Consider the following 72,089-nt stretch of genomic DNA (forward strand, 5'->3'; position numbering starts at 1 on the left):
TAAGATTATTGTGAACAAAAAATTTGATATACCTATTGCGCATGGGTCGGAGAAAAAAAAATTCCACTGACATCCTCTTAATCTGCCTAACCAACCTTCTCTTTTTATTCTATCCCATAAGTCGAAGGTTGTAAACCTTACCTAACCTGGTAGTATCGCTCATAGGGTCGAGTGGCCTTTGCAATTTAAGATCCTTTCCTACATATTCAGAATTGTTACCATAACTATTCTACCTAACTATCCCCCTTCCCCCCACCTAACCTAATCCTCTCTCTCTGCCACTAACCCTCTTTCTTCCTATCCCTCCCCTTCACCTATCTCACTGTCTCTCACAACCTCTCACAATTCTCTCTCACTTTTTGTTCTGTTCCCCTACCTAACCTTATCATCTCCCTTTGACACTACCTCTCTCTCACCCTATCACTTTCACCTATATCTCTCACACTCACTCGTCTGACATTCCCCCTCTACCCGTTTTTCACACACTTGCACCCTCTCATTCACTTTATCTCTTTATTCTTCAACCTATCTACCTCTCTCACTCCCTCTAACACTATCCTTCTCTCACCCTCTCTTTACAAGTCACTATAGAACCTACCTTACCTGACCTAACCTAATCTAACCTTACCTCACACTATCTATCTCTCTTACTATCCCTACTTTTCTTTCTCACCCTTTTCCTTTTGATTTTTATTCTGCTTCTCTACCATCTCTCTACACTACTTCTCACTATCACTCTCTCTCACTCTCTCTCTCTCTCTCTCTCTCTCTCTCCACCCTATCTCTTTATCCTTCTCTGCCCCCACTCTCACACTCCCAGTCACTATAGTACCTACAGGTCATCGTACCTGATAATTGGAAAAATATTTAAATATCATTGAGGAAATTATTAAAAAAAAAATATTTTAAATATTATACCTGATCAATTTCCTAATTTTTATCACGATTTTATTGATAACTTGAATAGTGTTATACCAGTGGTTAGAAACGAATAATTTAAAAATTGCAAGTAATCTATCCCCTGATCAATTAATAAATTAATAAAATAAAAATAAACCTACTGAAAAATAGAAAATCACTTACCTAATATCTGAATCTACTATAAAATTTCATCTTTGAAACATTGTTAATACATTTCACACAGGCTACACAACGAATACGATATTTAGTTGGCAAATCTTCACTGACGAATACCATCTCTGAAATTTCAATAAAATATTCAACAATTCATAATATTGTTTGTATTTTTATCTAAAGTTATAAAATTCAACACTAAGTTTTCCATAAGTTTTGCTTCAAATTGCTATAGAGACAATTTGAAGCGTCATTATAGGAAAAATGTTTTGAGCGTTTGAGTTTTAAATTTTTATGAAATCGCGTAATAATAACGATTTATCTTCAAACCAGGTATTATGAATTATGATAACTACATGCAATGTTTTTGGAAAAATTGATTAACCATGCCTTATGCAAAATGCGTCTTAATTGAAAAATAAAATATTTGTTTCAAAATAGAATATATGATAATATTTAAATATAATATTATATCCTAGACTGACAAATCATCTCCGTTCAGAATCGTTTTTCGTCTACAATGATACCTATCATTGCATTCAAGTTTAACCTACCCTTGTCAGAGGTCCACCCCATCCCCTAATCTGTACAGCAGAGCGACATCCACTTACCCACTTTTTTTTATCATTACAGATAAAATATAGCTAAACAATCCGTTTAATGTTATTATGTGTTTTGATTATTTTATTCAAGAACTTATTAATTTTATATAGCTATAAAAACATTATACCTACAGTATGGCTACTACGCTACTAAAACTCTAGTACCAATTCATTTTTATTTTAATAATTTTTTATACAAACTTTAATTATTATTGCGTATTTTAGTTTGTTTATTTATTTTATTTCAAGAATTCATGAATATTATAATTATTATTCTATAATAATTTTTGAAAGATTGAGTTTTATAAAATGAATAAAAATTCGATTGAAATAAATTAGAGTTTGTCTATTTACCTAACCTTACGTAACTTCATAATAAATAATGACTGTACAATTTTGAAGAAAATAATAACTCCTGTGTGTATGTATTAGGTAGATACACAATTTTAACAGATATTTATTATATGTATGATAACTAAGTTATAATATATTTTTCATAACCGCTTAGTTCACCACTCAGTGATCAATTCTTTTAGTCTTTAGGTCATAGGGATTTATAGGTGTACCTACAATGTAATAACTTAATAAGTACCTATATAAGATAAAGAATAAAGGTTATAAATAACTATAAATATCGAAAATATACATCATTTATCGAAATAAAATATATTTTATTCTAAATTTCTGACTTCTAACGTTGGATTTGGAAAAAATTACCATTTACGAATTAAAATTGATCCCTATGAGTTTTGGATACTGAAGTTATCAGTTTTAACAGATATTACAATTAACTAACTAAACAAAAATTGAAAAATGTCGATTACAAACACATACCTAGGTTATAATTATGAAATTATAATTATTATACGTTTGGCAACCTGAAAAACGATGCAACGCGTTTATATTATTCGATCTCGCGTATTTCTTAACTTCGCGCTTAGAAATAAAATTGCGTCAACGATATTTGGAACTTGGAAATATATTTTTCTTGACATTAAATATTTATTTAAAGCCTAACATAATAAGATTCAAGCCTCAATAGAATATGAAAATAAACTTACCTCAAACATCGACTCTTTTTCGGGGTTTTGGTGAAATCCGAGACGTGTATGTAGGTACACTCCGATACCGACGTAAGAACGCGTCAGATACTTAATTGAAGTCTGAAAATATTATTAATTATGAAATTAAAATTATATGGAATACAGAATATTTTTAGTTCATGTTTGCTCTAGTGCTCTTTGAAATTATAATTTTAGAATCTTTAATCGACTGCCACTTCTGATTCTGAAAAGACAATTGCCACAGATTATATTATGTTACGCTAATAGGATAAATCTAAAGATATGTAATATTTCAATAAAACTTCTATTACCAAGGAGGTTCACGTTTATGAATAATGTTCATTTAAATAATTAAATGTGATACAATAATAACCAAAAAATATTTGTAATTTTAAATTTAAATCATAATAATATAATATATTATTTTTCTTAGCCTATTTTTGTTTGATTATTGATTACGATCATGCTTCTTTTATGCATTACAGGTATTATATATTTATATATCTAAAATAATCCGATTAATGTTTAATTTTTATCTTCCCTACCTAGTTATAATTAATTTTTTTTGAATATTTTATTCAAGATCTTATTATTTCTTCACTAGTTCACTAACCACAACAAGTTATCTACCAAAACTCGGATACCTACAGGTTCGTTTTTATTTCAATAATGTAAAGATTAACTATAATTACTTGTATTAATGTTTATTTATTTTACTTCGATAATTTTTAAAAATATTATTCCAAATTATTATTTATTAATTTTTGATATATTGTGTTTTTTTTAGAAAATAAATAATAAATGCAATTTTAATAAATTATTGAATTAGGTACTAGGTACCTTCGTAAAATATAAAATAACCTATTCATGAAAAAAACCTAGACATAATTAGTTTTTTAAGAAAAACAAAATTGTTCAATCTTATATTAAAAAAAAATGTTTTACCCTTATTAAATAACTTACCATTGTATCAGTACCTACATATTATATTATATCATTATTGTAAATAAGTGTAATTAAAGGCCTTTGTTATCGATGTGAATATGCTCTTTAAAAAAATACATATATATTATATAAAATTGTTTACCTATAAATCTGTAAAAATTTAATTTAATTTTAAATGGTTTAACTTTTAAGCAATATGAATTAAAAATATAATGTATAAATAGGTAATAATATATTAATCTATGTCAGTTGTTGGCTTATTGTATATATTTTGTATAATATTATATACCCTAATAAATACCGAATGCAATTCATTATATTAATCATTTTCTGATAATTTCTAATGTACAAAACTTTATCAACCATAAATTTTAATTTAATTGTGTTATTAACAGCTATTAAAAATGCAGAATTTAATATTACAAGTAAAGTAATATTGGATGGTTAAATACTACACCTTCAGTGATAAGTACATGGATATGAGAACAGTATAAGTAGGTACTTAGCAGCTACACAGTTGCAATTTTTTACAAGCTATATTATTATAATATTTTTTTAGACGATTTACCATTGAAAACCACACATGACACATTCAACAAATCAAATGAATGTTCACAAAATTTCATTGAGCTAGTAGGTGCCAATGGAAACTTAGTGTAATTAAATAACTGACTCTAATAATAAATAATAATTTTATGTTGATCTCAATGATCTCGTGTTTATATGAACTTTATGTTACAACACAGTTTGTATTCTGTTTACAGATTTAGATAATGAAGCTTTTGAAAAAACTAACAGTTAATAATATATTGTATTATTCATTAATAATTTAAAGTTCAATACTGCCATATTTTGGTATGTCTGAAAATCAATTTCTGTATGCAATACAGCCACATATCAAAATATGACAATCTTGCATTTACTAAAAAAAAATTGTAAAAGGCCATAATAAGTCTGACTTTTTGGATTCAAGGGAATATTTTATCATATTTGAAAAAGTCACAATATAAAATATGTTTAAAGTGCCTATTGTAGTTTTTAGTTTCAAATGCGTAGGTGAAGAACTCTTTGCAAACATCACCATTATTGTAAAAGTGTACAAACGTGTACCTCAATTCTTTTATAATATTAAGCCGCAATAGAATTGGTATTAAAACAAACTTACCTTAAATATCAATTATTTTGGGATATGTTAGAGTCCGCGACGTGTATGCACTCCGACGCTGAAATGGAAACGCATCAGATACTGCTGAATTGAAGTCTAAAAATAATGTGATTTATGAAAAAAAAGATTAAACGGAAAACAGGATGTTTTTCGTTCATGTCTACTTTGCTATCTAATTGAAATGTTAGAATCTTTAATAGACTGCGTCCTCCGCAACGACTTTGACAATCGCCATGGATTATATTGTACTAAATCAATAAGAGAAATCCATATATACCTAGGTATATATTATAATACTACTTTTGTATCAACGATGCCCTTGTATACAATCTGTTCATTGCAGGGCATCGGGCAATAATGAAATGAGATAACTATACCGAAATAATGCATAACTTTAAATTAAAATTACGTATAACAAAATAAAGTAGGTACCTTGGTATTATTTTAATTATTTTTTTTAAATTTATTTATTTGATTATCGATTAAGAATATTTAAGATGGTGTTTAAATGATGTTAGAAGCACATGCATATTTTTACTAAAATATATTTCTTTAGGTATGAACTATTAAATAAATGTGATTACTGCTTTTTAAAGTTAAAATTAAGTTATACAGTGTACACATTAATTTTCCGTACCGACCATGTCGGGCGACAGCTAGTTTGTAAAATTCCAAGTCAAAAGTTTTCTCCGAATACGAAACTAATAATTAATTACAAATTTGTTATTTATTATAATTAATTAATTATCTACGGCAAAAGCCACCAATATGCCAATCATGTGCCACCACAATCTCACTAAACACATCTTCGTAGCATAATAATATTGTTAATCATAAGGTCATGACAATTATAATAAGTAGGGCTAGGGTTTTAAAGCAAATACTTTTTTTTTCATATAGGTAGGAGATAGAAATTTAATTTTTATATGCATATAAATTAGACTCACACTATTCTTATTCCAAATAAACCAATTTATTTTAGCTTTTTTTTTGTTTCTTTCAGTTATTTTAGATGTCGAATTTGTATATTATGTTTATTATCAGGGTTCGGATTTTATAGCATCAAAAATTCTAAAATATGCGCTATAATATGACCAAAAAACCCGTAAAATATGCTCTATAAATATTCCCTAAAAAAATCAAAAATAGCAACAAATCAAAATAAATACAAATCAAAATTGTATTCAATTTATCATATATCTTTATCAAATCATATATTTATAAAAAAAAAACTAAAATCTCCGTATGCAGTTTAAAAAAATTTGTATGTACTGATTAACTATTGATACCCTTGAATTATGACATCGTTTGTACGCAACTATTCAAAATTATCTGAGTAAATAAGAATAAAATTTCAATTCTTATTGATTCACATTAATGATTACCATTTTTTGTCACGAGATTTATGAGAAATATAAAATAAAGCGTTTAATTAAGAATATTAGCAAAACATGGCACCAAAACTTTAAAAGTAGCACTAAAATTCTAAAATTCTAAAATTCTTCAAATATGCAAAAAATAGCAAAATAAAATTTCATATTTAGAGTCCGTGGTGCATTAAACAAATTTACAGCCCACTCTGCTATTTTTATCTCTATCCTAAAATAAGTAGCAAATGCTATAAAATCCGAACCCTGGTAATAACTTAAAAATTATACGAGATAGGTACCTACTATAAATTGTTTTGACGATTTCCAATGTCGTACGTGTGTAAGACGGAGACAACACATGCGGGTTAGATGTCCTCTTAATAATAAAACTATAGGTACCTATAGTATAGGTACCTATGTAGCCATATATAAGTAGGTACTCACTATGACACTACTCACGACTCAAATACTATAATTATATTTATATTGTATTTTTCTATAAACACTTAATTAGTTTATTATTGTAATAATATTCTCCTTCTAGCAATACCCACCTAGTACCCACCCACCCACCCATATTAAAAGTGTTGCTTGAGCAGGTTACACGCCACTGGTAATAACCCAGATTTGATTTGTAAGATACACATTGGCAGTGGCGTCATTTGTGGTGGGGGGGCAAGGTGGACATTTGCCCCCCCTTGTCATCAGCGGGCCGCTAGAGGCCTACTAAAACGGGTCGGTCGACCCGACCGCGGCCGGCCCGGGCCGGGTATATGGGGGCGTCATTCATTTGGGCGAATAACCCAAAATTTACCTGAGTAGAGCTGTATCATTTGGACGAGAAATTAACCGATCGTTTAGATGAATTTATAAATTATTGAATAATAATAGGGAAGTAACATGTTATATTTAACATATAATAAATACGATCATATTAAATATGAGTTAAAATTAAAAAAACTAGTTAGGTACTATTTTTAATAAAATATTATGACAATATGACAATTTATATGAGAATATATAATGGATATGAGGTACCATACTAATAACAAATTATAAGATAATAAATTATATATGACAATTACAACATAACACATTTTTAACCATATACCAATTAGAATTAACTGAGAGTCCTAAGTCTCTAAAAATGGGAAGGAAAACGTATATTATATAGTCTATAAATTATAATCAGTATGATGACTAAATATAATATTGTGATAATTAGTCATAATTTTATAAATTATTTTTTAGGAATAATATTATATAACAATTTTTTTTTTTTAATAACTCGGCTCGCCCAAACGATGTATTAGATAAATTAGGGGTGTGTGTACATTTCGCCCAAACGATGTATATAAATTCGCCCAAACGATATGTTATTTTGGGTTATTCGCCCAAATGAAAGCCGCCCGTATATGGTGCTAGTTTTGGCCCGCAAGCCCGCATACATGATTCATAACAATCATGTCATTGCTAAATAAAACTACGATTTTGTGGCTCGTACTAATTCCGTAAATAATTATAAGGTATCTGACATCTGTATTCTATAATATTATGTGCAGTGGTGGACTGGAAGAGCGGGATACAGGGTTTCCCGCCTTCCCTGTGGGCAGCTGCTCGTATAAAATATATATTTATTAATATTATTGTGAAATTATTAATTAAAATGTTATCGAATAACTAATAAGTAATAAGTATATAATATTATTCAGCATAAAAACCCAGATTTCTGATTAATTTAAAATGCGTGACCGGCTTGTGTTCGTCCGGTTAGGTTAGCTGTGGAGAAGGAAACAGCTTCACTGATAAATTTAAATCAAGCTGTTGATATGTTTGGAGCTATGAAAACAAGAAGATATCCTGTTACTGCCTAGCATTTAAATTTTAAGCAACTTTAAAAAAACTATAATCAATGTTATATAATAATGTATTGTATCTGTATGATTTGTTTTCGCCGACATTTAAAATTCAAAGTCAGGTATGTCATGCAGTTGGATTGGGTTCACTGTTACCAAGCACGAATGAAGAACCAACATTTTTACAAATTTATTTCATGTTAAATGAAGATCTTTCCCCCCCACCCCATCACCAATGGGCGCCCATGCAGATATTGCTTAATCTCGTGGACTTCCTAGATTGTATGATCTAATTCTATCGTAAAAAAAATTTAAGCGAAAAATCACTAAATTCTTCAGCCGATGAAAAAATGTGATAACTCGGTACAATTTAGAGTTTTGAGTCCTAACAGTTGGAAGTTGTTACACAGTTGTCTATGATAAACTTGTTCATAAAAAAAAAAGTAATTCTAAGTAACAATTACTACCGAAAAATTACAATATCAAATTAGTATACTTTATAGGCACTTATAAAATATATACTTGTTTTTAAAACTTAGTAAATTTGAATAGTTATATTAAAACATCTGACTTCATATTTGTTTAGTAAAACTTAAAACTAGTTTTGAAAACTAGGAATAATAAAACTAAAATGAAACTAAAGCATAATTTTTATAATAAAAATAGACAATATCTAGTGGTTGGAGGCAAAGCTTTATGAGATAATTTATTAGAAAAATGTATCCAGGGCATCTTTAAAATCTAACTAGTTAAGCACTTATATCACTGCATAAAATTACTGATTTATTATTTGATAGGAAAGAAAATTTATCAATTTATTGTAATGATAAGCCTAATTGAACGCCACTTTAATAAATAATGTGCAACAAATTGTAAAAAACCACAAAATATTAATTTTTAAGCTTTCTGTGTAAAAACCATAACTACATCAGCCACTCACTTCTATTGATAAATGCATAGATTGCACTTCTAAGTACAATGTCAATATTTTATAAATATTTTATTTTCTGATTTATGCACTTCGCCTAGTTAATATCATGAACTGTGAACTAATATTGTTGATTCAAAAGATGGTATGATTGAATGTAATGCCAAGACATTTGTTTAAAATAACAATAATTATTAAATGATAAAATAAACTAAATCAAACATTAAATATTTTAAATATTTTTGTATCTTTTTTAAAGAATTTTATAACTAACATTTTAATTTATGTCATAATGGGACCATCAAGAATAGGTTTATCAACAAATTTCACAGATAAATCTTGAGATGTACCTTCAAGTTCTAACATCACAAGTGTATTGACATGAGGTGATGGTTTTAAAAAAGGTGCTGGCACATATAATGTAACTTGAGGTCCACCAAGTGGCCAATACCGTCCAAGATTTACATTGTTTAAAAACGCTACACCCTGTAAATATTAATGTTTATTAAACTGCAAATATATGGATAAAAATTGATTTAACAGAATCAACTTGTAAAAACTCACCTTAGTCCAGCCTGAAGTATCTAAATAAGTATCTAAGCATTTTGTGTAATTTTCTGGTAATGTAAACTGTGTTTTGTAAAACGCCGGTAATTGAACACTAGTGACATTTTCAACTGATTTTATTGAAGAAATCCATGATGTATCGTTCAAAGGATATGCAGTCATTTTCCACGGGCTCAATATTTTGTTTCCAAGAAACACTTGATCAAAAATTCCCTAGAAAATTTAATCATTATTATTTTTACATAAAATATATTAAGTTATTATATTTAGTTGGTAGTTTAAATAAATATAATAAAATTTTATTTAGTGATGGTGCGTATATTATGACTTTTATTTCTATAAGACAATGTCACTAATCTCCAGTCTGTATACAATTTATGAAATATTAACTTCTACGAAAAACATCATACTATAATATAATATATTATATTAAGCTAATTCAGTCTCGAACCACAAATAAAATATTTTATCATTAGCTAATATTACCTTTCTATCTTCAATAAAATCTCCATAGTTAATCCTTCCCTGATTTTCAATTAAAATGCTTAGGTTTTGAACAGAACGGTTAATGTTCAAACTTATTGTAGTATTTGCTTTTAACCGATTCATAGTACCCATTTTTACCTAAAAAAATAAATATATTTAACGCTCGTATTTCCAAAGTTATAACTCAAATGTAACTCTACTCGATCCAGGTAAATGATGGCTCGATCTCTTACTGTCTTCACAGTTAAGTTTACTGGATTTTTAACATTCTTCTGATCATCTGTTAATGTTGTTTCATACAATACAAAACCAGAGTTAATATCTAGGTCTTCAAATGGTATAGGAACATTACTGATCACCGGTTTTATACGTTGAGCCATCTTTTCAAATATGCTAACTACAGGTCTTAAATAGAATTTACCATAGGCACCTTTAGGCGCAGAATTCGGTGATATCTCATTTGTCACGGCAAATTTCTTAAAAATAATTAATTAACACCACACTGTATATTGGATAGTTAACTATTATAAAAACTCACAGCTTCTTCAAGTGTCCGTTTAATTTTAAAATACTTTTCAGTAGGATCTCCAGCTTCATCCAATGGAGCATTATAATCATATGAGGTTAACTGCGGTAAGTATCCAATACTTTCTTTGGTATCATTTGTATTCGCTCCTGATGTGAATCCAAAATTTGTACCTCCATGAAACATATAAAAACTAAATGAAGCATTCATTGCCAACATTACTTTCATTTGTTTAACAACATCATTGGAGTCTACTATAGATTCTGATTCTTGCCAATGAGTTAACCAACCAGGATAAAACTCTGAGTTAACTAGTGGACCTCCTTTTTGAACCTTTCTCATGAAGTCAAAACATTGGGAAGCTAAAACAAATATATAAATTAACTGGAATGCAAATCTGAAATAAATTTAATTCTTTTTTATATAAGACTAGCATGTTTATCAGTATTTTTTATTTTATTTTTGAATTTGTAACTCACAGAAAGACCTACTTAGCATTTTTGTAAATACCTACTTACCGTTTGATGAAACTCCAAAATCTACAGTTGCATATACTTCTGGAATAATGCCACAGTCAAAGTTTGACTGACCACATCCATCAATTGTAAATAGCACAGCTTTATTTTCTACGTAACTCCTAAATAAATCACGTAACCACAATTTATACTCAAAATCGCAGGCATAATAACTTCCATACTCATTTTCTACCTAATAAAATGTTATAAATCAAATTGGAACTAAATATCTCAAAATTGAATATAGAATACCCGTGAAGTATTTTTTCTCACCTGAACCAAAATTATATTTCCTCCATTTCCATATAAATGAGGTTGTACTATTGGCATAAGCACACTAAACCATTGAGAAACATATTTTTTATAACCTGAAATTTAAGTACTTATTCATTTATTAAGTATAGCAAAGTATAATTAAAAACAAATTGTATAAAATATAAATAATGATTGTTGTATTATCTCTAATTATATGTTAGCTGAAAGTATGAAAAATTCATTACCTACAGTTATACAGAAATAAGATCGGTTTTTTGTTCCCAAAAATGTTATGATTTTGATGTTATGATCCCTTTTGCTCTCAAATTATGAAATTATGAAATTATAATATTTTTTTTTTATTTAACTGCATTGGATTTAGTTAACAAAGAGATAATAATATATATTTTGTCAATGCTCTGAGCACATTCATATGTATTATGTTTAGATATGAATTTTATAAAATTTTATATATTTTTTTCTAATCATTAAAATGGTTGTAAAACAATCAATTTCATTTTCATTCCATTTCGTTTGGGAAATTAAAAATTTTCTTATTACTAGTTAGGTACATATCAGCAAAGAAAATAATATTTTTTAAATAGTACCATAATATGAATCTAGTCAAATACTTAAGTACCTACTTATTACCATTATAAGAACATAGAACAAGAGCATAAGAATTGACAGTGAAAATAAGTTTAATTTGTGGAATATGTTATAACAATCTGCAGATTAGTATTAGCCATTAGGTACCAGATTTTTCAAATATTTCTTAAATAATTTTCAATAAAAAAATGTTATAAATATATTTTTAATATTATAACATGCTTTTAGCATCATACTTGAGTTGTTAGTCCTCAAACTGTTTTTAGGTGTCACGTTTAATAACCAATATGGAAATCCACCCTAAAAATAAGAAAAATCCATTTGCCAATTTAAATCATATAAATTACATAAAATGCTTTATGAAAGAAAATATATTTTAAATTATAGGTACTTACAAAATCTCGTTCAGCGCATATATACGGACCTGGTCTCAAAATAAGATACATGTTTTCATTTTTGATTAATTCAATAAAATACTTCAAATCAGCAATCCCTTCAAAATCATACACTCCAGGAAATGGTTCATGTAAACTCCATTCAACATAACTGTATGATAATACCATTATTGATTATTAAAAAAATTAAAAGTATTATTTTCATTTGTAACACACACACCATATTATTTGTCTCACTTTTATATGAATATAATTGTATAAATGTAAGAAATAGATATAGATATTTCATTTAATTTAACATTATGATCATTGATCATAAATATAGATTTTGTACATGTCCTGTAAAAATGTGAATCATAATAAATATAAATTAGAATTCTAGGAACAAACAGAAAAAAAATGTATCAATATAAATTCTGAGCTAATATTTTTAGCTTGATAGTTTTTTGTTTTTTTTTATTAGACCTAGTTGACTATTATCTATAATTGTGCTAATAGTTTTGGCTATAAAGATACAATATATTAATTTTCCCAGTTGCATTTAAATTTCTAAAAAAGTAGTTATAATTTTTTTTTTAACAATGGAGCAATTTATGAGGTCTATTTAAAAAAAATTGATCTTAGTGATTTTAGTGTAGTTTAATAAATAATAATCCTAGACAATGATAATAGAACAGTGAGTGAACCAAAACTAAATTTCTAGTTGTCTATATTATTAATTATAAGATATACGATATACTTTATATAATTATACATAGAGCATCGGTACCCAGATTCTATGATATTGTCGGGTTGCAATTATATTATTATAAAACACATTACATATTATAAGAATTAATAATAATAAATAGTATAGATATTAGTTACGTTGTTATGGTGTTTAATCCAGCCGCTTTCATTTTTTGAATTCTATCTTTCCAATAAAGTTGAGGAATTCTGAAATAGTGCAATGAACCAGAAACATATCGGAATACTTTGCCGTCTTTGAGAAATTCATTATTTTCATAGTCAATGGTAAAAGTCTAAAAAAATAAAGGCACACATATGGTATGATATCTACCAACAAATTGTCAGTGTCGTTTGCTATCTACCGTAATCCGTGTTGACGGTATCGATAATATATTTTTCTATATATTATATATATTTATAAATTTATAATTCCTTTAGGAATTTCAAAGTTTTGTATTTTAGTATTTTAGAATTAAGTATGTGTTTGTTGATCAACAAGATCAAACGTCGTAGTTGTGTGTTTTTCATTATTTGTAAATTTATGGTTTTATAAAATGAGTACTTTGAGTGAATTATATAGAAAAATTATTTTTAATCACACAACTTGTATACAATTTTTAAAAGATTGTGATTTATTACCTAATACAAAACTGTGTACAAAGTTAAATTCTATGGAGAACAATGTAATGGTGAAATGAAAGAAACTTAAAAAAAAACCTGAAAATGTGATGTAAATGGAGATATTATTATAACAAAATATTTACGATGTAAAAATAAGGGTTGTCAAACATGGCAATCCATTCGTAAAGAGAATCCATTTTTAACTTGAAAGAAAATTGAAAGAAGAATGGTGGAGATCCGTCAATCAAAAAAATGTTTTTGAATGTTTTTTACAAGATGGTATAAAAAACATTTTTGTAAAAAAATAAAAAATATATGAACAACTGTTAACAAACAGGCTATTTATAATAGGACAACTGTAAACCAAAAGTCATTGAGTAGGTTAATAACCTAAGTTTGGAGATTTTTATATATGATTTTTTGGTAGATAGCATAAGACATGTGTGCCAAAATAAAACATAAATTTATTATAACCAAAAAGTCTATCTATAATTTGTTATATCCTATAAAATGTAAAAATTATAATTATAGCTACATAAACAGAGTGAAACATGTAAGTATACTTAAAAATAATAGTGAAAAATGTCAATAGCATAAACTATTATTTGTAAAAATCATAAATTCAAAATTGAAATTTTAAAAATATATACTTAATATATAAGTAAATACAATAATGAATGTATGAAATACAATAATAATTTTAAATATTATAGATGAGCTAAGAAATAAGTTAGAAAAAATGTCAACTCTTTTTAATAACTTAAAATATTTATGAATAATTTATTTGTTGGTCCTATTTCCAATGACTTTTCCAAGTTTGATGCACACAGATATTAAATATCTATTAGTACCATAATCCAAGTACTCGGAAAGTTCTTTAAAAAAAAAGATTTTATAAGTTTACATTCACGTTCATTTTTTAAAAAAAGGCCTAGTTTCTTTCCTTGCTCCCCAATAATTTTAAAATTGTATTTATATTATTTATAGTAATAATAATTTCATCAAGTACCTGGTTGTTTTGTTCTTAATATACAGAGTGATTGATTTATCAAACACTCATTATTTAAAAAAGTATTGACTTTTTTCAAAATATTTTTTTACATGGTTTCAAGTTGTTAAAAAACCAATGTTTATATTAAAAAATTATATTTTTAAATATTTTTTATCCTTATCATTTTTTAAGTTTTTTACTTTTTTGAATGACAACATAGTTTTAATTTCATATTCCAAAGAAGAATATTTTTCTAAAAATGTTGATACATAAAAATCGAATTTAGGGCTAGTAGTTTTTGAGTTATAAGTATTTAAAGTTTAGACAAGCGGAGTAGTGGACAAACATTTTGCGGGGTAACCCCGTACCACTCCACTCTGCCAATCTAAACTTTAAATATTTATAACTCATAAACTACTCGTCCTAAATTCGATTTTTATGAATCAAAATACTTAGAACAATATTCTACTTTGGAATATGAAATTAAAACTCATTTTTGTTAGAAAAGTGGCATCAAACACAAAAATAAAAACAGTTCATTGTTAATAAGGTGGAATTTAAGCTTGTATAAAATAATTTTAATGTCCCCCACAACACAACTAAGTCAAATACGCCACTGCTGTAATAGTATTTAAAACTTACTGGTTTTTGAGAATCAGAAAAAACTGAATTGATAAGTGAGCATAAAAAACACACAAATATCCAATTCATTTTTGGATGTTTTACAGCTGAATGAACAAATTAGTTTTATTATTTGATACTTGAAAAGAAAGTTTGAGCGTAAATTATAAAACATAAATTACTCCAGTCTCCAAGTTGCAGCTTAATTATTTTCTTATACAGTTAATTAGTAAAGAATTTTGATTATAATATCCAAACAATATGAATGTCAGTGATAGGCGATATTATATTTAATAATAAATATGGTCGTTGGACGTTGAACTGCTTTTATCTCTTGTCGAACTACCTACCGGACTAAAAATAAAATAATAAATAATATACCAAATGGTTGTTATCTTTTTTTTTTAAAGTCATTATTTGATAATTAAAGTACAAAACCGACACGTATTAAACGATAATACCTAATGTATTATAGCCTTATAGGTATTTTACCTGTGGGCTGTGATATAATACCTATTTTAATGATATTGTATTACTGGCTTACTGCCAATAAAAATATCAAAATAATAAATAATACAGACAAAAATCAATTAAAACTTGTAATCTGTATTCTAAAGACAATTTTTATTTCATACGACTTATACGAGTGCATATTGCATATACAATAGTATTCTTATATATTTATACTTCGGATTTCGGAGTTTCGGAGTACCTAGGGCGAATCGCAAATAGCCATACAATTTAAATACATACCTATTGTTGCACACTGTATATTGTACAACAAATGTGTAAATAAATTAAACGTTAAACCCTTTATGACAAGTGGGTACAAGTAGATCTAATTTAATTTAATATAAACTATTATAAAGCATTTATGTAAACATACGAGTAAGTAGGTATACGAGTATAGCCAGGGGCAGACTGGCAGATCGGGAAATTTCCAGATGGGCCGGTCGAATAAACGAATTATGGCCATTATGGGGCCGGACAATTTGGTAGTACAAGTAACTTATTACAATTTTTAGATTTATCAGTTTTCGGTAAATTTTTAATCTATAGAAAATAACATAAACAATATATGTTAATACGATAATAATCATACATAAAATTATATTTTGCTTTTCTAAGAAATATACGGGGAACAGTTAGTAGGTATTTATATAAATAGGAATTACGCTGCCGTCTGCCGGCCGCCGTTACCGTGTTGTTTATTATAATTTATAATATTATACGATGTATTATTATTGTTATATTATTTAAAAATATACTGTTTTCGTCCACGACTTACAACACTGTCGTCTGTGATATTATATAAAATATAAATATTAGTTAATTTTGTATTTTGTATTGTCAAGTGGAAAGATTACTTTCGAAGCAATATTTACGATCATAACCTCAGCTTTTTAAAGGTTAGTCAAATAAATTTTTAAATAATATATTATTATAATTTATTCTAAAGAAAGTAAAGTTATTGTTATAAGGCCTATATATTTTAACCTATTTTCAATTATTATTAAAAATTGGTTAAATGGTTTGAAATATAATAGAATGGCCTATCCGCGGCTATCCCCTATTAGCTATTTGAATTTTGAATCCCACCGTGTGTTGTTTCCATAAATACATTTTCCTTATTTCCTGAATAATGTTTTGTCGTTTTTAAATTGAATTATTCTTAATTCATATTGTTACGTTTCTCTAATACCTCATTTACATTCAGCCATTGCCGCTGCTTATCGCACTGCTGTATTTAATGTCCAAAATACTTCAGCGGCAACGTCGTGGCACTGTGGCAGTGAGCCTGAGCCAGTGAGTGACAAACTGACAACTGACAAGTGTTGACATTGCCCTGCTAATTGTGCAGCGCTACTGCGCTAGCAGCAAACCAACCGGCAGCGCAGTAGCGCACAACCTGCTGCTCGCACTAGTCGCACTGCTCATTGCTCAATAGTCAATTGACAATTAACAATTTACCGCTCCTAACGGGAGCGACGGGCAGTGACAATGCGAGGAGCATGATCAGCGCGAGTGACGTAATAGGACATTTCCCCCCATTTTTTTTAAATTTCATTATTGAATAATATAATATTATTTCCTCCTTATTTAACATATCTTTAGGTACCTACCTAAATGGCTAAATGGTACTATATTTTATATATTTTCACATCAGGTTGTAAATCATACGAAAGTGTGAAAATTAAACTACTATTATATACAAGGATGATGAATAAGATGTCTCTTCACTCTTGTACATACTCGAACAGTTTTAAATTCTGAACGGAGTGATGAATATGAATGTATTGATTTTAGTCAATGATGTGTTTTTGCTTTTTATTGTGTTTGTGTACAGCATAATTAGTCGAAATAATGCTTCAATTTCAAACTTTGTGGGTGGTTTCCGATGGGAAATTGAATATCCTTGGTGTATTATAAAGATCAAAAGTAAACATTTTCCAACAGTTTTCAAAAATATCGAAAAAAACAAAAAAAAGTGACAGAAAACGGGAGTTTTCACGCAAAACTAGTTTTTGACCAAACCGATTTTTTTACATGGTTGTAATTCAAAAACTAATCACTGTAAATACTTGAAATTTTCACCAAATGTTATCTATATACAGTTTAATTTTCAAAATATTTTGACTTTTTTTGAGATATTTGTAGACAACTGAAATTTAAAATTTTTTTTTGAAGTGTCGATAAATTTTTTTTGGCCCTATCAAAATACTTGAAAGTTTAATACAAAGTTTCTCATAGTTATTCTTATAGTGATTAAATATAATATAAGAATACATAGTCACAATTTTTTTATTAGCATTTGAAGTTCAAATTTAAAACGTAAAAATTACGGCAATGTTCAAATTATCTTAGATAGAAATTCATAAGAAATTTTCATTTTAAATCCAAGATTTGAAAATTTTTAATAATCTATAATATATCCTAGACAGAAAAACCGTCTCCGCTCAGAATCGTTTTTCGTATACAATGATATACATAATAATATCATTGGATTCAAATTTAATTTCATCCATTACAGTAGGTAACCCACTTGTAACCTACTGTACAGCAGAGCGACATCCACGAATTACCCGCTTTTTTTTTATTAATAAAAGCCTCGGCATTTTACAGAAGGTTGATTAAATTAGAATTGATTATAAATGATATCGTGTTTTGAATGTTGGCTGGCTGAAGGGCTTCGGCGAGAATGGATGGTACTCCTGCTTCCCGTTTTTCTATTTTAACGTAGAGCCAAAACTATTAGAGTTAGACTAATTTTATAATTTCACCATGTGCTAAGGAAGAAACGACAAGTAACCTACCTGCTATTAAATGACAACTAGATTTCTAGATACCTAACATCTAAAAAATCATTTTTATTTATATCACTTCTCCTGATTTTGTAAGTCATAAATGTGATATTCCTAGACAACTCTATGAACCTTTAGTTTGTTCTTTAACTCTGGTATCCCTTGAAAAGACATACATTTTCTACATAAAGTCATAATTGCTGGTCTAATTGAGTCAGGAGTCAGGACAATTTCCTCAATATTCTTTTTTTAAATTTAATACATTACTTCATGCTTATAATTTGTTTTTACATTCATTGGTATCATTTCAATACCAGTCTATTATATCTAAGTCTAAAATTTGAATACAATGTTTATTGGTTATATAACTTATAGAAATCTACTTCAGTTTTGATGATTAGAATACTATGTATTTACAATGTATCCAAACAAACATAGGTACCTTTAATAGTTAAAGTAATGTTGAAGAAAAATGTAAGATGTTAAAAATGAAATACATATTTAATGTTATAATATTAATTTTATTTAGTTGAAAAGAAAATTTCAAGACAATAAAAATGTATTATTAACCAAGAATTCCATTCATTTTCATGTAGTCAATGTCATAAACCTTCAAGTAATGTAAACAGACAATTGCAGAACCCTGCTCTGCCCATCTTTTATTTTTTTCCCTGAAAAGTACAAATTTACTATAAAATAAATATTCTAAATTCCTCTGTATTCAAAAATAAGTAAATACCAAAAGGATGATGAATATTTTTGATTGTCGAATGTCACTGTACTCTTGAAAAGTTTTTCACGTTGTTCAGTATGATATTTTGGTAATGGCTTATTGTGTTTTTTCGCCCAATTTAACAGTTTAGTTTTTGGCAAGTCTTCAGGTCTTGGATATAATGATCGTATATACATACACTTTAAACTATGATCATAATTTGATTCATCTCCGTCAACAGAATTCACCTTAGTTCGTTTTTGGTCATTACACACAACATCTCTTTCTTCAAAACGAAGATAGTTCATTTTTTTTTGTTTTTGACGACAGTAATCACCTATATCCCATAGATCACTAGAAAATCAAAATTATTTATTCAGAATTTTAAATTTATTAGGATTGGTTCACATTTGTATAGCATTTTACAAGCAGCTAAGTCAAAATAAATCAAAATTTAAAGACTAAAAGACTATATAAGTTGCAAATAAAACAATAGTTACAATACCAAATTTGTTGTAAGGATGTTGACTCCAAAAAATTTCTCCCCTGTTCTGTTTCTTGAATATTTTGAAGCATATTTTGAATACAGTATTTTGTATTCGGAGCAACATTGTCGTAGTCAATAGCATGGCGTAGGTAATCTCTTATTACAGTAAATAATTCTAATTTCCCGTCCTGTTTAAATATAGAACAATTTTTTTCCGCTGTACGTGCTATCATAACACTTGAACAACCAGTTAAGTTTTTGAACTTAATTATATCTTCAAACACTTTAATTTCTTTTGACCCACCACTAAAACAAAATGTTAAAATACATCAAAAACCATTATTTTTAAAAATTAAAAATACATAATATAATGTACCTCAAGCTTTTATCTTATTGAAATGTTTAAATACTTATTATTATGAGTGTTGAGTATATATATATTCAACACTCATCCAACCACCATCTAAAAATAATAACTAGGGCACAAATTTATACATGTTTAAGTTTATTACTACAAAAATCTTTCTTTATAATATCAAAATATGCAACGAAATATGTACCAATAAACTTAAAATATGTAATACACAAATATGATATATTTATTAAACTCATACTTTTATTAGCTTACCTACAATATCTAAAGAGGACGCCACACTGGCATATGTTGACTCCATCTTACAAATATACAACAACAAAAATTGTTTTGTGCGGGACAACTTTACTCCCTCTGTATTTATTGCAAAATTACCAAAATTGTACAACACATAGGGAAGAACTTTATCTGTATCGTAGTGTTTTTATTATTTGGATAACATAAATAGAATTTAAGTTATCAATTCAAGAAAATTAGATTGTTATGTTTTTAATTATTTATTTAAAGTTCTTCCCTACGGATTGTGCAATTTTAGTAATTCTGCAATAAATACAGAGGGAGTGTCCTGCACAAAACAATTTTTGATACGTTGTACATTTGTAAGACAGAGACAATAAAAACAGGTGTGACGTCCTCTTAAAAATGAACTAATGATCTTAATTACATGAATGAAATATATTTCTTAGCTTTTCCAGACTTAAATGATCACACTTTTAGATTTTAGATTAGAGTATTTTATCTAGAATATTTTTTCTAGTTTTGGAGAAATAAAATATAATTATAACTAGGCACACTAAAATCGTCTGACCGACCCTACGAGCACGCGCGTGAGGCGTCGTACTGTTTCACATGTTTGATAACACTACGGTGTAAAATAATACGCAAATTTTCTCGAAACTAAAAAATAAAATAAAAATTTGGAAATAAAATGTTGAGATGTCAATATTTTTAGAACAATAAACTACAAAATGGCTACAGTGATTTTTTTAGAAATAATTAAATAATTAAATATATTTTTTACCAAAACATTAAAATAAAATTAAAAAATGAAGTATTATAGCAAAACCAGAATTCTGATGTCTCCGTTATTTCTTGAAATATTGCAATAGGTAAATACTCATGGGACACTCTGTATATCTATATATCCTTAATATTTTTAAATTATTTTAAAAATAACTTAAGAGGAGCCTTGTAATAAAAATGATTTTTCAAAAACAAACTAAAAAAAATAATTGAAAATGCCTATAGGTATATATACATATATATATATAAATATAGAAGCTTAAAAGGAGACAAAAACTTTAGGAAATTGTTTGCAATAAATACTAATTTAAACATATGGTGAAATTGTCAAGTACCTATCAATAGTTATCCTTTTTGAATTACAACAAGCTATCAAAAATCAATTTAGGAGAAATAGTTGATTTAAGGATGAACTTCCAATGTCAAAAAAATTTAAACTTTAAGTGCTAATAAAAATGAATGTGAATTTCTGCTAAAACTTTTGTTGTTGTTTTAAGTCAAAAAATTTAATGAAGAATCTTATATTGAATGTTTGATTCAAAAAAAATTTTTTTATAATTTTTTAACTCAAAATAATAATATGCTAATTTTTGTGACTTATGAATTTTAATTTCAAAATTTAATTTTGAAATGCTTATAAAAAAGAATTACATTTTTCTAATTGTGTAATATGAACAATTTATGAACAACCTTACATTTAATTTTCCAACTTTTTGACCTAGCGAAAATATCATGTCTAAAATAGATTTCAATTTACACAAAAAAAAAAAAAACAAAATCAATTTCATTGAAAATTGTTAGATATTAAAAATTAGAATAATTTTTGTTTCTTCTCATTTTTTCTAATTGTAAATAAAAAAATTAATGGGAATTTTAAATTTATACCTCTCAAAAGTATCAATTCGCTCTGTTAAGAATCTAAAATGATAATTTTAGTAAGTACCTAATACTGTCATTCACCACATCAAGTTCAATATGATAAGCACAATTACATTTACCTGCACGAAATAGACAACAATAATTCTGAGAGGCTAAACCCTCCCAAGCCACCTTAGATACCCCTATAGTCCTAGCTCTACTTATGATGCAACCTGTGGATAATATTATATAGGTATATATTACTAATATAATATATATAATTATTAACTTTGCAATAACTGGAATATCTAATGCTTCAGATATAGCTTTAATGAAATGGTTTCTATTTGAATGCATTGGTCTCTCTTTAATGGTACGACCATGTACACAAATTGCAGCCACTCCCGTAGCAGCTAATTTCTTACACAAAGCAACTGTATCATCAACATCTTCTAACACACGAATCTTGCAGGTCACTGGTATTTTAACTGCTGAAACCACTGCAGAAAGAATTGCACAAGCCTTGTTAGGATTAAATAAAAGGGCAGCTCCCATTCCTCCCTTCAGCGAAAAGTCTTTCGGGCAACCCATGTTTATGTCAATTCCTGCTACATCTTGTTCACTAATCATAATGATTAAAAATTAATGAAATTTTCCATTTACGGTTATCAAAATTGTACTTACACTACTTGTGCAGCCTTAGCTGCTCGTTCAGGATCACTAGTGCCAATTTGAAGAACAACATTGTGTTTTTCACGAGAGCAAGTGCGGAATACCACAGTAGCATCGCTTTTGTCAATAAAATCAACACTTTGTAATGTCTCTAAAATTATTATATTGGTTGTCTAACATGTGATTTACATATATTTATTTTTAAATTACCATTTACTTTTCGATAACATCTAATCAGCCTATGATCAATCAATTCTTCTGTGTATACAATATCTGCTCCATAGTCTAACGCCAATAAACGCATGGGTAGTGTGTTTATCCTGACCATGGGTGCTAGTATAATTTTGTTGTCGTAACATAATTGTTTTATGTTTTCCATGCAGACCATTAATCAACTAAGCTCAGTGCAAAATGGCAATATTTTCTAATAAAAAAAATTTCTTTTGCTAAAGTAGAACTCTTTAGGCGCTTTTATTTAGGCTTAACTAAGTATAAAGAATTAAAAATAATAATTAGATCAACTTTAGTTGAATAATTTATATTTTATCAGAATGGAAAAAAAAGTAAATACTGATTACTGTGTACAAGACAATCTACAAGGGTACAACATGGAAATCTCAGTATTGAATATTAATCGAATAATTACAATTTGAATTGTACTACTTGTCTACTTATAAGAATAACAATAAAAAAACGGTAACTTTTTATTAATCACTTTTAATAAAATTTGATATAGTCTACTGATGACGTCTGTCGTCTGATGTGTGCAAGGTGGAAGTAATATTATCCTTCGACCATATAAGCATTATAAGCTACAAAAAAATAATAGACGCGGCATACGGTAAATATCTTGACGCCAACATCATGTAGTGTGTGACGTCACGTTTGGGCAATAACGCCGGCCGGCGGCCGCACTATAGATAGTATTCTAGCTACCGTAATAAAATATGATTGATTAATGGCTTACTTACCAATTTTAATTCTTAATTTCTTATTTCCTTACTATAACACTAATTACTATTTATCTATCTATCTGTGTATCTCGGTTTTTCTCCTATTTTATGAGTTATTTGTTAATTAAAATATAATTATTAAATTAAATTTACCAAAATGATATATTTAGAATTTAGAACTAGTATATTGTTACCTCATTGTAAACTCTCAGATTAATATACACTTGAAATCATAAAATAGCAAGGCTATTTTAAAAATATATGTATGTAATAAATTTATTTACTGAGTGTACCAGTGCCGCACCTAGGGGGGTGCAAAAAGGTTTTTAGCATCTCCAAGTTAAAATTTAGCACCCCTTGTTTTTTATATATAATTATTATTATAAACCTAATATTATGAATTTTATGTTTTTAAATGATAGGAAATTTCCTGAAAAAATGTATAACTGTTTGGTCGTATAATATAATTTGTTATTTATCTTTGTTGAATATTGAAAAAGATTTATTCAATCAGATAAACACCGAAACCTTTTTGAATAAATATTGCATGAAACCCAGAAAATTTATGCTGATTTCAAATCTATAAATTATTATTTATTTAACAGGATTATGAAATTAAAATGTTTCAATATGTTTCTGATATTGTAGTAGTAGAAAATAGAAATGTTGTTCATTTTTTTATTTTTGTAAAACTCTTAATATATTTTTTAAAGTTTTGATGTATCGATTAAAGTTGGTCTATGTGTAGGGGGTGTGGGGGGCTTTGCCCCCCACGGCCCTGTGATGTATTCAGATTTAGCGCCCCTCGTTTTAGAGAACTAGTTGCGCCTATGGTAGGTACTTATATTTGTATATTATACTTTAATCATGGCTTAAATATATTAAATATATATTTAAGCCATGATCTGTGATATAAATAGATGGTTTGCTTATCGTGCTGGTGTGTTGTGAATTGTGATTGGTTAAATTGTATGTGACCACAAAGTACAGTTCATTTTATTTTATATCCTCAATCATGGTCATAAGACCCGAAGACCGTGTCCTCAATTATACTATAATACAATATGTCAGTGGCGTCATTTGGGGGGGGGGAAAGGTGGGCATTCCCTCCCCCCCCCTCTTGTCATTAGCGGGCTACTATCGGGCCGGTCGACTTGGCCGACCCGGGCCGGGTATATGGTGCTAGTTTTGGGCCACAAGCCCGCAAAAATGATTCATAACATTCATGTTATGAATAGAATATAACCATGATTCGTCGTGGCTCCTACTAACACGTAAATAATTATAAGGTATCTGGCATCTGTATTCTGTATGTGCAGTGGTGGACTGGAGCAATAAATTGGGGCGAAATTCCCCTTAGAATATGTCATCATATAGTAGCTAATAGCATTGAGCATATATTAATTACTCAATGCTAAATACTAATAGGTAATATAGGGTATCCCTCTACATATTATATTTTATATACCTATGTATTAATTAGTCATTGTTATCTTTCAAAAAAAATGTGTTATTTATGCCTAAAGTAACCACAGTTATCACAGTTAACTAACTAGTATGTATATAATTGTGTAAGATGTAAGAAGACTGTTTGTACTGGGATAAAAATGTTATTGTTAGCGAGTGGTTTTTTTTAAAATTATGGCCTATGGGCCAGTCAAAATTTTTGCCCCCCCCCCCTTTCAAAACCTGAAATGACGCCACTGCAATATGTATACATAATATTAAGTAGGTATCACGTGATAACCATGATAGGTATACAATTAGTTCAAGACTTCACTGTAAAGAATTAAAAAATAAAATAAAATTTTAATTCAATCCCCATTAAGTTATTAACTCAATAATTTACTAAATTATTTTTATTACTTATAAATTATAATGATAGGACCTGTTATACATTTAGAAGGTATACAGAAAAATACACTAAAGTAATTAACTTAAAAACTACTCATTTAAATTTTGATTTTGCTACTTCTAATAATTAAGGAAATATAATAAAAAGAAGTGTATTTATTTTGACATCACGTGCAATTTAACCAATCCAACATACCAACACGATAAGCGGACCATCTATTTATATTACCCTGAATAAATCCTAGTTTTTGCACTTTTCAAAATGTTTTTGTCACTGAAATAATAGTGATAAAAGTTGAAAGTATGCAATAGCCTACCATATCAATATAGACAAAAATTACTTCTTTTGCTGCTTCTGTAATTATGCTTTAAAACATTATATTTCAGATCATCACAGATTATACAACATTAAATTTAAACTAAAATGATTACATAATCTGTTGAAAAAATAATTTTGACACAACATAATTACACAATATAAATTATCGACAGGATTTAAATAATAACTTCAATCATGTAGGTAATAGGTATACATTATAATTTTTGTTTTTGTATATTTATTATTTACAATTCTACATTTATTTATTTAAATACAGTGCAAATATTTTTTTTTCAGAAATTACTTTTATTATATTTTGGGGGATTTTTCTTCTGATTGTTTGGTAGACAACCTTAACTTTGTAAAGTCATTCAAGGTAGAAAAAATGATTTATACATATTTACATATTATGGAAACAATAACTAAAAGTATTAATATTTAATAATAATCAAATTTTAAGTTATGTAGTTCAAATACATGAGACTTTTCATAGTACCCAAGGTTCTTTAGTATTTATATTGTTTGAATTATCATTTTCTTGTTGAGGTTTATTAGCTCTTCGAAATCTCTCAAGGATCATTGCTTCATAATCTGAAAAAGCCTAAGAAAAATTGTATGTTGATTATAAGTAGTAAATTGGTTTACATGGTTTAAAAAAATTACTTGTGCAGATGATGAAGTATTTTCAGCATGATTTTCATTTGAATGTTGACAAGTTGAAAAGATAGAACTAGGATTTGGTGCAGAAGTATAATTAGAACTCTTTTTAGTGTCTTGTCCATAATCTCCAAGGAAACTCACTATTAGAGGACAATATGGATAACCAACTTCCAATTTTTTGGCGTTTATCTAGCAAAACATAATATTTGTATGAACACCGAAAATATTTTTACAAAGTTAACCTTTACTTAATTTAAAATCACTTACAGCAGAAGTCTTAGATTTGTACTCAACAAGAGCAACACATTTCTTATTTTCCAGAACCACAACAGTAATAACATCACCATACTATAATATTGTAAAGCATATTAGATAAATATTTAAAGTATTATTTTAATAAATTACCTTGGAGAACAATGATGTCAAATTTTCTTTATTATACACTCCATTTTCTTTCCACTTTACTTTTAATTTAAATGAACCAATCTTTTCTTTCTCTGTTTCTTGCTGTCTAAGAAGCTCATTAACGCGGGCCCTTTCTTTTGCAAGTAAAGATGAACTTTCTTTTCTTAAACGCTCTAGTTCTTTCTATACAAAAAAAAATAAAATAAAAAATAATTTAAAAACAAAAATTTAATAAATTATTAAATTACCCTAAACAATAATTTTTACCTCAAAATTTTGTTCTACTGTATTTTTTTGTTTTCCTAATGCTTCATTTTCTCTTTTAACTAGATCATCTATCAGTTTCTTTCTTTTTGAATCATATTCTTTTTCTCGCAGTTTTGCAGCAATTTTAGCATTAACTAACTTGTCATAAGCTAACTAAGACAAGTAAAAACATTTAAAATGAAAAATATATTTACAATAAAAAAGCAAGAAATCTTACTCGAGCTGCTTTGTCAGTAAGAACAGTTAATATTTTAGATAACTGCAAGAACAGTTGAGCTGCTTTGGGATTATCAGGGTTTTTATCCGGATGGCATTGTAGAGCTTTCTTTCGATACGCTGTTTTAATCTGATGGAAATAACAAATATTAATATTAATTACACGAATGATTAGAAATTGACTTACCTCCTTTTCAGTAGCTGACTGTTGGATCTCAAGTATTCCATAAAGATCTAAGTCTTTCAAATCTGAATCCATCTTAAAAGATATACTTTAGCTTTGTAATATGAGTTCTATAACAAAAAGTAGGTAATATAATGTAGTACATTAGTACAGAATAAATATTTTATGTTATGACTTTTTAGCTAAGTTACAAATTTATACCTTACTCTTACTATTTTAATATTTTATTAGTAACTTACAATCTTAGATCATATACATGTATAGCATATTAACATGCATAACATGTATATCGTATATGATCTAAGCTTACAATAATTATGAATTATGATAACATTGATAACTGATAATAGTCATGAAAACATTGTTCCAAAATATTGTATTTTTCTATTTGTTATCAGCATAGAATACTCTAAGGTTATCAGCTAACAACCACAATAATATTCTGTTATCAATAAACTGTTTCAGTCGTTTCAGGATCACTCAAATACTCATCGCTCTATCAAGACTCAAGAGTCAAGACCCCAGGCGTCAGGCGAGTCAAGCTCATACTTTTGTATTGATGGTATTCTATAGTCGCTATAATATACTAACTTTCCTAATTATTCTTATATCTTATCTATGGCCCCGTCGAATCGCAAACGGCGACTATTTACATTTTTATAGAATATTTTTCATTTAATTATAATATATTTTATTCATTAAAATTACTCATCAATCATCAATATGAATGCTGGTATCCCAATTTTTCCAACCATGTTCCCTAATATCGTAGACCCATTATGGTTTAGTGTTGACGAGCCTAAAAATGAAGATACAGAACTTATACGAATAGAAAGTTTCCACCAAAACTGGGTAAATATGAATTTTTACCAAAATATTTTGAAATGGATTAATAATATTGATCCAAATACTTTTTAGTTACTTACATTAACAAATAAAATCAACGACAAGGACTTTCCAGTTCCAATTGGCAAAACAGCAACTGAAGTAATATATTCTCATTACAATATATTTATTATAATTCATACTATTTCTACATTATTTCTGTTGTAAATTTTTTCCATTTCTAATTGTAATTTATCAATATATTATTATATTTTTTATTTTTAGTAATTTTTATTATCATATTATTTACGTAGTTATGTTGAACAACATTTTTGATTTAAAAATATAGTTATTAAAGTATTTATTTTTATTAAATATTTAATGAATAAAACAAAAATAATTATGTTTAGGAACAAGACAGCAGAATAATTCAATTTTACGTCTTACTCTTTTTTTTCTCACACACAATTACTAATATTGTGTTAATTTTCTTTTTTTAATAGGTGCAAGATGAAGAGGACGAAGAAGATGAGGAGGAAGAAGTCAATGCTTCAGATGATAGTGAAACCCATGATGAGGAAGACGATGATGTTGAAATGGATGTTACAAATACATATGATCGAGATTCCCCTATTTCTGTTTCTACTAGATAATTCCTCATAGTAATAATAATAAATAATAGTCAACGTTTTGATTCATGGTTTGCACAAATTGTAAACTCATTTCAGTATTTTGTTATATCATATAACTAAATAAATATTATTGAAAATGATTTATGTTTCTTTTAATATTTTTTTATAATTTAAAAATTACTTAAAAATTATAAAAATACTAATAACTTAAACTTATATACATAAAAATAAATTTTATTTTGTTTATTTTAGCCAACAAATTGTTTGATACTCCTAAATTATATAGGTATATTTTGTTAACAATAAACATACTATATCTAAAAATCCAAAGATAATAACGATTTAAAAAATATTTTTTTACTTAGTTAAATATCATTGTAAGCCAATTTTGTATTTTGAACAAATCTATGAATGTATTGATTTTACAATTATGTGCTTTTTTTTATGTAGATGATAAGTAGTCTAAATCTCGAAATAATGTTTCAATTTTCAACTTCAGTAGCTTTTCCAATGGGAAATAGTTGTTCAGGTAGAAATAATCATCTAGCTGGTGAATGGGGAGGTCAAAATTTTAAATTCCCAGTAGTTATCAAAAGCTTCAAAAAAAAAAAAATTGAGGAAAAATAGAAATTTTTGTGTAAAATTGATTTTGAATTTTGGTATAACTCTAAAACAAATTACCGTATATTCATGGCAATTTCATTGAATATTTATATTAGTGTTTGCTATACACCATGATATTTACAAAATATTTTGACTTATTTTAAGCTGTTTCCAGACTTCTTCAGTTTAAAATTTTTTAGTTTTTATATCAATACAATTTTATTCTTTGGATTATATAATATTTTGAAAATAAAAATAGAACGTGGGTATTGGTGTCCGTAGGCAAATGATGACTGCACTATGTATTCTCAACAAAAATAAAAGAAGGATAATTGAATCATGATAAAATTATGTTTTTAGTGGCAAGTAGCTTATTAAGTTTAAAAAATGTGTTCACAGAAATAAACTACAGCTATATTTTGAAATTAAAAATGGAAAGGGGGTATTGGCGCCCGCAGGCATATGATTTTTAAGGATCAAAAAAGAAATTTGGAAAAAATTATGTTCTCGGAATACACAATGAAGACTGCACTATGTATTTTCAAGTAAAATAAATAAAATATAAATTGAAATATAATTAAATCATGATAAAATTATGTTTTTTAGTCGCAATTAGGTTATTAAGTTTAAAAAATGTGTTCACAAAAATGAACTATAGCTATATTTTGAAATTAAAATTGGAAAGTGGGTATTGGTGTCCAAAGGCAAATGATGACTGCACTATGTATTATAAAGAAAAATAAAAGAAGGATAATTAAATTATGATAAAATTACGTTTTTTAGTGGCAAGTAGCTTATTAAGTTTAAAAATGTGTTCACAAAAATAAACTATTGCTATATTTTGAAATTAAAAATGGAAAGGGGGTATTGGCGCCCGCAGGCAAATGATTTTTATGGATCAAAAAAGAAATTTAAAAAAAATTTTGTTCTTGGAATTTATAATAAAGAGTGCACTATGAATTCTCAAGAAAAACAAAAGAAGGATAATTAAAGCATGATAAAATTACGTTTTTTAGTGGCAAGCGGCTAATAAAGTTTAAAAATTGTGTCCACAAAAATAAACTATATAATATTTTGAAATTAAAATTGGAAAGGGGGTATTGGTGTCCGCAGGCAAATGATGACTGCACAATGTATTCTCAAGAAAAATAAAAGAAGGATAATTGAATCATGATAAAATTATGTTTTTAGTGGCAAGTAGCTTATTAAGTTTAAAAAATGTGTTCACAGAAATAAACTATAGCTATATTATGAAATTAAAAATGGAAAGGGGTTATTGGATTCCGCAGCCAAATGATTTTTAAGGATCAAAAAAGAAATTTGGAAAAAATTATGTTCTTGGAATACACAATGAAGACTGCACTATGTATTTTCAAGTAAAATAAAAAAATAAAAATTGAAATATAATTAAATCATGATAAAATTATGTTTTTTAGTCGCGAGTAGGTTATTAAGTTTAAAAAATGTGTTCACAAAAATAAAATATTGCCATATTTTGAAATTAAAAATGGAAAGGGGGTATTGGCGCCCGCAGGCAAATGATTTTTAAGGATCAAAAAAGAAATATGGAAAAAATTTTGTTCTTGGAATTTACAATAAAGACTGCACTATGAATTCTCAAGAAAAAAAAAAGAAGGATAATTAAATCATGATTAAATTACGTTTTTTAGTGGCAAGTGGCTAAAAAAGTTTAAATATTGTGTCCACAAAAATAAACTATATAATATTTTGAAATTAAAATTGGAAAGGGGGTATTGGTGTCCGCAGGCAAATGATGACTGCACTATGTATTCTCAAGAAAAATAAAAGAAGGATAATTGAATCATGATAAAATTATGTTTTTTGTGGAAAGTAGCTTATTAAGTTTAAAAAATGTGTTCACAAAAATAAACTATTGCTATATTTTGAAATTAAAAATGGAAATGGGGAATGATTTTTAAGGATCAAAAAAGAAATTTGGAAAAAATTATGTTCTTGGAATACACAATGAAGACTGCACTATGTATTCTCAAGAAATACAAAAGAAGGATAATTAAAGCATGATAAAATTAAGTTTTTTAGTGGCAAGTGGCTAAAAATGTTTATAAATTGTGTTCACAAAAATAAACTATATTATATTTTGAAAATAAAAATGGAAAGAGTGTATGGTGTCCGCAGGCAAATGATGACTACACTATGTATTTTCAAGTAAAATAAATAAAATAAAAATTGAAATAGAATTAAATCATGATAAAATTATGTATTTTAGTCGCAAGTAGGTTATTAAGTTTACCCCCTGTATTGGCGCCCGCAGGCAAATGATTTTTAAGGATCAAAAAAGAAATTTGGAAAAAATTATGTTCTTGGAATACACAATGAAGACTACACTATGTATTTTCAAGTAAAATAAATAAAATAAAAATTGAAATATAATTAAATCATGATAAAATTATGTTTTTTAGTCGCAAGTAGGTTATTAAGTTTAAAAAATGTAATCACAAAAATAAACTATTGCTTTATATTGAAATTAAGAAATGGAAATGGGGTATTGGCGCCCGCAGGCAAATGATGACTGCACTATGTATTCTCAAGAAAAATAAAAGAAGGATAATTGAATCATGATAAAATTATGTTTTGTAGTGGCAAGTGGCTAAAAAAGTTTAAAAATTGTGTCCACAAAAATAAACTGTATAATATTTTGAAATTAAAATTGGAAAGGAGATATTGGTGTCCGCAGGCAAATGATGACTACACTATGTATTTTCAAGTAAAATAAATAAAATAAAAATTGAAATATAATTAAATCATGATAAAATTATGTTTTTAGTCGCAAGTAGGTTATTAAGTTTAAAAAAAGTGTTCACAAAAATAAACTATTGCTATATTTTGAAATTAAAAATGGAAATGGGGTATTGGCGCCCGCAGGCAAATGATTTTTAAGGATCAAAAAAGAAATTTGGAAAAAATTATGTTCTTGGAATACACAATGAAGACTGCACTTTGTATTTTCAAGTAAAATAAATAAAATAAAAATTGAAATATAATTAAATCATGACAAAATTATGTTTTTAGTCGCAAGTAGCTTATTAAGTTTAAAAATTGTTTCCACAAAAATAAACTATATAATATTTTGAAATTAAAATTGGTAAGGGGGTATTGGCAACCACAGGCATTTGATTTTTAAGGATCAAAAAAGAAATTTGGAAAAAATTTTGTTCTTGGAATTTACAATAAAGACTGCACTATGAATTGTCAAGAAAAACAAAAGAAGGATAATTAGATCATGATAAAATTACGTTTTTTAGTGGCCAGTAGCTTATTAAGTTTAAAAAATGTGTTCACAGAAATAAACTATAGCTATATTTTGAAATTAAAAATGGAAAGGGGGTATTGGCGCCCGCAGGCAAATGATTTTTAAGGTTCAAAAAAGTATTTTGGAAAAAATTATGTTCTTGGAATACACAATGAAGACTGCACTTTGTATTTTCAAGTAAAATAAATAAAATAAAAATTGAAATATAATTAAATCATGATAAATTTATGTTTTGTAGTGGCAAGTGGCTAAAAAAGTTTAAAAATTGTGTCCACAAAAATAAACTATATAATATTTTGAAATTAAAATTGGTAAGGGGGTATTGGCACCCGCAGGCAAATGATTTTTAAGGATCAAAAATGAAAATTGGAAAAAATTATGTTCTTGGAATACACAATGAAGACTGCACTTTGTATTTTAAAGTAAAATAAATAAAATAAAAATTGAAATATAATTAAATCATGATAAAATTATGTTTTTTAGTCGCAAGTAGGTTATTAAGTTTAAAAAATGTGTTCACAGAAATAAACTATAGCTATATTTTGAAATTAAAAATTGAAAGGGGGTATTGGCGCCCGCAGGCAAATGATTTTTAAGGATAAAAAAAAAAATTTGGAAAAAATTTTGGTCTTGGAATTTACAATGAAGACTGCACTGTGTATTCTCAAGAAATACAAAAGAAGGATAATTAAATCATGATAAAATTATGTTTTTTAGTCGCAAGTAGGTTATTAAGTTTAAAAAATGTGTTCACAGAAATAAACTATATAATATTTTGAAATTAAAATTGGTAAGGGGGTATTGGCACCCGCAGTCAAATGATTTTTAAGGATCAAAAAAGAAATTTGGCTAAAATTATGTTCTTGGAATACACAATGAAGACTGCACTTTGTATTTTCAAGTAAAATAAATAAAATAAAAATTGAAATATAATTAAATCATGATAAAATTATGTTTTTAGTCGCAAGTAGCTTATTAAGTTTAAAAATTGTGTTCACAAAAATAAACTATATAATATTTTGAAATTAAAATTGGTAAGGGGGTATTGGCACCCGCAGGCAAATGATTTTTAAGGATCAAAAAAGAAAATTGGAAAAAATTATGTTCTTGGAATACACAATGAAGACTGCACTTTGTATTTTCAAGTAAAATAAATAAAATAAAAATTGAAATATAATTAAATCATGATAAAATTATGTTTTTTAGTCGCAAGTAGGTTTTTAAGTTTAAAAAATGTGTTCACAAAAATAAACTATTGCCATATTTTGAAATTAAAAATGGAAAGGGGGTATTGGCGCCCGCAGGCAAATGATTTTTAAGGATCAAAAAAGAAATTTGGAAAAAATTTTGTTCTTGGAATTTACAATAAAGACTGCACTATGAATTCTCAAGAAAAACAAAAGAAGGATATTTAAATCATGAATAAATTACGTTTTTTAGTGGCAAGTGGCTAAAAAAGTTTAAAATTTGTGTCCACAAAAATAAACTATATAATATTTTGAAATTAAAAATGGATAGGGGGTATTGGCACCCGCAGGCAAATGATTTTTAAGGATCAAAAAAGAAATTTGGAAAAAATTATGTTCTTGGAATTTACAATAAAGACTGCACTATGAATTCTCAAGAAAAACAAAAGAAGGTTAATTAAATCATGATAAAATTACGTTTTTTAGTGGCAAGTAGCTTATTAAGTTTAAAAAATGTGTTCACAGAAATAAACTATATAATATTTTGAAATTAAAATTGGTAAGGGGGTATTGGCACCCGCAGGCAAATGATTTTTAAGGATCAAAAAAGAAATTTGGAAAAAATTTTGTTCTTGGAATTTACAATAAAGACTGCACTATGAATTCTCAAGAAAAACAAAAGAAGGATAATTAAATCATGATAAAATTACGTTTTTTAGTGGCAAGTAGCTTATTAAGTTTAAAAAATGTGTTCACAGAAATAAACTATATAATATTTTGAAATTAAAATTGGTAAGGGGGTATTGGCACCCGCAGGCAAATGATTTTTAAGGATCAAAAAAGAAATTTGGAAAAAATTATGTTCTTGGAATACACAATGAAGACTGCACTATGTATTCTCAAGAAATACAAAAGAAGGATAATTAAAGCATGATAAAATTAAGTTTTTTAGTGGCAAGTGGCTAAAAATGTTTATAAATTGTGTTCACAAAAATAAACTATATTATATTTTGAAAATAAAAATGGAAAGAGTGTATGGTGTCCGCAGGCAAATGATGACTACACTATGTATTTTCAAGTAAAATAAATAAAATAAAAATTGAAATATAATTAAATCATGATAAAATTATGTATTTTAGTCGCAAGTAGGTTATTAAGTTTACCCCCTGTATTGGCGCCCGCAGGCAAATGATTTTTATGGATCAAAAAAGAAATTTAAAAAAAATTTTGTTCTTGGAATTTATAATAAAGAGTGCACTATGAATTCTCAAGAAAAACAAAAGAAGGATAATTAAAGCATGATAAAATTACGTTTTTTAGTGGCAAGTGGCTAATAAAGTTTAAAAATTGTGTCCACAAAAATAAACTATATAATATTTTGAAATTAAAATTGGAAAGGGGGTATTGGTGTCCGCAGGCAAATGATGACTGCACAATGTATTCTCAAGAAAAATAAAAGAAGGATAATTGAATCATGATAAAATTATGTTTTTAGTGGCAAGTAGCTTATTAAGTTTAAAAAATGTGTTCACAGAAATAAACTATAGCTATATTATGAAATTAAAAATGGAAAGGGGGTATTGGATTCCGCAGCCAAATGATTTTTAAGGATCAAAAAAGAAATTTGGAAAAAATTATGTTCTTGGAATACACAATGAAGACTGCACTATGTATTTTCAAGTAAAATAAAAAAATAAAAATTGAAATATAATTAAATCATGATAAAATTATGTTTTTTAGTCGCAAGTAGGTTTTTAAGTTTAAAAAATGTGTTCACAAAAATAAACTATTGCCATATTTTGAAATTAAAAATGGAAAGGGGGTATTGGCGCCCGCAGGCAAATGATTTTTAAGGATCAAAAAAGAAATTTGGAAAAAATTTTGTTCTTGGAATTTACAATAAAGACTGCACTATGAATTCTCAAGAAAAACAAAAGAAGGATATTTAAATCATGAATAAATTACGTTTTTTAGTGGCAAGTGGCTAAAAAAGTTTAAAATTTGTGTCCACAAAAATAAACTATATAATATTTTGAAATTAAAAATGGATAGGGGGTATTGGCGCCCGCAGGCAAATGATTTTTAAGGATCAAAAAAGAAATTTGGAAAAAATTATGTTCTTGGAATACACAATGAAGACTGCACTATATATTCTCAAGAAATACAAAAGAAGGATAATTAAATCATGATAAAATTATGTTTTTTAGTCGCAAGTAGGTTATTAAGTTTAAAAAATGTGTTCACAAAAATAAACTATTGCCATATTTTGAAATTAAAAATGGAAAGGGGGTATTGGCGCTCACAGGCAAATGATTTTTAAGGATCAAAAAAGAAATTTGGAAAAAATTTTGTTCTTGGAATTTACAATAAAGACTGCACTATGAATTCTCAAGAAAAACAAAAGAAGGTTAATTAAATCATGATAAAATTACGTTTTTTAGTGGCAAGTAGCTTATTAAGTTTAAAAAATGTGTTCACAGAAATAAACTATATAATATTTTGAAATTAAAATTGGTAAGGGGGTATTGGCACCCGCAGGCAAATGATTTTTAAGGATCAAAAAAGAAATTTGGAAAAAATTTTGTTCTTGGAATTTACAATAAAGACTGCACTATGAATTCTCAAGAAAAACAAAAGAAGGATAATTAAAGCATGATAAAATTACGTTTTTTAGTGGCAAGTGGCTAATAAAGTTTAAAAATTGTGTCCACAAAAATAAACTATATAATATTTTGAAATTAAAATTGGAAAGGGGGTATTGGTGTCCGCAGGCAAATGATGACTGCACAATGTATTCTCAAGAAAAATAAAAGAAGGATAATTGAATCATGATAAAATTATGTTTTTAGTGGCAAGTAGCTTATTAAGTTTAAAAAATGTGTTCACAGAAATAAACTATAGCTATATTATGAAATTAAAAATGGAAAGGGGGTATTGGATTCCGCAGCCAAATGATTTTTAAGGATCAAAAAAGAAATTTGGAAAAAATTATGTTCTTGGAATACACAATGAAGACTGCACTATGTATTTTCAAGTAAAATAAAAAAATAAAAATTGAAATATAATTAAATCATGATAAAATTATGTTTTTTAGTCGCGAGTAGGTTATTAAGTTTAAAAAATGTGTTCACAAAAATAAAATATTGCCATATTTTGAAATTAAAAATGGAAAGGGGGTATTGGCGCCCGCAGGCAAATGATTTTTAAGGATCAAAAAAGAAATTTGGAAAAAATTTTGTTCTTGGAATTTACAATAAAGACTGCACTATGAATTCTCAAGAAAAACAAAAGAAGGTTAATTAAATCATGATAAAATTACGTTTTTTAGTGGCAAGTAGCTTATTAAGTTTAAAAAATGTGTTCACAGAAATAAACTATATAATATTTTGAAATTAAAATTGGTAAGGGGGTATTAGCACCCGCAGGCAAATGATTTTTAAGGATCAAAAAAGAAATTTGGAAAAAATTTTGTTCTTGGAATTTACAATAAAGACTGCACTATGAATTCTCAAGAAAAACAAAAGAAGGATAATTAAAGCATGATAAAATTACGTTTTTTAGTGGCAAGTGGCTAATAAAGTTTAAAAATTGTGTCCACAAAAATAAACTATATAATATTTTGAAATTAAAATTGGAAAGGGGGTATTGGTGTCCGCAGGCAAATGATGACTGCACAATGTATTCTCAAGAAAAATAAAAGAAGGATAATTGAATCATGATAAAATTATGTTTTTAGTGGCAAGTAGCTTATTAAGTTTAAAAAATGTGTTCACAGAAATAAACTATAGCTATATTATGAAATTAAAAATGGAAAGGGGGTATTGGATTCCGCAGCCAAATGATTTTTAAGGATCAAAAAAGAAATTTGGAAAAAATTATGTTCTTGGAATACACAATGAAGACTGCACTATGTATTTTCAAGTAAAATAAAAAAATAAAAATTGAAATATAATTAAATCATGATAAAATTATGTTTTTTAGTCGCGAGTAGGTTATTAAGTTTAAAAAATGTGTTCACAAAAATAAAATATTGCCATATTTTGAAATTAAAAATGGAAAGGGGGTATTGGCGCCCGCAGGCAAATGATTTTTAAGGATCAAAAAAGAAATATGGAAAAAATTTTGTTCTTGGAATTTACAATAAAGACTGCACTATGAATTCTCAAGAAAAAAAAAAGAAGGATAATTAAATCATGATTAAATTACGTTTTTTAGTGGCAAGTGCCTAAAAAAGTTTAAATATTGTGTCCACAAAAATAAACTATATAATATTTTGAAATTAAAATTGGAAAGGGGGTATTGGTGTCCGCAGGCAAATGATGACTGCACTATGTATTCTCAAGAAAAATAAAAGAAGGATAATTGAATCATGATAAAATTATGTTTTTTGTGGAAAGTAGCTTATTAAGTTTAAAAAATGTGTTCACAAAAATAAACTATTGCTATATTTTGAAATTAAAAATGGAAATGGGGAATGATTTTTAAGGATCAAAAAAGAAATTTGGAAAAAATTATGTTCTTGGAATACACAATGAAGACTGCACTATGTATTCTCAAGAAATACAAAAGAAGGATAATTAAAGCATGATAAAATTAAGTTTTTTAGTGGCAAGTGGCTAAAAATGTTTATAAATTGTGTTCACAAAAATAAACTATATTATATTTTGAAAATAAAAATGGAAAGAGTGTATGGTGTCCGCAGGCAAATGATGACTACACTATGTATTTTCAAGTAAAATAAATAAAATAAAAATTGAAATATAATTAAATCATGATAAAATTATGTATTTTAGTCGCAAGTAGGTTATTAAGTTTACCCCCTGTATTGGCGCCCGCAGGCAAATGATTTTTAAGGATCAAAAAAGAAATTTGGAAAAAATTATGTTCTTGGAATACACAATGAAGACTACACTATGTATTTTCAAGTAAAATAAATAAAATAAAAATTGAAATATAATTAAATCATGATAAAATTATGTTTTTTAGTCGCAAGTAGGTTATTAAGTTTAAAAAATGTAATCACAAAAATAAACTATTGCTTTATATTGAAATTAAGAAATGGAAATGGGGTATTGGCGCCCGCAGGCAAATGATGACTGCACTATGTATTCTCAAGAAAAATAAAAGAAGGATAATTGAATCATGATAAAATTATGTTTTGTAGTGGCAAGTGGCTAAAAAAGTTTAAAAATTGTGTCCACAAAAATAAACTATATAATATTTTGAAATTAAAATTGGAAAGGAGATATTGGTGTCCGCAGGCAAATGATGACTACACTATGTATTTTCAAGTAAAATAAATAAAATAAAAATTGAAATATAATTAAATCATGATAAAATTATGTTTTTAGTCGCAAGTAGGTTATTAAGTTTAAAAAAAGTGTTCACAAAAATAAACTATTGCTATATTTTGAAATTAAAAATGGAAATGGGGTATTGGCGCCCGCAGGCAAATGATTTTTAAGGATCAAAAAAGAAATTTGGAAAAAATTATGTTCTTGGAATACACAATGAAGACTGCACTTTGTATTTTCAAGTAAAATAAATAAAATAAAAATTGAAATATAATTAAATCATGACAAAATTATGTTTTTAGTCGCAAGTAGCTTATTAAGTTTAAAAATTGTTTCCACAAAAATAAACTATATAATATTTTGAAATTAAAATTGGTAAGGGGGTATTGGCAACCACAGGCATATGATTTTTAAGGATCAAAAAAGAAATTTGGAAAAAATTTTGTTCTTGGAATTTACAATAAAGACTGCACTATGAATTGTCAAGAAAAACAAAAGAAGGATAATTAGATCATGATAAAATTACGTTTTTTAGTGGCCAGTAGCTTATTAAGTTTAAAAAATGTGTTCACAGAAATAAACTATATAATATTTTGAAATTAAAATTGGTAAGGGGGTATTGGCACCCGCAGGCAAATGATTTTTAAGGATCAAAAAAGAAATTTGGAAAAAATTATGTTCTTGGAATACACAATGAAGACTGCACTATGTATTCTCAAGAAATACAAAAGAAGGATAATTAAAGCATGATAAAATTAAGTTTTTTAGTGGCAAGTGGCTAAAAATGTTTATAAATTGTGTTCACAAAAATAAACTATATTATATTTTGAAAATAAAAATGGAAAGAGTGTATGGTGTCCGCAGGCAAATGATGACTACACTATGTATTTTCAAGTATAATAAATAAAATAAAAATTGAAATATAATTAAATCATGATAAAATTATGTATTTTAGTCGCAAGTAGGTTATTAAGTTTAACCCCTGTATTGGCGCCCGCAGGCAAATGATTTTTAAGGATCAAAAAAGTATTTTGGAAAAAATTATGTTCTTGGAATACACAATGAAGACTGCACTTTGTATTTTCAAGTAAAATAAATAAAATAAAAATTGAAATATAATTAAATCATGATAAATTTATGTTTTGTAGTGGCAAGTGGCTAAAAAAGTTTAAAAATTGTGTCCACAAAAATAAACTATATAATATTTTGAAATTAAAATTGGTAAGGGGGTATTGGCACCCGCAGGCAAATGATTTTTAAGGATCAAAAATGAAAATTGGAAAAAATTATGTTCTTGGAATACACAATGAAGACTGCACTTTGTATTTTAAAGTAAAATAAATAAAATAAAAATTGAAATATAATTAAATCATGATAAAATTATGTTTTTTAGTCGCAAGTAGGTTATTAAGTTTAAAAAATGTGTTCACAGAAATAAACTATAGCTATATTTTGAAATTAAAAATTGAAAGGGGGTATTGGCGCCCGCAGGCAAATGATTTTTAAGGATAAAAAAAAAAATTTGGAAAAAATTTTGTTCTTGGAATTTACAATGAAGACTGCACTATGTATTCTCAAGAAATACAAAAGAAGGATAATTAAATCATGATAAAATTACGTTTTTTAGTGGCAATTGTCTAAAAAAGTTTAAAAATTGTGTCCACAAAAATAAACTATATAATATTTTGAAATTAAAATTGGTAGGGGGTATTGGCACCCGCAGGCAAATGATTTTTAAGGATCAAAAAAGAAATTTGGAAAAAATTATGTTCTTGGAATACACAATGAAGACTGCACTTTGTATTTTCAAGTAAAATAAATAAAATAAAAATTGAAATATAATTAAATCATGATAAAATTATGTTTTTAGTGGCAAAAAGCTTATTAAGTTTAAAAAATGTGTTCACAGAAATAAACTATAGCTATATTTTGAAATTAAAAATTGAAAGGGGGTATTGGCGCCCGCAGGCAAATGATTTTTAAGGATAAAAAAAAAAATTTGGAAAAAATTTTGGTCTTGGAATTTACAATGAAGACTGCACTATGTATTCTCAAGAAATACAAAAGAAGGATAATTAAATCATGATAAAATTATGTTTTTTAGTCGCAAGTAGGTTATTAAGTTTAGAAAATGTGTTCACAAAAATAAACTATTGCCCTATTTTGAAATTAAAAATGGAAAGGGGGTATTGGCACCCGCAGGCAAATGATTTTTAAGGATCAAAAAAGAAATTTGGAAAAAATTATGTTCTTGGAATACACAATGAAGACTGCACTTTGTATTTTCAAGTAAAATAAATAAAATAAAAATTGAAATATAATTAAATCATGATAAAATTATGTTTTTTAGTCGCAAGTAGGTTTTTAAGTTTAAAAAATGTGTTCACAAAAATAAACTATTGCCATATTTTGAAATTAAAAATGGAAAGGGGGTATTGGCGCCCGCAGGCAAATGATTTTTAAGGATCAAAAAAGAAATTTGGAAAAAATTTTGTTCTTGGAATTTACAATAAAGACTGCACTATGAATTCTCAAGAAAAACAAAAGAAGGATATTTAAATCATGAATAAATTACTTTTTTTAGTGGCAAGTGGCTAAAAAAGTTTAAAAATGTGTTCACAGAAATAAACTATATAATATTTTGAAATTAAAATTGGTAAGGGGGTATTGGCACCCGCAGTCAAATGATTTTTAAGGATCAAAAAAGAAATTTGGCTAAAATTATGTTCTTGGAATACACAATGAAGACTGCACTTTGTATTTTCAAGTAAAATAAATAAAATAAAAATTGAAATATAATTAAATCATGATAAATTTATGTTTTGTAGTGGCAAGTGGCTAAAAAAGTTTAAAAATTGTGTCCACAAAAATAAACTATATAATATTTTGAAATTAAAATTGGTAAGGGGGTATTGGCACCCGCAGGCAAATGATTTTTAAGGATCAAAAATGAAAATTGGAAAAAATTATGTTCTTGGAATACACAATGAAGACTGCACTTTGTATTTTAAAGTAAAATAAATAAAATAAAAATTGAAATATAATTAAATCATGATAAAATTATGTTTTTTAGTCGCAAGTAGGTTATTAAGTTTAAAAAATGTGTTCACAGAAATAAACTATAGCTATATTTTGAAATTAAAAATTGAAAGGGGGTATTGGCGCCCGCAGGCAAATGATTTTTAAGGATAAAAAAAAAAATTTGGAAAAAATTTTGTTCTTGGAATTTACAATGAAGACTGCACTATGTATTCTCAAGAAATACAAAAGAAGGATAATTAAATCATGATAAAATTACGTTTTTTAGTGGCAATTGTCTAAAAAAGTTTAAAAATTGTGTCCACAAAAATAAACTATATAATATTTTGAAATTAAAATTGGTAAGGGGGTATTGGCACCCGCAGGCAAATGATTTTTAAGGATCAAAAAAGAAATTTGGAAAAAATTATGTTCTTGGAATACACAATGAAGACTGCACTATGTATTCTCAAGAAATACAAAAGAAGGATAATTAAAGCATGATAAAATTAAGTTTTTTAGTGGCAAGTGGCTAAAAATGTTTATAAATTGTGTTCACAAAAATAAACTATATTATATTTTGAAAATAAAAATGGAAAGAGTGTATGGTGTCCGCAGGCAAATGATGACTACACTATGTATTTTCAAGTATAATAAATAAAATAAAAATTGAAATATAATTAAATCATGATAAAATTATGTATTTTAGTCGCAAGTAGGTTATTAAGTTTAACCCCTGTATTGGCGCCCGCAGGCAAATGATTTTTAAGGATCAAAAAAGTATTTTGGAAAAAATTATGTTCTTGGAATACACAATGAAGACTGCACTTTGTATTTTCAAGTAAAATAAATAAAATAAAAATTGAAATATAATTAAATCATGATAAATTTATGTTTTGTAGTGGCAAGTGGCTAAAAAAGTTTAAAAATTGTGTCCACAAAAATAAACTATATAATATTTTGAAATTAAAATTGGTAAGGGGGTATTGGCACCCGCAGGCAAATGATTTTTAAGGATCAAAAATGAAAATTGGAAAAAATTATGTTCTTGGAATACACAATGAAGACTGCACTTTGTATTTTAAAGTAAAATAAATAAAATAAAAATTGAAATATAATTAAATCATGATAAAATTATGTTTTTTAGTCGCAAGTAGGTTATTAAGTTTAAAAAATGTGTTCACAGAAATAAACTATAGCTATATTTTGAAATTAAAAATTGAAAGGGGGTATTGGCGCCCGCAGGCAAATGATTTTTAAGGATAAAAAAAAAAATTTGGAAAAAATTTTGTTCTTGGAATTTACAATGAAGACTGCACTATGTATTCTCAAGAAATACAAAAGAAGGATAATTAAATCATGATAAAATTACGTTTTTTAGTGGCAATTGTCTAAAAAAGTTTAAAAATTGTGTCCACAAAAATAAACTATATAATATTTTGAAATTAAAATTGGTAGGGGGTATTGGCACCCGCAGGCAAATGATTTTTAAGGATCAAAAAAGAAATTTGGAAAAAATTATGTTCTTGGAATACACAATGAAGACTGCACTTTGTATTTTCAAGTAAAATAAATAAAATAAAAATTGAAATATAATTAAATCATGATAAAATTATGTTTTTAGTGGCAAAAAGCTTATTAAGTTTAAAAAATGTGTTCACAGAAATAAACTATAGCTATATTTTGAAATTAAAAATTGAAAGGGGGTATTGGCGCCCGCAGGCAAATGATTTTTAAGGATAAAAAAAAAAATTTGGAAAAAATTTTGGTCTTGGAATTTACAATGAAGACTGCACTATGTATTCTCAAGAAATACAAAAGAAGGATAATTAAATCATGATAAAATTATGTTTTTTAGTCGCAAGTAGGTTATTAAGTTTAGAAAATGTGTTCACAAAAATAAACTATTGCCCTATTTTGAAATTAAAAATGGAAAGGGGGTATTGGCACCCGCAGGCAAATGATTTTTAAGGATCAAAAAAGAAATTTGGAAAAAATTATGTTCTTGGAATACACAATGAAGACTGCACTTTGTATTTTCAAGTAAAATAAATAAAATAAAAATTGAAATATAATTAAATCATGATAAAATTATGTTTTTTAGTCGCAAGTAGGTTTTTAAGTTTAAAAAATGTGTTCACAAAAATAAACTATTGCCATATTTTGAAATTAAAAATGGAAAGGGGGTATTGGCGCCCGCAGGCAAATGATTTTTAAGGATCAAAAAAGAAATTTGGAAAAAATTTTGTTCTTGGAATTTACAATAAAGACTGCACTATGAATTCTCAAGAAAAACAAAAGAAGGATATTTAAATCATGAATAAATTACGTTTTTTAGTGGCAAGTGGCTAAAAAAGTTTAAAAATGTGTTCACAGAAATAAACTATATAATATTTTGAAATTAAAATTGGTAAGGGGGTATTGGCACCCGCAGTCAAATGATTTTTAAGGATCAAAAAAGAAATTTGGCTAAAATTATGTTCTTGGAATACACAATGAAGACTGCACTTTGTATTTTCAAGTAAAATAAATAAAATAAAAATTGAAATATAATTAAATCATGATAAATTTATGTTTTGTAGTGGCAAGTGGCTAAAAAAGTTTAAAAATTGTGTCCACAAAAATAAACTATATAATATTTTGAAATTAAAATTGGTAAGGGGGTATTGGCACCCGCAGGCAAATGATTTTTAAGGATCAAAAATGAAAATTGGAAAAAATTATGTTCTTGGAATACACAATGAAGACTGCACTTTGTATTTTAAAGTAAAATAAATAAAATAAAAATTGAAATATAATTAAATCATGATAAAATTATGATTTTTAGTCGCAAGTAGGTTATTAAGTTTAAAAAATGTGTTCACAGAAATAAACTATAGCTATATTTTGAAATTAAAAATTGAAAGGGGGTATTGGCGCCCGCAGGCAAATGATTTTTAAGGATAAAAAAAAAAATTTGGAAAAAATTTTGTTCTTGGAATTTACAATGAAGACTGCACTATGTATTCTCAAGAAATACAAAAGAAGGATAATTAAATCATGATAAAATTACGTTTTTTAGTGGCAATTGTCTAAAAAAGTTTAAAAATTGTGTCCACAAAAATAAACTATATAATATTTTGAAATTAAAATTGGTAGGGGGTATTGGCACCCGCAGGCAAATGATTTTTAAGGATCAAAAAAGAAAATTGGAAAAAATTATGTTCTTGGAATACACAATGAAGACTGCACTTTGTATTTTCAAGTAAAATAAATAAAATAAAAATTGAAATATAATTAAATCATGATAAAATTATGTTTTTTAGTCGCAAGTAGGTTTTTAAGTTTAAAAAATGTGTTCACAAAAATAAACTATTGCCATATTTTGAAATTAAAAATGGAAAGGGGGTATTGGCGCCCGCAGGCAAATGATTTTTAAGGATCAAAAAAGAAATTTGGAAAAAATTTTGTTCTTGGAATTTACAATAAAGACTGCACTATGAATTCTCAAGAAAAACAAAAGAAGGATAATTAAATCATGATAAAATTACGTTTTTTAGTGGCAAGTAGCTTATTAAGTTTAAAAAATGTGTTCACAGAAATAAACTATATAATATTTTGAAATTAAAATTGGTAAGGGGGTATTGGCACCCGCAGGCAAATGATTTTTAAGGATCAAAAAAGAAATTTGGAAAAAATTATGTTCTTGGAATACACAATGAAGACTGCACTATGTATTCTCAAGAAATACAAAAGAAGGATAATTAAAGCATGATAAAATTAAGTTTTTTAGTGGCAAGTGGCTAAAAATGTTTATAAATTGTGTTCACAAAAATAAACTATATTATATTTTGAAAATAAAAATGGAAAGAGTGTATGGTGTCCGCAGGCAAATGATGACTACACTATGTATTTTCAAGTATAATAAATAAAATAAAAATTGAAATATAATTAAATCATGATAAAATTATGTATTTTAGTCGCAAGTAGGTTATTAAGTTTAACCCCTGTATTGGCGCCCGCAGGCAAATGATTTTTAAGGATCAAAAAAGTATTTTGGAAAAAATTATGTTCTTGGAATACACAATGAAGACTGCACTTTGTATTTTCAAGTAAAATAAATAAAATAAAAAATGAAATATAATTAAATCATGATAAATTTATGTTTTGTAGTGGCAAGTGGCTAAAAAAGTTTAAAAATTGTGTCCACAAAAATAAACTATATAATATTTTGAAATTAAAATTGGTAAGGGGGTATTGGCACCCGCAGGCAAATGATTTTTAAGGATCAAAAATGAAAATTGGAAAAAATTATGTTCTTGGAATACACAATGAAGACTGCACTTTGTATTTTAAAGTAAAATAAATAAAATAAAAATTGAAATATAATTAAATCATGATAAAATTATGTTTTTTAGTCGCAAGTAGGTTATTAAGTTTAAAAAATGTGTTCACAGAAATAAACTATAGCTATATTTTGAAATTAAAAATTGAAAGGGGGTATTGGCGCCCGCAGGCAAATGATTTTTAAGGATAAAAAAAAAAATTTGGAAAAAATTTTGTTCTTGGAATTTACAATGAAGACTGCACTATGTATTCTCAAGAAATACAAAAGAAGGATAATTAAATCATGATAAAATTACGTTTTTTAGTGGCAATTGTCTAAAAAAGTTTAAAAATTGTGTCCACAAAAATAAACTATATAATATTTTGAAATTAAAATTGGTAGGGGGTATTGGCACCCGCAGGCAAATGATTTTTAAGGATCAAAAAAGAAATTTGGAAAAAATTATGTTCTTGGAATACACAATGAAGACTGCACTTTGTATTTTCAAGTAAAATAAATAAAATAAAAATTGAAATATAATTAAATCATGATAAAATTATGTTTTTAGTGGCAAAAAGCTTATTAAGTTTAAAAAATGTGTTCACAGAAATAAACTATAGCTATATTTTGAAATTAAAAATTGAAAGGGGGTATTGGCGCCCGCAGGCAAATGATTTTTAAGGATAAAAAAAAAAATTTGGAAAAAATTTTGGTCTTGGAATTTACAATGAAGACTGCACTATGTATTCTCAAGAAATACAAAAGAAGGATAATTAAATCATGATAAAATTATGTTTTTTAGTCGCAAGTAGGTTATTAAGTTTAGAAAATGTGTTCACAAAAATAAACTATTGCCCTATTTTGAAATTAAAAATGGAAAGGGGGTATTGGCACCCGCAGGCAAATGATTTTTAAGGATCAAAAAAGAAATTTGGAAAAAATTATGTTCTTGGAATACACAATGAAGACTGCACTTTGTATTTTCAAGTAAAATAAATAAAATAAAAATTGAAATATAATTAAATCATGATAAAATTATGTTTTTTAGTCGCAAGTAGGTTTTTAAGTTTAAAAAATGTGTTCACAAAAATAAACTATTGCCATATTTTGAAATTAAAAATGGAAAGGGGGTATTGGCGCCCGCAGGCAAATGATTTTTAAGGATCAAAAAAGAAATTTGGAAAAAATTTTGTTCTTGGAATTTACAATAAAGACTGCACTATGAATTCTCAAGAAAAACAAAAGAAGGATATTTAAATCATGAATAAATTACGTTTTTTAGTGGCAAGTGGCTAAAAAAGTTTAAAAATGTGTTCACAGAAATAAACTATATAATATTTTGAAATTAAAATTGGTAAGGGGGTATTGGCACCCGCAGTCAAATGATTTTTAAGGATCAAAAAAGAAATTTGGCTAAAATTATGTTCTTGGAATACACAATGAAGACTGCACTTTGTATTTTCAAGTAAAATAAATAAAATAAAAATTGAAATATAATTAAATCATGATAAAATTATGTTTTTAGTCGCAAGTAGCTTATTAAGTTTAAAAATTGTGTCCACAAAAATAAACTATATAATATTTTGAAATTAAAATTGGTAAGGGGGTATTGGCACCCGCAGGCAAATGATTTTTAAGGATCAAAAAAGAAAATTGGAAAAAATTATGTTCTTGGAATACACAATGAAGACTGCACTTTGTATTTTCAAGTAAAATAAATAAAATAAAAATTGAAATATAATTAAATCATGATAAAATTATGTTTTTTAGTCGCAAGTAGGTTTTTAAGTTTAAAAAATGTGTTCACAAAAATAAACTATTGCCATATTTTGAAATTAAAAATGGAAAGGGGGTATTGGCGCCCGCAGGCAAATGATTTTTAAGGATCAAAAAAGAAATTTGGAAAAAATTTTGTTCTTGGAATTTACAATAAAGACTGCACTATGAATTCTCAAGAAAAACAAAAGAAGGATATTTAAATCATGAATAAATTACGTTTTTTAGTGGCAAGTGGCTAAAAAAGTTTAAAATTTGTGTCCACAAAAATAAACTATATAATATTTTGAAATTAAAAATGGATAGGGGGTATTGGCGCCCGCAGGCAAATGATTTTTAAGGATCAAAAAAGAAATTTGGAAAAAATTATGTTCTTGGAATACACAATGAAGACTGCACTATATATTCTCAAGAAATACAAAAGAAGGATAATTAAATCGTGATAAAATTATGTTTTTTAGTCGCAAGTAGGTTATTAAGTTTAAAAAATGTGTTCACAAAAATAAACTATTGCCATATTTTGAAATTAAAAATGGAAAGGGGGTATTGGCGCTCACAGGCAAATGATTTTTAAGGATCAAAAAAGAAATTTGGAAAAAATTTTGTTCTTGGAATTTACAATAAAGACTGCACTATGAATTCTCAAGAAAAACAAAAGAAGGTTAATTAAATCATGATAAAATTACGTTTTTTAGTGGCAAGTAGCTTATTAAGTTTAAAAAATGTGTTCACAGAAATAAACTATATAATATTTTGAAATTAAAATTGGTAAGGGGATATTGGCACCCGCAGGCAAATGATTTTTAAGGATCAAAAAAGAAATTTGGAAAAAATTATGTTCTTGGAATACACAATGAAGACTGCACTATGTATTCTCAAGAAATACAAAAGAAGGATAATTAAATCATGATAAAATTACGTTTTTTAGTGGCAATTGTCTAAAAAAGTTTAAAAATTGTGTCCACAAAAATAAACTATATAATATTTTGAAATTAAAATTGGTAGGGGGTATTGGCACCCGCAGGCAAATAATTTTTAAGGATCAAAAAAGAAAATTGGAAAAAATTATGTTCTTGGAATACACAATGAAGACTGCACTTTGTATTTTAAAGTAAAATAAATAAAATAAAAATTGAAATATAATTAAATCATGATAAAATTATGTTTTTTAGTCGCAAGTAGGTTATTAAGTTTAAAAAATGTGTTCACAGAAATAAACTATATAATATTTTGAAATTAAAATTGGTAGGGGGTATTGGCACCCGCAGGCAAATGATTTTTAAGGATCAAAAAAGAAATTTGGAAAAAATTATGTTCTTGGAATACACAATGAAGACTGCACTTTGTATTTTCAAGTAAAATAAATAAAATAAAAATTGAAATATAATTAAATCATGACAAAATTATGTTTTTAGTCGCAAGTAGCTTATTAAGTTTAAAAATTGTTTCCACAAAAATAAACTATATAATATTTTGAAATTAAAATTGGTAAGAGGGTATTGGCAACCACAGGCATATGATTTTTAAGGATCAAAAAAGAAATTTGGAAAAAATTATGTTCTTGGAATACACAATGAAGACTGCACTTTGTATTTTCAAGTAAAATAAATAAAATAAAAATTGAAATATAATTAAATCATGATAAAATTATGTTTTTTAGTCGCAAGTAGGTTATTAAGTTTAAAAAATGTGTTCACAGAAATAAACTATATAATATTTTGAAATTAAAATTGGTAAGGGGGTATTAGCGCCCGCAGGCAAATGATTTTTAAGGATAAAAAAAAAAATTTGGAAAAAATTTTGTTCTTGGAATTTACAATGAAGACTGCACTATGTATTCTCAAGAAATACAAAAGAAGGATAATTAAATCATGATAAAATTACGTTTTTTAGTTGCAAGTAGGTTATTAAGTTTAAAAAATGTGTTCACAGAAATAAACTATATAATATTTTGAAATTAAAAATGGATAGGGGGTATTGGCGCCCGCAGGCAAATGATTTTTAAGGATCAAAAAAGAAATTTGGAAAAAATTATGTTCTTGGAATACACAATGAAGACTGCACTTTGTATTTTCAAGTAAAATAAATAAAATAAAAATTGAAATATAATTAAATCATGATAAAATTATGTTTTTAGTCGCAAGTAGCTTATTAAGTTTAAAAATTGTGTCCACAAAAATAAACTATATAATATTTTGAAATTAAAATTGGTAAGGGGGTATAGGCACCCGCAGGCAAATGATTTTTAAGGATCAAAAAAGAAAATTGGAAAAAATTATGTTCTTGGAATACACAATGAAGACTGCACTATGTATTCTCAAGAAATACAAAAGAAGGATAATTAAATCATGATAAAATTATGTTTTTTAGTCGCAAGTAGGTTATTAAGTTTAAAAAATGTGTTCACAGAAATAAACTATATAATATTTTGAAATTAAAATTGGTAAGGGGGTATTGGCACCCGCAGGCAAATGATTTTTAAGGATCAAAAAAGAAATTTGGCTAAAATTATGTTCTTGGAATACACAATGAAGACTGCACTTTGTATTTTCAAGTAAAATAAATAAAATAAAAATTGAAATATAATTAAATCATGATAAAATTATATTTTTTAGTCGCAAGTAGGTTTTTAAGTTTAAAAAATGTGTTCACAAAAATAAACTATTGCCATATTTTGAAATTAAAAATGGAAAGGGGGTATTGGCGCCCGCAGGCAAATGATTTTTAAGGATCAAAAAAGAAATTTGGAAAAAATTTTGTTCTTGGAATTTACAATAAAGACTGCACTATGAATTCTCAAGAAAAACAAAAGAAGGATATTTAAATCATGAATAAATTACGTTTTTTAGTGGCAAGTGGCTAAAAAAGTTTAAAATTTGTGTCCACAAAAATAAACTATATAATATTTTGAAATTAAAAATGGATAGGGGGTATTGGCGCCCGCAGGCAAATGATTTTTAAGGATCAAAAAAGAAATTTGGAAAAAATTATGTTCTTGGAATACACAATGAAGACTGCACTATATATTCTCAAGAAATACAAAAGAAGGATAATTAAATCATGATAAAATTACGTTTTTTAGTGGCCAGTAGCTTATTAAGTTTAAAAAATGTGTTCACAGAAATAAACTATAGCTATATTTTGAAATTAAAAATGGAAAGGGGGTATTGGCGCCCGCAGGCAAATGATTTTTAAGGTTCAAAAAAGTATTTTGGAAAAAATTATGTTCTTGGAATACACAATGAAGACTGCACTTTGTATTTTCAAGTAAAATAAATAAAATAAAAATTGAAATATAATTAAATCATGATAAATTTATGTTTTGTAGTGGCAAGTGGCTAAAAAAGTTTAAAAATTGTGTCCACAAAAATAAACTATATAATATTTTGAAATTAAAATTGGTAAGGGGTATTGGCACCCGCAGGCAAATGATTTTTAAGGATCAAAAATGAAAATTGGAAAAAATTATGTTCTTGGAATACACAATGAAGACTGCACTTTGTATTTTAAAGTAAAATAAATAAAATAAAAATTGAAATATAATTAAATCATGATAAAATTATGTTTTTTAGTCGCAAGCAGGTTATTAAGTTTAAAAAATGTGTTCACAAAAATAAACTATTGCCATATTTTGAAATTAAAAATGGAAAGGGGGTATTGGCTTCTGCAGCCAAATGATTTTTAAGGATCAAAAAAGAAATTTGGAAAAAATTTTGTTCTTGGAATTTACAATAAAGACTGCACTATGAATTCTCAAGAAAAACAAAAGAAGGTTAATTAAATCATGATAAAATTACGTTTTTTAGTGGCAAGTAGCTTATTAAGTTTAAAAAATGTGTTCACAGAAATAAACTATATAATATTTTGAAATTAAAATTGGTAAGGGGGTATTGGCACCCGTAGGCAAATGATTTTTAAGGATCAAAAAAGAAATTTGGCTAAAATTATGTTCTTGGAATACACAATGAAGACTGCACTTTGTATTTTCAAGTAAAATAAATAAAATAAAAATTGAAATATAATTAAATCATGATAAAATTATGTTTTTAGTCGCAAGTAGCTTATTAAGTTTAAAAATTGTGTCCACAAAAATAAACTATATAATATTTTGAAATTAAAATTGGTAAGGGGGTATTGGCACCCGCAGGCAAATGATTTTTAAGGATTAAAAAAGAAAATTGGAAAAAATTATGTTCTTGGAATTTACAATAAAAACTGCACTATGAATTCTCAAGAAAAACAAAAGAAGGATAATTAGATCATGATAAAATTACGTTTTTTAGTGGCCAGTAGCTTATTAAGTTTAAAAAATGTGTTCACAGAAATAAACTGTAGCTATATTTCGAAATTAAAAATGGAAAGGGGGTATTGGCGCCCGCAGGCAAATGATTTTTAAGGATCAAAAAATAAAATTGGAAAAAATTTTGTTCTTGGAATTTACAATAAAGACTGCACTATGAATTCTCTAGAAAAACAAAAGAAGGATAATTAAATCATGATAAATTTATGTTTTGTAGTGGCAAGTGGCTAAAAAAGTTTAAAAATTGTGTCCACAAAAATAAACTATATAATATTTTGAAATTAAAATTGGAAAGGGGGTATTGGTGTCCGCAGGCCAATGATGACTACACTATGTATTTTCAAGTATAATAAATAAAATAAAAATTGAAATATAATTAAATCATGATAAAATTATGTATTTTAGTCGCAAGTAGGTTATTAAGTTTAACCCCTGTATTGGCGCCCGCAGGCAAATGATTTTTAAGGATCAAAAAAGTATTTTGGAAAAAATTATGTTCTTGGAATACACAATGAAGACCGCACTTTGTATTTTCAAGTAAAATAAATAAAATAAAAATTGAAATATAATTAAATCATGATAAATTTATGTTTTGTAGTGGCAAGTGGCTAAAAAAGTTTAAAAATTGTGTCCACAAAAATAAACTATATAATATTTTGAAATTAAAATTGGTAAGGGGGTATTGGCACCCGCAGGCAAATGATTTTTAAGGATCAAAAATGAAAATTGGAAAAAATTATGTTCTTGGAATACACAATGAAGACTGCACTTTGTATTTTAAAGTAAAATAAATAAAATAAAAATTGAAATATAATTAAATCATGATAAAATTATGTTTTTTAGTCGCAAGTAGGTTATTAAGTTTAAAAAATGTGTTCACAGAAATAAACTATAGCTATATTTTGAAATTAAAAATTGAAAGGGGGTATTGGCGCCCGCAGGCAAATGATTTTTAAGGATAAAAAAAAAAATTTGGAAAAAATTTTGTTCTTGGAATTTACAATGAAGACTGCACTATGTATTCTCAAGAAATACAAAAGAAGGATAATTAAATCATGATAAAATTACGTTTTTTAGTGGCAATTGTCTAAAAAAGTTTAAAAATTGTGTCCACAAAAATAAACTATATAATATTTTGAAATTAAAATTGGTAGGGGGTATTGGCACCCGCAGGCAAATGATTTTTAAGGATCAAAAAAGAAATTTGGAAAAAATTATGTTCTTGGAATACACAATGAAGACTGCACTTTGTATTTTCAAGTAAAATAAATAAAATAAAAATTGAAATATAATTAAATCATGATAAAATTATGTTTTTAGTGGCAAAAAGCTTATTAAGTTTAAAAAATGTGTTCACAGAAATAAACTATAGCTATATTTTGAAATTAAAAATTGAAAGGGGGTATTGGCGCCCGCAGGCAAATGATTTTTAAGGATAAAAAAAAAAATTTGGAAAAAATTTTGGTCTTGGAATTTACAATGAAGACTGCACTATGTATTCTCAAGAAATACAAAAGAAGGATAATTAAATCATGATAAAATTATGTTTTTTAGTCGCAAGTAGGTTATTAAGTTTAGAAAATGTGTTCACAAAAATAAACTATTGCCCTATTTTGAAATTAAAAATGGAAAGGGGGTATTGGCACCCGCAGGCAAATGATTTTTAAGGATCAAAAAAGAAATTTGGAAAAAATTATGTTCTTGGAATACACAATGAAGACTGCACTTTGTATTTTCAAGTAAAATAAATAAAATAAAAATTGAAATATAATTAAATCATGATAAAATTATGTTTTTTAGTCGCAAGTAGGTTTTTAAGTTTAAAAAATGTGTTCACAAAAATAAACTATTGCCATATTTTGAAATTAAAAATGGAAAGGGGGTATTGGCGCCCGCAGGCAAATGATTTTTAAGGATCAAAAAAGAAATTTGGAAAAAATTTTGTTCTTGGAATTTACAATAAAGACTGCACTATGAATTCTCAAGAAAAACAAAAGAAGGATATTTAAATCATGAATAAATTACGTTTTTTAGTGGCAAGTGGCTAAAAAAGTTTAAAAATGTGTTCACAGAAATAAACTATATAATATTTTGAAATTAAAATTGGTAAGGGGGTATTGGCACCCGCAGTCAAATGATTTTTAAGGATCAAAAAAGAAATTTGGCTAAAATTATGTTCTTGGAATACACAATGAAGACTGCACTTTGTATTTTCAAGTAAAATAAATAAAATAAAAATTGAAATATAATTAAATCATGATAAAATTATGTTTTTAGTCGCAAGTAGCTTATTAAGTTTAAAAATTGTGTCCACAAAAATAAACTATATAATATTTTGAAATTAAAATTGGTAAGGGGGTATTGGCACCCGCAGGCAAATGATTTTTAAGGATCAAAAAAGAAAATTGGAAAAAATTATGTTCTTGGAATACACAATGAAGACTGCACTTTGTATTTTCAAGTAAAATAAATAAAATAAAAATTGAAATATAATTAAATCATGATAAAATTATGTTTTTTAGTCGCAAGTAGGTTTTTAAGTTTAAAAAATGTGTTCACAAAAATAAACTATTGCCATATTTTGAAATTAAAAATGGAAAGGGGGTATTGGCGCCCGCAGGCAAATGATTTTTAAGGATCAAAAAAGAAATTTGGAAAAAATTTTGTTCTTGGAATTTACAATAAAGACTGCACTATGAATTCTCAAGAAAAACAAAAGAAGGATATTTAAATCATGAATAAATTACGTTTTTTAGTGGCAAGTGGCTAAAAAAGTTTAAAATTTGTGTCCACAAAAATAAACTATATAATATTTTGAAATTAAAAATGGATAGGGGGTATTGGCGCCCGCAGGCAAATGATTTTTAAGGATCAAAAAAGAAATTTGGAAAAAATTATGTTCTTGGAATACACAATGAAGACTGCACTATATATTCTCAAGAAATACAAAAGAAGGATAATTAAATCGTGATAAAATTATGTTTTTTAGTCGCAAGTAGGTTATTAAGTTTAAAAAATGTGTTCACAAAAATAAACTATTGCCATATTTTGAAATTAAAAATGGAAAGGGGGTATTGGCGCTCACAGGCAAATGATTTTTAAGGATCAAAAAAGAAATTTGGAAAAAATTTTGTTCTTGGAATTTACAATAAAGACTGCACTATGAATTCTCAAGAAAAACAAAAGAAGGTTAATTAAATCATGATAAAATTACGTTTTTTAGTGGCAAGTAGCTTATTAAGTTTAAAAAATGTGTTCACAGAAATAAACTATATAATATTTTGAAATTAAAATTGGTAAGGGGATATTGGCACCCGCAGGCAAATGATTTTTAAGGATCAAAAAAGAAATTTGGAAAAAATTATGTTCTTGGAATACACAGTGAAGACTGCACTATGTATTCTCAAGAAATACAAAAGAAGGATAATTAAATCATGATAAAATTACGTTTTTTAGTGGCAATTGTCTAAAAAAGTTTAAAAATTGTGTCCACAAAAATAAACTATATAATATTTTGAAATTAAAATTGGTAGGGGGTATTGGCACCCGCAGGCAAATAATTTTTAAGGATCAAAAAAGAAAATTGGAAAAAATTATGTTCTTGGAATACACAATGAAGACTGCACTTTGTATTTTAAAGTAAAATAAATAAAATAAAAATTGAAATATAATTAAATCATGATAAAATTATGTTTTTTAGTCGCAAGTAGGTTATTAAGTTTAAAAAATGTGTTCACAGAAATAAACTATATAATATTTTGAAATTAAAATTGGTAGGGGGTATTGGCACCCGCAGGCAAATGATTTTTAAGGATCAAAAAAGAAATTTGGAAAAAATTATGTTCTTGGAATACACAATGAAGACTGCACTTTGTATTTTCAAGTAAAATAAATAAAATAAAAATTGAAATATAATTAAATCATGACAAAATTATGTTTTTAGTCGCAAGTAGCTTATTAAGTTTAAAAATTGTTTCCACAAAAATAAACTATATAATATTTTGAAATTAAAATTGGTAAGAGGGTATTGGCAACCACAGGCATATGATTTTTAAGGATCAAAAAAGAAATTTGGAAAAAATTATGTTCTTGGAATACACAATGAAGACTGCACTTTGTATTTTCAAGTAAAATAAATAAAATAAAAATTGAAATATAATTAAATCATGATAAAATTATGTTTTTTAGTCGCAAGTAGGTTATTAAGTTTAAAAAATGTGTTCACAGAAATAAACTATATAATATTTTGAAATTAAAATTGGTAAGGGGGTATTGGCGCCCGCAGGCAAATGATTTTTAAGGATAAAAAAAAAAATTTGGAAAAAATTTTGTTCTTGGAATTTACAAAGAAGACTGCACTATGTATTCTCAAGAAATACAAAAGAAGGATAATTAAATCATGATAAAATTACGTTTTTTAGTTGCAAGTAGGTTATTAAGTTTAAAAAATGTGTTCACAGAAATAAACTATATAATATTTTGAAATTAAAATTGGTAGGGGGTATTGGCACCCGCAGGCAAATGATTTTTAAGGATCAAAAAAGAAATTTGGAAAAAATTATGTTCTTGGAATACACAATGAAGACTGCACTTTGTATTTTCAAGTAAAATAAATAAAATAAAAATTGAAATATAATTAAATCATGATAAAATTATGTTTTTAGTCGCAAGTAGCTTATTAAGTTTAAAAATTGTGTCCACAAAAATAAACTATATAATATTTTGAAATTAAAATTGGTAAGGGGGTATTGGCACCCGCAGGCAAATGATTTTTAAGGATCAAAAAAGAAAATTGGAAAAAATTATGTTCTTGGAATACACAATGAAGACTGCACTATGTATTCTCAAGAAATACAAAAGAAGGATAATTAAATCATGATAAAATTATGTTTTTTAGTCGCAAGTAGGTTATTAAGTTTAAAAAATGTGTTCACAGAAATAAACTATATAATATTTTGAAATTAAAATTGGTAAGGGGGTATTGGCACCCGCAGGCAAATGATTTTTAAGGATCAAAAAAGAAATTTGGCTAAAATTATGTTCTTGGAATACACAATGAAGACTGCACTTTGTATTTTCAAGTAAAATAAATAAAATAAAAATTGAAATATAATTAAATCATGATAAAATTATATTTTTTAGTCGCAAGTAGGTTTTTAAGTTTAAAAAATGTGTTCACAAAAATAAACTATTGCCATATTTTGAAATTAAAAATGGAAAGGGGGTATTGGCGCCCGCAGGCAAATGATTTTTAAGGATCAAAAAAGAAATTTGGAAAAAATTTTGTTCTTGGAATTTACAATAAAGACTGCACTATGAATTCTCAAGAAAAACAAAAGAAGGATATTTAAATCATGAATAAATTACGTTTTTTAGTGGCAAGTGGCTAAAAAAGTTTAAAATTTGTGTCCACAAAAATAAACTATATAATATTTTGAAATTAAAAATGGATAGGGGGTATTGGCGCCCGCAGGCAAATGATTTTTAAGGATCAAAAAAGAAATTTGGAAAAAATTATGTTCTTGGAATACACAATGAAGACTGCACTATATATTCTCAAGAAATACAAAAGAAGGATAATTAAATCATGATAAAATTACGTTTTTTAGTGGCCAGTAGCTTATTAAGTTTAAAAAATGTGTTCACAGAAATAAACTATAGCTATATTTTGAAATTAAAAATGGAAAGGGGGTATTGGCGACCGCAGGCAAATGATTTTTAAGGTTCAAAAAAGTATTTTGGAAAAAATTATGTTCTTGGAATACACAATGAAGACTGCACTTTGTATTTTCAAGTAAAATAAATAAAATAAAAATTGAAATATAATTAAATCATGATAAATTTATGTTTTGTAGTGGCAAGTGGCTAAAAAAGTTTAAAAATTGTGTCCACAAAAATAAACTATATAATATTTTGAAATTAAAATTGGTAAGGGGTATTGGCACCCGCAGGCAAATGATTTTTAAGGATCAAAAATGAAAATTGGAAAAAATTATGTTCTTGGAATACACAATGAAGACTGCACTTTGTATTTTAAAGTAAAATAAATAAAATAAAAATTGAAATATAATTAAATCATGATAAAATTATGTTTTTTAGTCGCAAGCAGGTTATTAAGTTTAAAAAATGTGTTCACAAAAATAAACTATTGCCATATTTTGAAATTAAAAATGGAAAGGGGGTATTGGCTTCTGCAGCCAAATGATTTTTAAGGATCAAAAAAGAAATTTGGAAAAAATTTTGTTCTTGGAATTTACAATAAAGACTGCACTATGAATTCTCAAGAAAAACAAAAGAAGGTTAATTAAATCATGATAAAATTACGTTTTTTAGTGGCAAGTAGCTTATTAAGTTTAAAAAATGTGTTCACAGAAATAAACTATATAATATTTTGAAATTAAAATTGGTAAGGGGGTATTGGCACCCGCAGGCAAATGATTTTTAAGGATCAAAAAAGAAATTTGGCTAAAATTATGTTCTTGGAATACACAATGAAGACTGCACTTTGTATTTTCAAGTAAAATAAATAAAATAAAAATTGAAATATAATTAAATCATGATAAAATTATGTTTTTAGTCGCAAGTAGCTTATTAAGTTTAAAAATTGTGTCCACAAAAATAAACTATATAATATTTTGAAATTAAAATTGGTAAGGGGGTATTGGCACCCGCAGGCAAATGATTTTTAAGGATTAAAAAAGAAAATTGGAAAAAATTATGTTCTTGGAATTTACAATAAAAACTGCACTATGAATTCTCAAGAAAAACAAAAGAAGGATAATTAGATCATGATAAAATTACGTTTTTTAGTGGCCAGTAGCTTATTAAGTTTAAAAAATGTGTTCACAGAAATAAACTGTAGCTATATTTCGAAATTAAAAATGGAAAGGGGGTATTGGCGCCCGCAGGCAAATGATTTTTAAGGATCAAAAAATAAATTTGGAAAAAATTTTGTTCTTGGAATTTACAATAAAGACTGCACTATGAATTCTCTAGAAAAACAAAAGAAGGATAATTAAATCATGATAAATTTATGTTTTGTAGTGGCAAGTGGCTAAAAAAGTTTAAAAATTGTGTCCACAAAAATAAACTATATAATATTTTGAAATTAAAATTGGAAAGGGGGTATTGGTGTCCGCAGGCCAATGATGACTGCACAATGTATTCTCAAGAAAAATAAAAGAAGGATAATTAGATCATGATAAAATTACGTTTTTTAGTGGCAAGTAGCTTATTAAGTTTAAAAAATGTGTTCACAGAAATAAACTATATAATATTTTGAAATTAAAATTGGTGGGGGTATTGGCACCCGCAGGCAAATGATTTTTAAGGATCAAAAAAGAAATTTGGAAAAAATTATGTTCTTGGAATACACAATGAAGACTGCACTTTGTATTTTCAAGTAAAATAAATAAAATAAAAATTGAAATATAATTAAATCATGATAAAATTATGTTTTTAGTCGCAAGTAGCTTATTAAGTTTAAAAATTGTGTCCACAAAAATAAACTATATAATATTTTGAAATTAAAATTGGTAAGGGGGTATTGGCACCCGCAGGCAAATGATTTTTAAGGATCAAAAAAGAAAATTGGAAAAAATTATGTTCTTGGAATACACAATGAAGACTGCACTATGTATTCTCAAGAAATACAAAAGAAGGATAATTAAAGCATGATAAAATTAAGTTTTTTAGTGGCAAGTGGCTAAAAATGTTTATAAATTGTGTTCACAAAAATAAACTATATTATATTTTGAAAATAAAAATGGAAAGAGTGTATGGTGTCCGCAGGCAAATGATGACTACACTATGTATTTTCAAGTAAAATAAATAAAATAAAAATTGAAATATAATTAAATCATGATAAAATTATGTATTTTAGTCGCAAGTAGCTTATTAAGTTTAAAAATTGTTTCCACAAAAATAAACTATATAATATTTTGAAATTAAAATTGGTAAGGGGGTATTGGCAACCACAGGCATATGATTTTTAAGGATCAAAAAAGAAATTTGGAAAAAATTTTGTTCTTGGAATTTACAATAAAGACTGCACTATGAATTGTCAAGAAAAACAAAAAAAGGATAATTAGATCATGATAAAATTACGTTTTTTAGTGGCCAGTAGCTTATTAAGTTTAAAAAATGTGTTCACAGAAATAAACTATAGCTATATTTTGAAATTAAAAATGGAAAGGGGGTATTGGCGCCCGCAGGCAAATGATTTTTAAGGTTCAAAAAAGTATTTTGGAAAAAATTATGTTCTTGGAATACACAATGAAGACTGCACTTTGTATTTTCAAGTAAAATAAATAAAATAAAAATTGAAATATAATTAAATCATGATAAATTTATGTTTTGTAGTGGCAAGTGGCTAAAAAAGTTTAAAAATTGTGTCCACAAAAATAAACTATATAATATTTTGAAATTAAAATTGGTAAGGGGTATTGGCACCCGCAGGCAAATGATTTTTAAGGATCAAAAATGAAAATTGGAAAAAATTATGTTCTTGGAATACACAATGAAGACTGCACTTTGTATTTTAAAGTAAAATAAATAAAATAAAAATTGAAATATAATTAAATCATGATAAAATTATGTTTTTTAGTCGCAAGTAGGTTATTAAGTTTAAAAAATGTGTTCACAAAAATAAACTATTGCCATATTTTGAAATTAAAAATGGAAAGGGGGTATTGGCTTCTGCAGCCAAATGATTTTTAAGGATCAAAAAAGAAATTTGGAAAAAATTTTGTTCTTGGAATTTACAATAAAGACTGCACTATGAATTCTCAAGAAAAACAAAAGAAGGTTAATTAAATCATGATAAAATTACGTTTTTTAGTGGCAAGTAGCTTATTAAGTTTAAAAAATGTGTTCACAGAAATAAACTATATAATATTTTGAAATTAAAATTGGTAAGGGGGTATTGGCACCCGCAGGCAAATGATTTTTAAGGATCAAAAAAGAAATTTGGCTAAAATTATGTTCTTGGAATACACAATGAAGACTGCACTTTGTATTTTCAAGTAAAATAAATAAAATAAAAATTGAAATATAATTAAATCATGATAAAATTATGTTTTTAGTCGCAAGTAGCTTATTAAGTTTAAAAATTGTGTCCACAAAAATAAACTATATAATATTTTGAAATTAAAATTGGTAAGGGGGTATTGGCACCCGCAGGCAAATGATTTTTAAGGATTAAAAAAGAAAATTGGAAAAAATTATGTTCTTGGAATTTACAATAAAAACTGCACTATGAATTCTCAAGAAAAACAAAAGAAGGATAATTAGATCATGATAAAATTACGTTTTTTAGTGGCCAGTAGCTTATTAAGTTTAAAAAATGTGTTCACAGAAATAAACTGTAGCTATATTTCGAAATTAAAAATGGAAAGGGGGTATTGGCGCCCGCAGGCAAATGATTTTTAAGGATCAAAAAATAAATTTGGAAAAAATTTTGTTCTTGGAATTTACAATAAAGACTGCACTATGAATTCTCTAGAAAAACAAAAGAAGGATAATTAAATCATGATAAATTTATGTTTTGTAGTGGCAAGTGGCTAAAAAAGTTTAAAAATTGTGTCCACAAAAATAAACTATATAATATTTTGAAATTAAAATTGGAAAGGGGGTATTGGTGTCCGCAGGCCAATGATGACTGCACAATGTATTCTCAAGAAAAATAAAAGAAGGATAATTAGATCATGATAAAATTACGTTTTTTAGTGGCAAGTAGCTTATTAAGTTTAAAAAATGTGTTCACAGAAATAAACTATAGCTATATTTTGAAATTAAAAATGGAAAGGGGGTATTGGCGCCCGCAGGCAAATGATTTTTAAGGATCAAAAAAGAAATTTGGAAAAAATTATGTTCTTGGAATACACAATGAAGACTGCACTTTGTATTTTCAAGTAAAATAAATAAAATAAAAATTGAAATATAATTAAATCATGACAAAATTATGTTTTTAGTCGCAAGTAGCTTATTAAGTTTAAAAATTGTTTCCACAAAAATAAACTATATAATATTTTGAAATTAAAATTGGTAAGAGGGTATTGGCAACCACAGGCATATGATTTTTAAGGATCAAAAAAGAAATTTGGAAAAAATTATGTTCTTGGAATACACAATGAAGACTGCACTTTGTATATTCAAGTAAAATAAATAAAATAAAAATTGAAATATAATTAAATCATGATAAAATTATGTTTTTAGTGGCAAAAAGCTTATTAAGTTTAAAAAATGTGTTCACATAAATAAACTATAGCTATATTTTGAAATTAAAAATTGAAAGGGGGTATTGGCGCCCGCAGGCAAATGATTTTTAAGGATCAAAAAAAAAATTTGGAAAAAATTTTGTTCTTGGAATTTACAATGAAGACTGCACTATGTATTCTCAAGAAATACAAAAGAAGGATAATTAAATCATGATAAAATTATGTTTTTTAGTCGCAAGTAGGTTATTAAGTTTAGAAAATGTGTTCACAAAAATAAACTATTGCCCTATTTTGAAATTCAAAATGGAAAGGGGGTATTGGTTTCTGCAGCCAAATGATTTTTAAGGATCAAAAAAGAAATTTGGAAAAAATTTTGTTCTTGGAATTTACAATAAAGACTGCACTATGAATTCTCAAGAAAAACAAAAGAAGGTTAATTAAATCATGATAAAATTACGTTTTTTAGTGGCAAGTAGCTTATTAAGTTTAAAAAATGTGTTCACAGAAATAAACTATATAATATTTTGAAATTAATATTGGTAAGGGGGTATTGGCACCCGCAGGCAAATGATTTTTAAGGATCAAAAAAGAAATTTGGCTAAAATTATGTTCTTGGAATACACAATGAAGACTGCACTTTGTATTTTCAAGTAAAATAAATAAAATAAAAATTGAAATATAATTAAATCATGATAAAATTATGTTTTTAGTCGCAAGTAGCTTATTAAGTTTAAAAATTGTGTCCACAAAAATAAACTATATAATATTTTGAAATTAAAATTGGTAAGGGGGTATTGGCACCCGCAGGCAAATGATTTTTAAGGATCAAAAAAGAAAATTGGAAAAAATTATGTTCTTGGAATACACAATGAAGACTGCACTTTGTATTTTCAAGTAAAATAAATACAATAAAAATTGAAATATAATTAAATCATGATAAAATTATGTTTTTTAGTCGCAAGTAGGTTTTTAAGTTTAAAAAATGTGTTCACAAAAATAAACTATAGCTATATTTTGAAATTAAAAATGGAAAGGGGGTATTGGCGCCCGCAGGCAAATGATTTTTAAGGATAAAAAAAAAAATTTGGAAAAAATTTTGTTCTTGGAATTTACAATGAAGACTGCACTATGTATTCTCAAGAAATACAAAAGAAGGATAATTAAATCATGATAAAATTACGTTTTTTAGTGGCAATTGTCTAAAAAAGTTTAAAAATTGTGTCCACAAAAATAAACTATATAATATTTTGAAATTAAAATTGGTAGGGGGTATTGGCACCCGCAGGCAAATGATTTTTAAGGATCAAAAAAGAAATTTGGAAAAAATTATGTTCTTGGAATACACAATGAAGACTGCACTTTGTATTTTCAAGTAAAATAAATAAAATAAAAATTGAAATATAATTAAATCATGATAAAATTATGTTTTTAGTCGCAAGTAGCTTATTAAGTTTAAAAATTGTGTCCACAAAAATAAACTATATAATATTTTGAAATTAAAATTGGTAAGGGGGTATTGGCACCCGCAGGCAAATGATTTTTAAGGATCAAAAAAGAAAATTGGAAAAAATTATGTTCTTGGAATACACAATGAAGACTGCACTATGTATTCTCAAGAAATACAAAAGAAGGATAATTAAATCATGATAAAATTATGTTTTTTAGTCGCAAGTAGGTTATTAAGTTTAAAAAATGTGTTCACAGAAATAAACTATATAATATTTTGAAATTAAAATTGGTAAGGGGGTATTGGCACCCGCAGGCAAATGATTTTTAAGGATCAAAAAAGAAATTTGGCTAAAATTATGTTCTTGGAATACACAATGAAGACTGCACTTTGTATTTTCAAGTAAAATAAATAAAATAAAAATTGAAATATAATTAAATCATGATAAAATTATGTTTTTTAGTCGCAAGTAGGTTTTTAAGTTTAAAAAATGTGTTCACAAAAATAAACTATTGCCATATTTTGAAATTAAAAATGGAAAGGGGGTATTGGCGCCCGCAGGAAAATGATTTTTAAGGATCAAAAAAGAAATTTGGAAAAAATTTTGTTCTTGGAATTTACAATAAAGACTGCACTATGAATTCTCAAGAAAAACAAAAGAAGGATATTTAAATCATGAATAAATTACGTTTTTTAGTGGCAAGTGGCTAAAAAAGTTTAAAATTTGTGTCCACAAAAATAAACTATATAATATTTTGAAATTAAAAATGGATAGGGGGTATTGGCGCCCGCAGGCAAATGATTTTTAAGGATCAAAAAAGAAATTTGGAAAAAATTATGTTCTTGGAATACACAATGAAGACTGCACTATATATTCTCAAGAAATACAAAAGAAGGATAATTAAATCATGATAAAATTATGTTTTTTAGTCGCAAGTAGGTTATTAAGTTTAAAAAATGTGTTCACAAAAATAAACTATTGCCATATTTTGAAATTAAAAATGGAAAGGGGGTATTGGCGCCCACAGGCAAATGATTTTTAAGGATCAAAAAAGAAATTTGGAAAAAATTTTGTTCTTGGAATTTACAATAAAGACTGCACTATGAATTCTCAAGAAAAACAAAAGAAGGTTAATTAAATCATGATAAAATTACGTTTTTTAGTGGCAAGTAGCTTATTAAGTTTAAAAAATGTGTTCACAGAAATAAACTATATAATATTTTGAAATTAAAATTGGTGGGGGTATTGGCACCCGCAGGCAAATGATTTTTAAGGATCAAAAAAGAAATTTGGAAAAAATTATGTTCTTGGAATACACAATGAAGACTGCACTTTGTATTTTCAAGTAAAATAAATAAAATAAAAATTGAAATATAATTAAATCATGATAAAATTATGTTTTTAGTCGCAAGTAGCTTATTAAGTTTAAAAATTGTGTCCACAAAAATAAACTATATAATATTTTGAAATTAAAATTGGTAAGGGGGTATTGGCACCCGCAGGCAAATGATTTTTAAGGATCAAAAAAGAAAATTGGAAAAAATTATGTTCTTGGAATACACAATGAAGACTGCACTATGTATTCTCAAGAAATACAAAAGAAGGATAATTAAAGCATGATAAAATTAAGTTTTTTAGTGGCAAGTGGCTAAAAATGTTTATAAATTGTGTTCACAAAAATAAACTATATTATATTTTGAAAATAAAAATGGAAAGAGTGTATGGTGTCCGCAGGCAAATGATGACTACACTATGTATTTTCAAGTAAAATAAATAAAATAAAAATTGAAATATAATTAAATCATGATAAAATTATGTATTTTAGTCGCAAGTAGGTTATTAAGTTTACCCCCTGTATTGGCGCCCGCAGGCAAATGATTTTTAAGGATCAAAAAAGAAATTTGGAAAAAATTATGTTCTTGGAATACACAATGAAGACTGCACTTTGTATTTTCAAGTAAAATAAATAAAATAAAAATTGAAATATAATTAAATCATGACAAAATTATGTTTTTAGTCGCAAGTAGCTTATTAAGTTTAAAAATTGTTTCCACAAAAATAAACTATATAATATTTTGAAATTAAAATTGGTAAGGGGGTATTGGCAACCACAGGCATATGATTTTTAAGGATCAAAAAAGAAATTTGGAAAAAATTTTGTTCTTGGAATTTACAATAAAGACTGCACTATGAATTGTCAAGAAAAACAAAAGAAGGATAATTAGATCATGATAAAATTACGTTTTTTAGTGGCCAGTAGCTTATTAAGTTTAAAAAATGTGTTCACAGAAATAAACTATAGCTATATTTTGAAATTAAAAATGGAAAGGGGGTATTGGCGCCCGCAGGCAAATGATTTTTAAGGTTCAAAAAAGTATTTTGGAAAAAATTATGTTCTTGGAATACACAATGAAGACTGCACTTTGTATTTTCAAGTAAAATAAATAAAATAAAAATTGAAATATAATTAAATCATGATAAATTTATGTTTTGTAGTGGCAAGTGGCTAAAAAAGTTTAAAAATTGTGTCCACAAAAATAAACTATATAATATTTTGAAATTAAAATTGGTAAGGGGTATTGGCACCCGCAGGCAAATGATTTTTAAGGATCAAAAATGAAAATTGGAAAAAATTATGTTCTTGGAATACACAATGAAGACTGCACTTTGTATTTTAAAGTAAAATAAATAAAATAAAAATTGAAATATAATTAAATCATGATAAAATTATGTTTTTTAGTCGCAAGTAGGTTATTAAGTTTAAAAAATGTGTTCACAAAAATAAACTATTGCCATATTTTGAAATTAAAAATGGAAAGGGGGTATTGGCTTCTGCAGCCAAATGATTTTTAAGGATCAAAAAAGAAATTTTGAAAAAATTTTGTTCTTGGAATTTACAATAAAGACTGCACTATGAATTCTCAAGAAAAACAAAAGAAGGTTAATTAAATCATGATAAAATTACGTTTTTTAGTGGCAAGTAGCTTATTAAGTTTAAAAAATGTGTTCACAGAAATAAACTATATAATATTTTGAAATTAAAATTGGTAAGGGGGTATTGGCACCCGCAGGCAAATGATTTTTAAGGATCAAAAAAGAAATTTGGCTAAAATTATGTTCTTGGAATACACAATGAAGACTGCACTTTGTATTTTCAAGTAAAATAAATAAAATAAAAATTGAAATATAATTAAATCATGATAAAATTATGTTTTTAGTCGCAAGTAGCTTATTAAGTTTAAAAATTGTGTCCACAAAAATAAACTATATAATATTTTGAAATTAAAATTGGTAAGGGGGTATTGGCACCCGCAGGCAAATGATTTTTAAGGATCAAAAAAGAAAATTGGAAAAAATTATGTTCTTGGAATTTACAATAAAGACTGCACTATGAATTCTCAAGAAAAACAAAAGAAGGATAATTAGATCATGATAAAATTACGTTTTTTAGTGGCCAGTAGCTTATTAAGTTTAAAAAATGTGTTCACAGAAATAAACTGTAGCTATATTTTGAAATTAAAAATGGAAAGGGGGTATTGGCGCCCGCAGGCAAATGATTTTTAAGGATCAAAAAATAAATTTGGAAAAAATTTTGTTCTTGGAATTTACAATAAAGACTGCACTATGAATTCTCTAGAAAAACAAAAGAAGGATAATTAAATCATGATAAATTTATGTTTTGTAGTGGCAAGTGGCTAAAAAAGTTTAAAAATTGTGTCCACAAAAATAAACTATATAATATTTTGAAATTAAAATTGGAAAGGGGGTATTGGTGTCCGCAGGCCAATGATGACTGCACAATGTATTCTCAAGAAAAATAAAAGAAGGATAATTAGATCATGATAAAATTACGTTTTTTAGTGGCAAGTAGCTTATTAAGTTTAAAAAATGTGTTCACAGAAATAAACTATAGCTATATTTTGAAATTAAAAATGGAAAGGGGGTATTGGCGCCCGCAGGCAAATGATTTTTAAGGATCAAAAAAGAAATTTGGAAAAAATTATGTTCTTGGAATACACAATGAAGACTGCACTTTGTATTTTCAAGTAAAATAAATAAAATAAAAATTGAAATATAATTAAATCATGACAAAATTATGTTTTTAGTCGCAAGTAGCTTATTAAGTTTAAAAATTGTTTCCACAAAAATAAACTATATAATATTTTGAAATTAAAATTGGTAAGAGGGTATTGGCAACCACAGGCATATGATTTTTAAGGATCAAAAAAGAAATTTGGAAAAAATTATGTTCTTGGAATACACAATGAAGACTGCACTTTGTATTTTCAAGTAAAATAAATAAAATAAAAATTGAAATATAATTAAATCATGATAAAATTATGTTTTTAGTGGCAAAAAGCTTATTAAGTTTAAAAAATGTGTTCACATAAATAAACTATAGCTATATTTTGAAATTAAAAATTGAAAGGGGGTATTGGCGCCTGCAGGCAAATGATTTTTAAGGATCAAAAAAAAAATTTGGAAAAAATTTTGTTCTTGGAATTTACAATGAAGACTGCACTATGTATTCTCAAGAAATACAAAAGAAGGATAATTAAATCATGATAAAATTATGTTTTTTAGTCGCAAGTAAGTTATTAAGTTTAGAAAATGTGTTCACAAAAATAAACTATTGCCCTATTTTGAAATTCAAAATGGAAAGGGGGTATTGGTTTCTGCAGCCAAATGATTTTTAAGGATCAAAAAAGAAATTTGGAAAAAATTTTGTTCTTGGAATTTACAATAAAGACTGCACTATGAATTCTCAAGAAAAACAAAAGAAGGTTAATTAAATCATGATAAAATTACGTTTTTTAGTGGCAAGTAGCTTATTAAGTTTAAAAAATGTGTTCACAGAAATAAACTATATAATATTTTGAAATTAAAATTGGTAAGGGGGTATTGGCACCCGCAGGCAAATGATTTTTAAGGATCAAAAAAGAAATTTGGCTAAAATTATGTTCTTGGAATACCTACACAATGAAGACTGCACTTTGTATTTTCAAGTAAAATAAATAAAATAAAAATTGAAATATAATTAAATCATGATAAAATTATGTTTTTAGTCGCAAGTAGCTTATTAAGTTTAAAAATTGTGTCCACAAAAATAAACTATATAATATTTTGAAATTAAAATTGGTAAGGGGGTATTGGCACCCGCAGGCAAATGATTTTTAAGGATCAAAAAGAAAATTGGAAAAAATTATGTTCTTGGAATTTACAATAAAGACTGCACTATGAATTCTCAAGAAAAACAAAAGAAGGATAATTAGATCATGATAAAATTACGTTTTTTAGTGGCCAGTAGCTTATTAAGTTTAAAAAATGTGTTCACAGAAATAAACTGTAGCTATATTTTGAAATTAAAAATGGAAAGGGGGTATTGGCGCCCGCAGGCAAATGATTTTTAAGGATCAAAAAATAAATTTGGAAAAAATTTTGTTCTTGGAATTTACAATAAAGACTGCACTATGAATTCTCTAGAAAAACAAAAGAAGGATAATTAAATCATGATAAATTTATGTTTTGTAGTGGCAAGTGGCTAAAAAAGTTTAAAAATTGTGTCCACAAAAATAAACTATATAATATTTTGAAATTAAAATTGGAAAGGGGGTATTGGTGTCCGCAGGCCAATGATGACTGCACAATGTATTCTCAAGAAAAATAAAAGAAGGATAATTAGATCATGATAAAATTACGTTTTTTAGTGGCAAGTAGCTTATTAAGTTTAAAAAATGTGTTCACAGAAATAAACTATAGCTATATTTTGAAATTAAAAATGGAAAGGGGGTATTGGCGCCCGCAGGCAAATGATTTTTAAGGATCAAAAAAGAAATTTGGAAAAAATTATGTTCTTGGAATACACAATGAAGACTGCACTTTGTATTTTCAAGTAAAATAAATAAAATAAAAATTGAAATATAATTAAATCATGACAAAATTATGTTTTTAGTCGCAAGTAGCTTATTAAGTTTAAAAATTGTTTCCACAAAAATAAACTATATAATATTTTGAAATTAAAATTGGTAAGAGGGTATTGGCAACCACAGGCATATGATTTTTAAGGATCAAAAAAGAAATTTGGAAAAAATTATGTTCTTGGAATACACAATGAAGACTGCACTTTGTATTTTCAAGTAAAATAAATAAAATAAAAATTGAAATATAATTAAATCATGATAAAATTATGTTTTTAGTGGCAAAAAGCTTATTAAGTTTAAAAAATGTGTTCACATAAATAAACTATAGCTATATTTTGAAATTAAAAATTGAAAGGGGGTATTGGCGCCTGCAGGCAAATGATTTTTAAGGATCAAAAAAGAAATTTGGAAAAAATTTTGTTCTTGGAATTTACAATAAAGACTGCACTATGAATTCTCAAGAAAAACAAAAGAAGGATATTTAAATCATGAATAAATTACGTTTTTTAGTGGCAAGTGGCTAAAAAAGTTTAAAATTTGTGTCCACAAAAATAAACTATATAATATTTTGAAATTAAAAATGGATAGGGGGTATTGGCACCCGCAGGCAAATGATTTTTAAGGATCAAAAAAGAAATTTGGAAAAAATTATGTTCTTGGAATACACAATGAAGACTGCACTATATATTCTCAAGAAATACAAAAGAAGGATAATTAAATCATGATAAAATTATGTTTTTTAGTCGCAAGTAGGTTATTAAGTTTAAAAAATGTGTTCACAGAAATAAACTATATAATATTTTGAAATTAAAATTAGTAAGGGGGTATTGGCACCCGCAGGCAAATGATTTTTAAGGATCAAAAAAGAAATTTGGAAAAAATTATGTTCTTGGAATACACAATGAAGACTGCACTTTGTATTTTCAAGTAAAATAAATAAAATAAAAATTGAAATATAATTAAATCATGATAAAATTATGTTTTTAGTCGCAAGTAGCTTATTAAGTTTAAAAATTGTGTCCACAAAAATAAACTATATAATATTTTGAAATTAAAATTGGTAAGGGGGTATTGGCAACCGCAGGCAAATGATTTTTAAGGATCAAAAAAGAAAATTGGAAAAAATTATGTTCTTGGAATACACAATGAAGACTGCACTATGTATTCTCAAGAAATACAAAAGAAGGATAATTAAAGCATGATAAAATTAAGTTTTTTAGTGGCAAGTGGCTAAAAATGTTTATAAATTGTGTTCACAAAAATAAACTATATTATATTTTGAAAATAAAAATGGAAAGAGTGTATGGTGTCCGCAGGCAAATGATGACTACACTATGTATTTTCAAGTAAAATAAATAAAATAAAAATTGAAATATAATTAAATCATTATAAAATTATGTATTTTAGTCGCAAGTAGGTTATTAAGTTTACCCCCTGTATTGGCGCCCGCAGGCAAATGATTTTTAAGGATCAAAAAAGAAATTTGGAAAAAATTATGTTCTTGGAATACACAATGAAGACTGCACTTTGTATTTTCAAGTAAAATAAATAAAATAAAAATTGAAATATAATTAAATCATGACAAAATTATGTTTTTTGTCGCAAGTAGCTTATTAAGTTTAAAAATTGTTTCCACAAAAATAAACTATATAATATTTTGAAATTA

General features: G+C 26.6%; 4 protein-coding genes and 1 long non-coding RNA gene across 8 annotated transcripts; 1 reads left to right on the plus strand and 4 right to left on the minus strand.

The window, feature by feature from the left end:
* Positions 1–1,083: 1,083 nt before the first annotated feature.
* LOC149056026 (uncharacterized) lies at positions 1,084–4,997 on the minus strand. Its single transcript, XR_016191419.1, has 3 exons — positions 4,851–4,997; positions 2,738–2,839; positions 1,084–1,199 (listed from the first exon to the last, which is right to left on the minus strand). It is a non-coding gene; the product is annotated as an uncharacterized LOC149056026 (long non-coding RNA).
* Positions 4,998–9,175: 4,178 nt separating this feature from the next.
* Positions 9,176–15,586, minus strand: LOC107171384 (beta-galactosidase-like). Its single transcript, XM_089227499.1, has 11 exons — positions 15,341–15,586; positions 13,225–13,379; positions 12,358–12,508; positions 12,199–12,262; positions 11,372–11,466; positions 11,102–11,291; positions 10,596–10,945; positions 10,258–10,533; positions 10,058–10,195; positions 9,569–9,784; positions 9,176–9,490 (listed from the first exon to the last, which is right to left on the minus strand). Exons 1-11 carry the CDS (start codon positions 15,407–15,409, stop codon positions 9,287–9,289), a joined length of 1,908 nt encoding a protein of 635 aa, XP_089083625.1. The 5' UTR covers positions 15,410–15,586; the 3' UTR covers positions 9,176–9,286.
* A 3,535-nt stretch (positions 15,587–19,121) lies between these two features.
* Positions 19,122–23,531, minus strand: Dus2 (Dihydrouridine synthase 2). 2 transcript variants are annotated; one of them, XM_089227294.1, is made up of 6 exons: positions 22,957–23,531; positions 22,759–22,897; positions 22,364–22,696; positions 19,839–20,126; positions 19,361–19,687; positions 19,122–19,292 (listed from the first exon to the last, which is right to left on the minus strand). In XM_089227294.1, the coding sequence occupies exons 1-6, from the start codon at positions 23,132–23,134 to the stop codon at positions 19,187–19,189; spliced, it is 1,371 nt and encodes a 456-aa protein (XP_089083420.1). In that variant the 5' UTR covers positions 23,135–23,531; the 3' UTR covers positions 19,122–19,186. The 2 variants fall into 2 exon arrangements, with proteins under 2 accessions (XP_089083420.1, XP_089083421.1); XM_089227295.1 differs by having other exon boundaries at positions 22,964–23,122.
* Positions 23,532–26,070: 2,539 nt separating this feature from the next.
* LOC107171385 (dnaJ homolog subfamily C member 17) lies at positions 26,071–27,948 on the minus strand. 3 transcript variants are annotated; one of them, XM_015521623.2, is made up of 8 exons: positions 27,806–27,948; positions 27,608–27,714; positions 27,422–27,550; positions 27,205–27,357; positions 26,938–27,120; positions 26,800–26,880; positions 26,536–26,721; positions 26,071–26,473 (listed from the first exon to the last, which is right to left on the minus strand). In XM_015521623.2, exons 2-8 carry the CDS (start codon positions 27,677–27,679, stop codon positions 26,360–26,362), a joined length of 918 nt encoding a protein of 305 aa, XP_015377109.2. In that variant the 5' UTR covers positions 27,680–27,714; positions 27,806–27,948; the 3' UTR covers positions 26,071–26,359. The 3 variants fall into 3 exon arrangements, with proteins under 3 accessions (XP_015377109.2, XP_015377111.2, XP_089083626.1); XM_015521625.2 differs by having other exon boundaries at positions 27,844–27,904; XM_089227500.1 differs by having other exon boundaries at positions 27,811–27,829.
* A 121-nt stretch (positions 27,949–28,069) lies between these two features.
* On the plus strand, positions 28,070–29,201 carry LOC107171387 (anaphase-promoting complex subunit 15). The gene is made up of 3 exons (XM_015521628.2): positions 28,070–28,456; positions 28,523–28,591; positions 28,933–29,201. Exons 1-3 carry the CDS (start codon positions 28,328–28,330, stop codon positions 29,080–29,082), a joined length of 348 nt encoding a protein of 115 aa, XP_015377114.1. The 5' UTR covers positions 28,070–28,327; the 3' UTR covers positions 29,083–29,201.
* Positions 29,202–72,089: the final 42,888 nt, after the last annotated feature.

This window comes from Diuraphis noxia, unplaced genomic scaffold, assembly GCF_037042655.1.
Source record: "Diuraphis noxia isolate RWA-SAM2 unplaced genomic scaffold, SU_Dnox_SAM2 contig0004, whole genome shotgun sequence".
Lineage (NCBI taxonomy): Eukaryota > Metazoa > Arthropoda > Insecta > Hemiptera > Aphididae > Diuraphis > Diuraphis noxia.

What these genes read in the sequence shown, in the direction of transcription:
- LOC107171384 (XM_089227499.1), bottom strand. Translation starts at nt 15,409, where the DNA reads ATGAATTGGATATTTGTGTGTTTTTTATGCTCACTTATCAATTCAGTT. An exon ending in AACGGACACTTGAAGAAGCT is followed by an intron (nt 10,534 to 10,595) that starts GTGAGTTTTTAT and finishes ATTATTTTTAAG; the next exon opens with AAATTTGCCGTGACAAATGA. An exon ending in CCATCATTTACCTGGATCGA is followed by an intron (nt 10,196 to 10,257) that starts GTAGAGTTACAT and finishes TTATTTTTTTAG; the next exon opens with GTAAAAATGGGTACTATGAA.
- LOC107171387 (XM_015521628.2), top strand. Translation starts at nt 28,328, where the DNA reads ATGAATGCTGGTATCCCAATTTTTCCAACCATGTTCCCTAATATCGTA. An exon ending in AAAGTTTCCACCAAAACTGG is followed by an intron (nt 28,457 to 28,522) that starts GTAAATATGAAT and finishes AATACTTTTTAG; the next exon opens with TTACTTACATTAACAAATAA. An exon ending in TTGGCAAAACAGCAACTGAA is followed by an intron (nt 28,592 to 28,932) that starts GTAATATATTCT and finishes TTTTTTTAATAG; the next exon opens with GTGCAAGATGAAGAGGACGA.
- LOC107171385 (XM_015521623.2), bottom strand. Translation starts at nt 27,679, where the DNA reads ATGGATTCAGATTTGAAAGACTTAGATCTTTATGGAATACTTGAGATC. An exon ending in AGTCAGCTACTGAAAAGGAG is followed by an intron (nt 27,551 to 27,607) that starts GTAAGTCAATTT and finishes TATTTCCATCAG; the next exon opens with ATTAAAACAGCGTATCGAAA. An exon ending in ACAAATCTAAGACTTCTGCT is followed by an intron (nt 26,722 to 26,799) that starts GTAAGTGATTTT and finishes ATGTTTTGCTAG; the next exon opens with ATAAACGCCAAAAAATTGGA.
- Dus2 (XM_089227294.1), bottom strand. Translation starts at nt 23,134, where the DNA reads ATGGTCTGCATGGAAAACATAAAACAATTATGTTACGACAACAAAATT. An exon ending in ACATCCTTACAACAAATTTG is followed by an intron (nt 19,688 to 19,838) that starts GTATTGTAACTA and finishes TTGATTTTCTAG; the next exon opens with TGATCTATGGGATATAGGTG. An exon ending in AAATATTCATCATCCTTTTG is followed by an intron (nt 19,293 to 19,360) that starts GTATTTACTTAT and finishes TGTACTTTTCAG; the next exon opens with GGAAAAAAATAAAAGATGGG.